Here is a 72,089-nt window from a genome sequence, read left to right on the forward strand (position 1 = left end):
GAAAAGTGTGATTTTCGTTTGATTTTTATTTTTCCAATCCGAAGGAACAATTGCCTGAAAATTCTCGGACATAATACCTATTTCTTTTTCGAATGAAGAATATAGATTAATGGACTTACAAATTGTCTTGTATATGTGGTCTGGGAAGTGCTTCGGGGATACTTCGATTCCCATTTTAAGCAAACTAACATTACCAAGGATATTCCTCTCGTGTCCCTTTGTTAGAAAAAAGTGGCTTTCCCTGTGAGAGCAACCGTTTGAAAATATTGGTGAAATTAGCTTTCCAGTGATGTTAATCGCGTTGTCTCGCAATTTTTATTCGTGTAGGACATCTAGCTTGAGGAAGCTCACAGAAGTAGTTGAATCAACTTGGATTTTGAGAATTACTTGTTTTCTTTTCCTAGTCCGACATTTAGAATTTTTAAAGTCCTTTTCCTTGGTTATTGTAGATAGTTGTCATATTTAATACAGAGTAGTCATCATTATTGCTCTGTCCGAATTCTGACCATGCATTGATCACTCCACAACTTTCTCTATTTACACGGTCGTTTTTTACATCCGGTTGTTCCGAGGGATAATTACAATCTGTATTATGTACAATTTGGCTATCTGCTAAATTTACTTTTTTTATACGACGGGTTTTAAATAGTCTGCTGAAGTGTCCACATTATTCACTAGATGTACCGGTTATGTCCTATGCTGGGCACACTGCCATGTGTCCTTTTGAAAATGTGCCGCCACATTTCAAACAAGGGCTGCTCCGTTCACCGTATTATGGTGGTTCCCTTTTTACTTTAAACTGATAAAAAGGTTTGATTGACAAAGATCCGTTTGATATAAAAACAATTTTCAATTCCATGTGATTTGTTATCCCTTTTCCGTCAATGAAAGCCATGTTTAGTGCTTCTAGAGGTGGTAGAGAGTTTCTGCAAGGAGTTTGCATTTTTTTGATGAAAATATCTCGTATTCATTCATCTTCTCCCGCGGATATTTTGCAATTCTTTGCCATTTCAGCGAGGGCTCCCCGAAACTGTTCTTGCGGTTCTCTGTCTCTCTGGTTCTTTTTCATGAGTTTACGTCTTTCAAACGTAACGTTTGCTTTCCTCAAAAAAGCTACTGAGAGATTTTTCAGAACTCTTTGAAGGAAGTTTGGAGGATTTCCACTCGCGTAAATATTTGGCCAAAGATTTTCTTTCCTTCGTTTCCAGGGGCTTAATAAAGTATGGATTGAAGTTTTTTGTCAGCTTCTTCAAGTCTCATGCCTTTGAATCGTTTTGTTTACGTCTTTCTTGAAGCTGCTTCTTCGTTATCGAATCCTTGTTGTTCGCGGATTTTCTTGTCAAGACGAGGCACTTTTTGAGATTTCGTTTCGCCCTACGATGTATTTTCCAAAAGTGGTGGTTTTGGTTGATAGCTTTCTATCGGTTTTAGCAGGTAATCGACTTCGATTTTCTCCTTTGCTATTACAGCCAGTTGAAACAGGTCGCTCCACTCCTACCAGGGAATTGGTGGGTAAACCGTATCGTTTTGCCAAAGTGCAAATTTACCTCTCACGTTTGATTCGTTACTCTTTGACTGCGCCATTATGAAAAGTTCCTTTGTTACAGCTAATTCTACTTACGTACAGATACAAATGTCGTTTAAAATTAATTGATCTCAATTTTAAAACCTTAAAAAGTGAAAGAGCTTTCTTTCCGTCGGAGAGAATGAACGTAATAAGGTCATAATTAAGAACCAGTTATGATGATTAACTAATTAATTATAAATTTATGAACAAAATAATGCAATTCACCACAGTGAGTCCATTAACTGAAGCCACGGGGCTGAGCGGGTGCCCATAAAAAAGCTCATAAAAAAGCCAAATTTAGAATGAAAGCCCGAAACGCGAATGCCTTCCGGGATCATGAATTAAATTTCATAATCTAGTTAACAACAAAAACTAGGCTAGCGTGAAAGGTTGAGGTATTTTTGGGAATCAAAACGGATTTCAGTACAGAACAACCATCCAAAGAAAAGGATTGCTGGAGGTAGAAGTACACTGGAGTCCAGTTTACACTGAAGGGGACCAGGAGGAGACGGCTGGATAGTGAATCTACCGTGGAACAAGGAGATGACTGGGTCACTTCGACTGGAGCTCTAGATTTCGAGGAGATTTTTTTGACATTTCGGTTGAGAAACCAACAGAAAACTCACCCATCGCCTTCAAGATGAATCAAGGTGAGCCGGAGAAGGCTGTTACTTCTCATTTTTTCCGAACAGGTTGTAGAACACTCTGGGTAATCTCTTTCCATACGATGGGAGAAGGAGCTGGACACGAGAACGATATTCAAGAAGCAGCCGATAAAAACAATAAAGGGGATGCTTATAGATCAATGCTTAGCTCTAACTTTCCACTCATGGAGAGCAGTCCATAATTCTGACTGAGAAACCAATGGAAGCTTCGCATAGCGACTTCATGATTATGCAGGGGTAGCAGGAAAAACGGTCACTACTCTCTTTTTCTCCGAGAGATTGAAGATTACTACGGAAATCTCTTCCTATTTACGATGGTAGTGGGAGCTGGTGATGAGATCGCTCAAGAGGATGCCGCTTTGGCGAAGACGATTAGGATGAGATGAGATTCCCGTGACCACAGAGAATGGCTCCTCAGATCAGTTTGTGCGGGTAAGAACAATTAAAACGACTAAAAACGCAATGCAGGATTCAAGTGATCTCTTGGCAACAACAGGTTCCGGTAATCGAGCTGGCGTCACTAAGAGTTCAGCCAACAGAGCAGCACGGGTGACACTGAGTGAGTTGCAAGGGGACTCCGAGGCACTTTCCCGACAGATAGATGGGTCAACATCTTCGACCGGAACCAAATTGCCTCTTAATATTAAATTAATCTCAATCAAATTGCAAAATAATTTAAAATACTGACTAGTAAAACAGGAAGCGTGTTCATGGCGGATAGAAAAATGGAATGACATGCAGGTAGAAATAATCTTGTGGGTACTTCTGTAGATTACTGTGTTTGAACTTAATGAGGATGTTATCTTAGCCTCTGGAAACTTCGAGAATATGTCGATAACTAGTAAAACCTATTTATTGTTTCCCCATTTGGAATCCAGTGGACCGGAAAAATCGAGATTTAGTTCCTCATTAGTTTCAGATTATGGTGGTATTTCGCTGATTTGAAAATTAATTATAATACTTTTTATATTCTTACCGGTTTGTGTACATTGGGAACAATTTATCTCGTGGAAGTAAATCTGGCAATTTATATGAGACCACTAAATATGCTGTGCGAGATACTTCTTGCCTTTTTTTCCAGGGGGATTACGAGTTTGATTGAACGTAGTCTGTCGCATTCGTGTAGATCTTTGGTAAAATAGTTTAAGTAATGGAAGTTGGAATTAAGCTTATCTACCACTTTCTGAAGAATTTGAACAATCGGACTCAACATTGGGTCTTCCATTGTTAAAAAGGCAACCAATTTTGCATTGAATAACGAATTTAAGTCCAAAGGTTTTTCCGGCAGCTTCAAATTTTCGTGGTTTTTTGGCACTAAATTTTCGTGTTCGGATGAGATTGGAAATCCAACTGTAACCTAAATATCGGAAGTAGAAGGTTTTGATTTTTATACATCTTTACAGTATTTACAGTTTTCAGATCCTTCGGAATAAAAATTAAGCTACAAATAAGAAGACAAAGTATAAAAAAGCAAAATTTGATAGAGACATTTTGGTGGAATTAATGTTCGAGAAATCCGAATGAATACAATTAAAATTACAAAAGTCAGTTCTCTGAAGATTTAGATTGCAAAAAGGAAAAGTTGAATAGATGAATTTGAGAACTGAAGTGATAGCAAAATTATGTAATCTTGCACAATTGGAATTTTCCAAAATTGAACCAATGACATTACACATCAGTTTTCCGTTATGCGTAGGATTTAAAGCTTTAATAATTTTCTTGGTTCTAGCAACAACGATTTTTTCGTCGTATTGGGATGGTGAAATTGCTTTTTCTGAGGATTTTCTTTAAAATAAATCTGTGAAACCCATGTCTTTCCCTGCTGAATATATTTTTGTAAAATTAAACGTCTTGTTAAACGACTAAGATTAATTTTATTTCAATGGTTGGGTAAAAGTGCCGAAAGGAAAGCTGTATGATCGTTAAAAATTTTAAAATCTGATCTGAGCCGTAAAGGTAATTTTTATTTTGTTCTACCGCCCAAACAACTCCCAGAGGTTCCAATTCAGTTGTGGAAAATTTAGATTCTTGAGGCGAATGAGACTGTTTTCCAGTCATTCCCATGGAGTTGCTCGAGTGAAACACCTAGTCCGTCATGTGAAGCGTCTGTTTTTATTCTCGTGTTTCGTTTGAAGTCAAAATACGTGTTTTCGTAAAGTTGGTTTTTTTTAATTTCATCTTCTCGAATGCCTTTGTGTGATCTTCTTTCTATGAAAAGATTGATTTCTTGTTTAGTGAAAGTCTTATGGGACATCCGAGGGATGCTGAGTTTGTATCGGTAAAAATAGCTTTCAAGAGATGGTAATCGCCTGATCTGTGAATCCACTATATAGTTCTTTCGTTGATTGATCCAGTGGAAAAGTTTTCATTATGGGTCTCGCAACTTTAAGTCTCGTAGGGCATTTTGCTTGAGGAAGCTCACGGGACTACCTGAATGAAATTGGTTATTGAGAATTACTTGTTTTTTTTCTAGTCAGGTATTTACTAATTTCTTAAATTATTTTCCTTGGTTATCGAAGGTAGTTGCCTTAGTTAAAATACGCCACCAGGCAAGTTTTTTTTAAATGGGAACGACATTTTTAATACCTCCAGCAAACCCTCAGTGTTATGATCGGGGGAAGCTGAGCAGATCAATTGATGGAGTGAAAAACATATCAAAAGAAAACACACTGGATCAATGCACCTTTTTAAATGTAACCCTTGTGACAAAACCTATAAACTACAAAAACCACATAAAATTTAAAAAAAAAACAATGAATTAGCTAAACTAGCAATTGAGATCTGTACCAAATGCACTAAGGAGTATTTAGCAACCAATATGGCTCAAGACCCGAGTAGATGCAGAAGGAGTTGGAATTCTACCGAGGAGCAGAAATTCTGAAAAAGAAGAAAAATTAGAACGAAGAATACGGAAGGTTTTCTAATTTTTCGGTGCCCGGAATGATCTGAACTAGTTTTGACAACTTCAAGTTTCATTTTTAGATTATGAGACGCTAGGAAATGAGGGAATTTCTCTACTCTATAAAAACAATAGTAATGTTGTAACCGAATCGTAGTAGCATATCAGCCTTAGTTTCAGGAGTGACCTCGTGATCAGGCGACATCGAGACATAGCCAAGAGCTCAATATTTTTTTAATGAAATTGGTCTCAAATTGCTCGGCTCGGCTGATAGCTTTTGGGCAGTAAAGATTTTGTCGACTCAATCCTATGAGAACCATAATAAATTGGCAATGGCAGAGTAGAGGCAGTCAAAAACACGTAAAAGCTCGACATAGACGCTAGCCATTTGTTTTAAGATCTTGTTTTACTTTCCGCCGTTTCTTTATTTTTGGCGAATGACACATTTGTGTTTTAAGATCTTGTTTTACTTTCCGCCGTTTCTTTATTTTTGGCGAATGACACATTTGTGTTTTATGGATGTGTTTAGTAGCACCATGATTGGCGAGTCCATTAACTGAAGCCTTCCAGCCGAGCGAATTCTCATAAAAGGACACTGAAGCAAAATCTGCGAGGGTAGTCCGAAACGCGAAAGCCTTTCGGGTTAACGAACTCACTTTTTCAAAAACTCAGGCACCCTTATCAGCAACTAAACTTTGATGTTAAACGGACTCGGAGGATTTTTTATCGTTACTACTTTAAGTACCCAGATTTATATTTTGATACAGGTTTTCAACCAAACAGACCAATTACTGACCAAACTATAGATCAAAAACTTGATAGGTCGACCCCCCAGAAAAGGCCAGTTTTTGGATTTTTTTCGTATGGGTAAAAAAGCTCTCATTTAGTGTAAAAATTTTTGTTATAACTGTAGAAACCGACTAAAAAGAATTCTGACGTCGGTAGGAGAAAAAACGTATCACGATCCCTTTTTTCATGCTCTTTGACAACCGAAAGAACGCTCAAACATAATACTTTAGAAGATTTTTGTGTTATTGAGATAAAATTTGTTGTTCGGGAACTTTACAGTTGTGAATAAATAGGGCTTAGATTATTTTAGAAAACAAATTTGACCTAACAAGAACGATTTAGTGGCTTCTTACTTCATATAAAAAAAAATTTGGTAGTTTGATTATTATCTCTTAAAACTTAAATGACCTCATCATACTGTGCTAATAAATTTTTTATTAATCCCTTTTTAACTGCTGTGCATAAATTGAAAACAGGCTGTGCTGTTATAACTTAATCAGATTCGTGGTCATTCGGTAATTAAAACCTAGTACCTTATTTTGCTGTAATGATGTTACCTATTATGAAGTACAGGACAGTCATTATGCTTGTTCATTTTACTTGTTTAGAGGTACACCGGAGACCTGTTCACAAAAAAAATCCTGAAGAACTTGAAAACTGGGAATCAGGACGAGAGGGCTGGATAGTGAATCTAATGCTGCGGAACAAGGCATGACTTGGTTGTTCGAGTAGAACTCTAGTTTTCGAGGAGAATTAACGACATTTCGATTGAGAACCCAACAGAAGCTTCGCCCACCGCCTTCACGATGATTCAAGGGTAACCTGGATAGACTACTCTGGGAGTAGGAGCAGGAGATGAGATCCATACCCAAAAAGCAGAGGATAAAAACGAAAAAAGGGATGAGTATAGATCAAAGCTGAGCTTCAACTGTTCCACTCATGGAGAGGAGTCCGACATTTTGACTGAGAAACCAATGGAAGCTTCAAGTACCGACTTTTTGATGATATATGACATAGAGGGAGCAGGGAAAGACATTCACTACTATCTCTTTCTCGGAGAGATTGAAGTGTACTCCTGAAACCTCTTTCCATTTACGATGGTAGTGGGAGCTGGTGATGAGATCGCTCAAAATGAAGCCGCTATGGCAAAAACGATTATAATTACAGATCACTGCTGAAGCTGAGCCTCAACAGTTCAACTCATGGAGAGGAGATTCCCGTGACCACAGAGAATGGCTCCTCAGATCAGTTTGTGACGGTAAGAACAATTAAAACGACTAAAAACGCAATGCAGGATTCAAGATCCGTTGCTGGCGGACTAAGAACTTACCAACTAGAGCACGGATGACACTGAGTGAGTTAAAAGCAGACTCCGAGGCACTTTCGCGACAGAGGGATGCGGCGAATTCTTGGAACGGAACTAAATTACCTCCTACGACCCAATCTTACGAGAACCATAATAATTTGGCAAGGGCAGAGTAGAGGCAGTCAAAAACACGTAAAAGCTCAATATAGACGCTAGAAATTTGTTTAAGATCTTGTTTTACTTTCCGTCGATATGTTTTTTTGGCTAATGATACATTTGTGTTTTATAGCGCTCCTGGATGTTTTAAGTAGCATCATGATTGGTGAGTCCATTAATTGAAGCCTCCGCGCCGACCGGAAGCTCAAAAAATGACACTGAAGCGAAATCTGGAAGAGTAGACCGAAACGCGAAAGCCTTTCGGGTTAACGAATTCACTTTTTTCAAAGATTCGGGTACCGTAAAAGCAACTCAACTCGGACATTAAATGGACTCGGATGGTTTTTTAAACTTTACTACTACTACTAGCCGTATTTATGTTTTAATACAGCTTTTCAACCAAACAGACCATTAACTGACCAAAATATAGATCAAAAATTTGATACGTTAACCCACCAGAAAAAGTAGTTTTTGAGATTGTTTTTGACATTGGTAAGGTAAAAAGCTCTTAATTATTAGGTTTTTTTTGTAAATCATTTGTTATAGCTGTAGAAACCGACTAAAACGAATTCTGATATCGGTAGGAGAAAACTAGTATCACGATCCCTTTTTTCACGCTCCTCGACAACCGAAAGAACGCTCAAACAAATTACTTCACAAATTTTTGAGTAATTGATATAAAAATTGGTGTTCGGAAACTTTACAGCAGTGAATAGACAGGGTTTAGATTAATTGTACTGATAACCTTCCTGGTCCAAAACAAACTCGATCTAACAAGAATGATTTATTGGATTCGTTTTTGATATAAGTTTTCAAAATAAACGAATCTACATTTTGTTATCAATTTTAAAAAAAGTTTTAATAAAAATAAAATTGGATAGTTCGTTTATTATCTCCTAAAACTTAAATGGCATCATCATACTGTGCTAACAATTTGTTTGTTAATCCATTTTTAACTGCTGTGCATAAATCGAAATCAGGCTGTGCCGTAATAACTTAATCAGATTCGTGGTCTTTTGGTAACTAAAACCTTGAACCTTATTTTGCTGTATTAATGTTACCTATTATAAAGCATAGGACATTCATTTTGCTTGTTCATTTTGCTTGTGTAGAGGTACACCGGAGCCCTGTTCACAAAAAAGTCCTGAAGAACTTAGAGCCGGGGGACCAGGACGAACGGCTGGATAGTGAATCTCCTGCTGCGTAACAAGGCATGACTTGGCTACTTCGAGTAAAAATCTATATTTCGAGGAGAATTTTCCAACATTTCTATTGAGAAACCAACAAAAACTTCACCCACTGCCTTCACGATGATTCAAAGTGAGCCGGAAAGGCGTGCACACCTCCCTCTTTCTTGGATAGATTGAAGAATACTCTGGGAGCAGGAGCAGGAGATGAGATCCATACCCAAAAGCAGCCGATAAAAACAAAAAAAGTGATGCTTACAGATCAAAGCTGAGATTCAACTATCGACTCATACAGGGGAGTCAGGAATTTTGATTGAGAAACCAGAAACCAACAGAATCATGATGATTGAAGAATTCTTCGGAAATATCTTCCCATTTACGATGGTAATGGGAGCTGGTAATGAGATCGCTACTCAAAAGGAAGCTGCTATGGCGAAGACGACAATGGTTACAGATAACAGTGAAGCTGAGGTTCAAAAGTTCAATCTTTCAAGATTCAATGGAGAGACGATGCGCGTTAGCACAGTGAATAGCTCCTCAGATCAATTTTTGACGGTAAGAACAATTAAAACGACTAGAAACGCAAGGCAGGATTAAGGTGATCTTTTGACAACAACAAGTTCCGGTAACCGTGCTGGCGTGACTTTGACTGGGAAACCAATGGAAGCTTCAAGTACCAACTTCGTGATGATACAGGGGGAGCAGGGAAAGACAGTCACTACTATCTCTTTCTCGGAGAGATTGAAGAATACTCCGGACATCTCTTCCCAATTACGGTAGTTGGAGTTTTTGATGAGATCGCTCATGAAGAAGCCGCTATGGCGAAGACGATTATGATTACAGATCACAGCTGAAGCTGAGCTTCAACAGTTCAACTCATGGAGACGAGATTCTCGTGACCACATAAAATGGCTCCTAGATCAGTTTGTGACGGTAAGAACAATTAAAACGACTGAAAACTCAATGCACGATTCAAGTGATTTCTTGGCAACAACAAGTTGCCTTAAGTGGGCTGGCGTGACTCAGAGTTCAGGCACCAGAGCAGTGATGACACTGATTGAGTTGCAAGCGGACTCCGAGGCACTTTCGCGACAGAGGGATGCGGCGAAATCTTCGACCGGAACCAAATTGCCCCCAGCGAATAGGGTGATGTCACTGTACATGACACCTTTGGTGAACAATGGGATATCAGTGGGTGAGAGCATGACGACCATGGAAAGGATGGGTCAACAGGAGCAATTGTTTTTGACCAGAATTTGCGAACTAGAAAAGGCTGTTCACTTCGAACAGGAGAATTTGTGGAAAGAGTTAGTTCGGAACCAGCAGGAAACTAGTGCAAGCCAAAAAATCATAACGAAGACAACAGACGACTATCTCATATTGGGGCCACAGAATAGGCCACATGCTGAGGATGAAAAACTAACGGAGAGTAAATAAGACCTATAGGGATGGCCAAGCAACCTGGAAGATATCAAAAACATCCAGTTTGCACGAGCAAAACAGTTTTCTATCAGAGGAAGCTAATGAAAGATGCGGGGACAAACGAGAGTGAAGCAACCAAGATAGCAATGGACAGGAAAGAGTGGAGACTAAGAATAACCCAGGAAATGGAACATCTTGAAAATTGGGAACGCCACCAGGCAAGTTTCTTAAAGGGACCAAAAATTTTGTTACCTCCAGCAAATCCTCAGTGTTATCAAAGGGGAAAGCTGTGCAAATCAGTTGATGGACTGAAAAATCATATCAAAAGAAAACACAGGGGAGCAACGCACCTTTTCAAATGTAACCCTTGTGACAAAACCTAAAAAACTACAAAAACAACATAAACTAAAAAAAAAACAAATCAGCTAAGCTAGCAACCAAGATCTGTACCAAATGAACTAAAGAGTATTCAGCAACCAATGTGGCTCAGGACACGAATAGATGCAGAATGAGTTGACATTATATCGAGGAGCAGAAACTCTGAAGAAGAAGAAAAATAAGAACCAAGAATACGGAAGCGTTTCTAATTTTTAGCCGCCCGGAATGATCTGAACTTTTTTTGACGACTCCAGCTTTCATTTCAGGTTATGAGACGCTAGGAAGCAAGGGAACGGTTCGATCCAACAGCGATGGATAAGGTGATTTTCTTTTTTCTATAAAAACAATAGTAATGTAGTAACCGAATCGTAAAAGCATATCAGCCTTAGTTTCAGGAGTGACCTCGTGATCAGGCGACATCGAGACATAGCCAAGATCTCACTATTTTTAATGAAAATGAATTCAAATTGCTCGGGTTGTAGCCTTTAGGCAGTAAAACTTTTGTCGACCCAACCTTACGACAATCATAATACTTTGGCAAGGGCAGAGTAGAGGCAGTCAAAAACACGAAAAAGCTCGATATAGACGCTAGGCATTTGTTTTAAGATCTTGTTTTAGTTTCCGTTGGTATGTATTTTTGGGCGAATGATTCATTTGTGTTTTTATTTCTGTTTTTAGTAGCATCATGATTGGTGAGTCCATTAACTGTAGCCTTCCAGCCGAGCGGATACTCATAAAAGGACACTGAAGCAAAATTTGGGAGGGTAATCCGAAGCGCGAAAGCCTTTCGGGTTAACGAACTCACTTTTTTCAAAGATTCAGGCACCGTAAAAGCAACTGAATTTGGACATTAAAAGGAATTTTTATCGTTACTACTACTACTGCCCAGATTTATATTTTGATACAAGTTTTCAACCAAACAGACCAATAACTGACCAAACTATAGATCAAAAACTTGATAAGTCGACCCCCCAGAAAAAGCAGTTTTTGGATTTTTTTACATGGATAAAAAAGCTCTTAATTAATGTAAATTTTGATATAAGTGTAGAAACCGACTAAAAAGTATTCTGACATCGGTAGGATAAAATACATATCACGATCTCTTTTTTCATGCTCTTTGACAACCGAAAGAACGCTCAAACATATTACTTTACAAGAATTGAGAGTTATTGAGACTGTTGTTCGGTAAACTTAAAGTTGTGAATAGATAGGATTTAGATTTCTTTATAAAACAAATTCGACCTAACAAGAACAATTTAGTGGCTTCTTACTTCATATTAGTTTAAAAATTTTCATAGTTCGTTTATTATCTCTTAAAACTTAAATGATATCATCATACTGTGCTAACAAATTGTTTTTTAATCCAGTTTTAACTGCTGTGCATAAATTGAAAACAGGCTGTGCTGTTATAAATTAATCAGGCTCGTGGTCATTCGGTAATTAAAACCTAGTACCTTATTTTGCTGTAATGATTTTACCTATTATGAAGTACAGGACAGTCATTATGCTTGTCCATTTTGCTTGTTTACAGGTACACCGGAGTCATTTTCACAAAAAAAGTCCTGAAGAACGTGAAGCCTGGGGACCAGGACGAGAGGGCTGGATAGTGAATCTACTGCTGCTCAACGAGGCATGACTTGGCTTGTTCGAATAAAACTCTAGATTTTGAGGAGATATTTCCGACATTTCGATTGAGAACCCAACAGAAACTTCACCCACCGCCTTCACGATGATTCAAGGGGAACCCGGAAAGAATACTCTGGGAATAGGAGCAGGAGATGAGATCCATACCCAAAAAGCAGAGTACAAAAACGAAAAAAGGATGCTTATAGATCAAAGCTGAGCTTCAACCATGGAGAGGAGTCCGATATTTTGACTGAGAAACCAAGGGAAGCTTCACGTACCGACTTCTTGATGATATATGATATAGAGGGAGCAGGGAAAGACAGTCACTACTATCTCTTTCTCGGAGAGATTGAAGAATACTCCTGAAACATCTTTCCATTTACGATGGCGGTGGGAGCTGGTGATGAGATCGCTCAAGATGAAGCCGCTATGGCAAAGACGATTATGATTAGAGATCACTGCTGAAGCTCAGCTTCGATAGTTCAACTCATGGAGAGGAGATTCCCGTGACCACTTAGAATGGCTCCTCAGATCAGTTTGTGACGGTAAGAACAATTAAAACGACTAAAAACGCAAAGCAGGATTCAAGTGATTTCTTGGCAACAACAAGTTTTGTTATGTGTGCTGGCGGACTAAGAATTTTCCCACCAGAGCACGGATGAGACTGAGTGAGTTGCATGCGGACTCCGAGGCACTTTCGCGACAGAGGGTTGCGGCGAATTCGTCAAACGGAATCAAATTGCCTCCTACGAATATCGAATAGGATGATGCCTTTGTACATGACACCTTTGGTCAACAATGGGATATCAGTGGATGAGATCATGACGAGGAACTTCCGCAGAGGGTTTTGGAACAGAATTTGCGAACTAGAAAAGGCTGTTCACTTCGAACAGGGGATCTTGTGAGAAGAGTTACTTCGTAACAAGCAAAAAACTAGCCCATGCCAAAAAATCATAAAGAAGAGAATAGATGAATACCTCATATTGGGGCCACAGAATAGGCCACGAACTGAGGATGAAAAACGGACGAAGAGTAAATGTGACCTTTAGGGATGGCTTAGCAGTCTCGAAGATATCAAAAACATTCGGTTTGCACGAGCAAAACAGTTTTCTATTGGAGGACGCTACTGAAAATGCGGGGACAAACTAGAGTGATGCAACCAAGAAAGCAATGAACAAGAAAGAGTGGAGACGAAAAATAACCAAGGGAATGGAATATCTTGAAAATTGGGAACGCCAACAGGGAAGTTTTTTTAATGGGAACGAAAGAGTGAAAACAGGAAAGTTTTATTACCTCCACCAAACCCTCAGTTTTACGAATGGGGAAAGATGTGCAAATCAGTCGATGGACTGAAAAATCATATCAAAAGAAAACACACTGAAGTAACGCACTTTAACCCTTGTGACAAAACCTATAAAACTCCCAAAATACCACATAAAATGAACAAACCAGAAATCAGCTAAGCTAACAATCAAGATCTGTACCAAATGCACTTGAGAGTATTCAACAACCGATGTGGCTCGAGACACAAGTAGATGTAGGGGGAGTTGGCATTCTACCGAGGAGACAAAATCCGAAAAAGTAGAAAAATAGGAACCAAGAATACGGATGGGTTTTTAAGTTTTAGCTGCCCAGTATAATCTGAACTTATTTTGACATCTTCAGTTTTCATTTTCAGGATTTGAGAAGCTAGGAAGCGACGGAACGGTTCGAACCAACTCCGATGGATGAGTTGAATTTCTCTACTCTATAAAAACAATCGTGATGTAGTAACCGAATCGTATTAGCATATCAGCATTAGTTTCAGGAGTGACCTCGTGATCTGGGGACCTTGAGATATAGCCAAGAGCTCATTATTTTTTGAATGAATTTGAGCTCGATTTGCTCAGCTTGGCTGATAGCCTTTAGGCAGTAAAGATTTTGTCGACCAAATCTTACGATAACCAGACTAAATTGGCAAGGGCAGAGTAGAGGCAGTCAAAATCACGTAACAGCTCAAATTAGACGCTAGCCATTTGTTTTAAGCTCTTGTTTGACTTTCCGTCGGTATGTATTTTTGGGCAAATGATACATTAGTGCTTTTATTGCGCTCTTGGATGTTTTTAGTAGCATCAAAATTGGTGAGTTCATTAACTGAAGCCTCCGAACCGAGCGGATGATCATTAAAGGACACTGAAGCAAAACCTGGAAGGGTAGTCCGAAACGCGAAAGCCTTCCGGGTTAACAAACTTACGTTTCAGGTACCGCAAAAGCAACTCAACTCGGACCTTAAACGGAATCGGATGGTTTTTTATCTTTACTACTACTACTAGCCGTATTTATGTTTTGATACATCTTTTCAACCAAACGGACCATTAATTGACCAAATTATAGATAAAAAAATTGATCAGTTGACCCTCCAGAAAAAAAAACAGTTTTTGAGGTTGTTTTCACATGGGTAAAAAGCTCTCAATTATTAGGTTATTTGTAATTCATTTGGTATAACTGTAGAAACCGACTTTCTGACATCGGTACGAGAAAACTAGTATCACAATCCCCTTTTCACGCTCCTTGACAACCGAAAGAACGCTCAAACGTACTACCTACGAAGTTTTGAGTTATTGATATAAAAATTGGTGTTCGGAAACTTTACAGCAGTAAATAGGTAAGGTTTAGATTATTTTTGCTTTTAACCTTCCTGGTCCAAATTAAATTCGATATAACAAGAATGATTTAGTGGATTCATACTTTATATTAGTTTTCAAGTTAAACGCATCTACATTTTGTTTTCAATTTAAATAAAATTTAATAAAAAAATAAAATTGGATAGTTCGTTTATTATCTCATAAAACTTAAATGACATCATCATACTGTGCTAACAATTTGTTTCTTAATTCATTTTTGACTGCTGTGCATAAAATGAAAATAGGCTGTGCCGTAATAACTTAATCAGATTCGTGGTCTTTTGGTAACTAAAACCTTGAACCTTATTTTGCTGTATTAATGTTACCTATTATAAAGCATAGGGCATTCAATTTGCTTGTTCATTTCGCTTGTGTAGAGGTACACCGGAGTCCTGTTCACAAAAAAAAGTCCTGAAGAACTTGAAAACTGGGGATCAGGACGAGAGGGCTGGATAGTGAATCTACTGCTGCGGAACAAGGCAAGACTTGGCTTTTTCGAGTATAACTCTATATTTCGAGGAGAATTTTCCAACATTTCGATTGAGAACCTTTGAGTCTGTTGCAAGCGCACTCCGAGGCACTGTCGCGACAGAGGGATGCGGCGATATCTTCGACCGGAACCAAATTGCCTCCTATGAATAGGCTGATGCCACTGTACATGACACCTTTGGTCAAAGACGGGATATCAGTGGATGAGATCATGACTTGGATCTTCCACAGGAGCAATGGTTTTCGAACAGAATTTGTGAACAAGAAAAGGCTGTTCACCTGAACAGGAGAACTTGTGAGAAGCGTTACTTCGGAACAAGCAAGAAACTAGCCCAAGCCAAAAAATCATAAAGTAGAGAACAGATGACTACCTCATATTGGGGCCACAGAATAGGCCACAAACTGAGGTTGAAAAACGAACAAAGAATAAATGTGGCCTTTAGGGATGGCTGAGCAGTCTCGAAGATTTCAAAAACATTCCGTTAGCACGAGCAAAACAGTTTTCTATTGGAGGAAGTTACTGAAAGATGCGACAAACTAGAGTGATGCAACCAAGAAAGCAATGAACAAGAAAGAGTGGAGACGAAAAATAACCAAGGGAATGGAATATCTTGAAAATTGGGAACGCCAACAGGGAAGTTTTTTTAATGGGAACGAAAGAGTGAAAACAGGAAAGTTTTATTACCTCCACCAAACCCTCAGTTTTACGAATGGGGAAAGATGTGCAAATCAGTCGATGGACTGAAAAATCATATCAAAAGAAGACACACTGAAGTAACGCACTTTAACCCTTGTGACAAAACCTATAAAACTCCCAAAAAACCACATAAAATGAACAAACCAGAAATCAGCTAAGCTAACAATCAAGATCTGTACCAAATGCACTTGAGAGTATTTAACAACCGATGTGGCTCGAGACACAAGTAGATGCAGGGGGAGTTAGCATTCTACCGAGGAGACAAAAATCTGAAAAAGTAGAAAAACAGGAACCAAGAATACGGATGGGTTTTTAAGTTTTAGCTGCCCAGAATAATCTGAACTTATTTTGACATCTTCAGTTTTCATTTTCAGGATTTGAGAAGCTAGGAAGCGACGGAACGGCTCGAACCAACTCCGATGGATGAGTTGAATTTCTCTACTCTATAAAAACAATCGTGATGTAGTAACCGAATCGTATTAGCATATCAGCATTAGTTTCAGGAGTGACCTCGTGATCTGGGGACCTTGAGATATAGCCAAGAGCTCATTATTTTTTGAATGAATTTGAGCTCGATTTACTCAGCTTGGCTGATAGCCTTTAGGCAGTAAAGATTTTGTCGACCAAATCTTACGATAACCAGACTAAATTGGCAAGGGCAGAGTAGAGGCAGTCAAAATCACGTAAAAGCTCAAATTAGACGCTAGCCATTTGTTTTAAGCTCTTGTTTTACTTTCCGTCGGTATGTATTTTTGGGCAAATGATACATTAGTGCTTTTATTGCGCTCTTGGATGTTTTTAGTAGCATCAAAATTGGTGAGTTCATTAACTGAAGCCTCCGAACCGAGCGGATGATCATTAAAGGACACTGAAGCAAAACCTGGAAGGGTAGTCCGAAACGGGAAAGCCTTCCGGGTTAACAAACTTACGTTTCAGGTACCGCAAAAGCAACTCAACTCGGACAATAAACGGAATCGGATGGTTTTTTATCTTTACTACTACTACTAGCCGTATTTATTATTGGACAGGAAAGAGTGGAGACTAAGAATAACCCAGGAAATGGAACATCTTGAAAATTGGGAACGCCACCAGGCAAGTTTCTTAAAGGGACCAAAAATTTTGTTACCTCCAGCAAATCCTCAGTGTTATCAAAGGGGAAAGCTGTGCAAATCAGTTGATGGACTGAAAAATCATATCAAAAGAAAACACAGGGGAGCAACGCACCTTTTCAAATGTAACCCTTGTGACAAAACCTAAAAAACTACAAAAACAACATAAACTAAAAAAAAACAAATCAGCTAAGCTAGCAACCAAGATCTGTACCAAATGAACTAAAGAGTATTCAGCAACCAATGTGGCTCAAGACACGACTAGATGCAGAATGAGTTGACATTATATCGAGGAGCAGAAACTCTGAAGAAGAAGAAAAATAAGAACCAAGAATACGGAAGCGTTTCTAATTTTTAGCCGCCCGGAATGATCTGAACTTTTTTTGACAACTCCAGCTTTCATTTCAGGTTATGAGACGCTAGGAAGCAAGGGAACGGTTCGATCCAACAGCGATGGATAAGGTGATTTTCTTTTTTCTATAAAAACAATAGTAATGTAGTAACCGAATCGTAAAAGCATATCAGCCTTAGTTTCAGGAGTGACCTCGTGATCAGGCGACATCGAGACATAGCCAAGATCTCACTATTTTTAATGAAAATGAATTCAAATTGCTCGGGTTGTAGCCTTTAGGCAGTAAAACTTTTGTCGACCCAACCTTACGACAATCATAATACTTTGGCAAGGGCAGAGTAGAGGCAGTCAAAAACACGAAAAAGCTCGATATAGACGCTAGGCATTTGTTTTAAGATCTTGTTTTAGTTTCCGTTGGTATGTATTTTTGGGCGAATGATTCATTTGTGTTTTTATTTCTGTTTTTAGTAGCATCATGATTGGTGAGTCCATTAACTGTAGCCTTCCAGCCGAGCGGATACTCATAAAAGGACACTGAAGCAAAATTTGGGAGGGTAATCCGAAGCGCGAAAGCCTTTCGGGTTAACGAACTCACTTTTTTCAAAGATTCAGGCACCGTAAAAGCAACTGAACTTGGACATTAAAAGGAATTTTTATCGTTACTACTACTACTGCCCAGATTTTTATTTTGATACATCTTTTCAACCAAACGGACCATTAATTGACCAAATTATAGATAAAAAAATTGATCAGTTGACCCTCCAGAAAAAAAAACAGTTTTTGAGTTTGTTTTCACATGGGTAAAAAGCTCTCAATTATTAGGTTATTTGTAATTCATTTGGTATAACTGTAGAAACCGACTTTCTGACATCGGTACGAGAAAACTAGTATCACAATCCCCTTTTCACGCTCCTTGACAACCGAAAGAACGCTCAAACGTACTACCTACGAAGTTTTGAGTTATTGATATAAAAATTGGTGTTCGGAAACTTTACAGCAGTAAATAGGTAAGGTTTAGATTATTTTTGCTTTTAACCTTCCTGGTCCAAATTAAATTCGATATAACAAGAATGATTTAGTGGATTCATACTTTATATTAGTTTTCAAGTTAAACGCATCTACATTTTGTTTTCAATTTAAATAAAATTTAATAAAAAAAAAAATTGGATAGTTCGTTTATTATCTCATAAAACTTAAATGACATCATCATACTGTGCTAACAATTTGTTTCTTAATTCATTTTTGACTGCTGTGCATAAAATGAAAATAGGCTGTGCCGTAATAACTTAATCAGCTTCGTGGTCTTTTGGTAACTAAAACCTTGAACCTTATTTTGCTGTATTAATGTTACCTATTATAAAGCATAGGACATTCAATTTGCTTGTTCATTTCGCTTGTGTAGAGGTACATCGGAGTCCTGTTCACAAAAAAAGTCCTGAAGAACTTGAAAACTGGGGATCAGGACGAGAGGGCTGGATAGTGAATCTACTGCTGCGGAACAAGGCAAGACTTGGCTTTTTCGAGTATAACTCTATATTTCGAGGAGAATTTTCCAACATTTCGATTGAGAACCCTTGAGTCTGTTGCAAGCGCACTCCGAGGCACTGTCGCGACAGAGGGATGCGGCGATATCTTCGACCGGAACCAAATTGCCTCCTATGAATAGGCTGATGCCACTGTACATGACACCTTTGGTCAAAGACGGGATATCAGTGGATGAGATCATGACTTGGATCTTCCACAGGAGCAATGGTTTTCGAACAGAATTTGTGAACAAGAAAAGGCTGTTCACCTGAACAGGAGAACTTGTGAGAAGCGTTACTTCGGAACAAGCAAGAAACTAGCCCAAGCCAAAAAATCATAAAGTAGAGAACAGATGACTACCTCATATTGGGGCCACAGAATAGGCCACAAACTGAGGTTGAAAAACGAACAAAGAATAAATGTGGCCTTTAGGGATGGCTAAGCAGTCTCGAAGATATCAAAAACATTCGGTTTGCACGAGCAAAACAGTTTTCTATTGGAGGACGCTACTGAAAATGCGGGGACAAACTAGAGTGAAGCAACCAAGATAGCAATGGACAGGAAAGAGTGGAGACGAAAAATAACCAAGGGTATGGAACATCTTGAAAATTGGGAACGCCAATAGGCAAGTTTTTTTAAATGGGAACGAAAGAGTGACAACAGGAAATTTTTGTTACCTCTAGTAAACCCTCAGTTTTATGAATGGGGAAAGCTGTGCAAATCAGTCGATGGACTGAAAAATCAAATCAAAAGAAAACACACTGAAGCAACGCAGATTTTGAAACGTAACTCATGTGACAAAACCTATGAAACTACAAAAGCCACTCAAATTAAGTAAGCCAGAAATCAGCTAAACTAGCAACCAAGATATGTACCAAAATCAATAAAGAGTATTCAGCAACCGATGTGGCTCGAGACACGAGTAGATGCAGGGGAGTTGGCATTTTACCGAGGAGCCAAAAATCTGAAAAAAAAGAAAAAGAAGACCAAGAAAACGGAAGGTTTTCTAATTTTTAGCTGCCTCGAATGATCTGAACTTATTTTGACAAATTCAAGTTTAATTTTCAGGTTATGACAAGCTAGGAAACGAGGGAAAGATTCGAACCAACTCAGATGTATAAGATGACTTTCTCTACTCTATAAAAACAATCGTAATGTAGTAACTGAATCGTAATAGCTTATCAACCTTAGTTTCATGAGTGACCTCGGTATCTGGAGACATTGAGACATAGCCAAGAGCTCACTATTTTTTTTAAAAAACGAAACTGAACTCAATTGGCTCTGCTTGGCTGAAAGCTTTTAGGCAGTAAATATTTTGTCGAGCCGATCTAACGAGAACCATAAGAATTAGGCAATGGTAGAGTAGAGGCAGAGTAGATGCAGAAAACGCGTAAAACTCGTTATAGACGCTAGCTATTTGTTTCAAGATCTTGTTTTACTTTCCGCCAACTTGATAAGTTGACCCCCTGAACCCCCAGAAAAAGCAGTTTTTGAGATTGTTTTACACATGGTTAAAAAGCTCTTGATTAGAGAGTTACCCTATAAATCCTTTGTTATAACTGTAGAAACCGACTAAAAAGAATCGTGACATCAGTAGGAGAAAATAATTAACTTGATCCTTTTTTCACGCTCTTTGACAACCGAAAGACCGCTCAATACTTTACAAATTTTTTGAGTTATTGAGATAATAATTGTTGTTTGGAAACTTTACAGTAGTTAATAGACAGGGTTTATATTATTTTTTACTGGCAACCTTCGTGGTCCAAAATAAATTCGACCTAACAAGATTGATTTAGTGTATTCAAACTTCATTCAAGTTTTCAATTTAAAAAAAATTAATAAAAATAAAAATGGTTAATTCGTTTACTATCTCTTAAAACTTAATTGACCTCATCATACTTCTTGCATGCGTTTTTGAAGAATTTCGAAAAATTAGTCACCAAATTCTTGGCCTGGACTCCGCGCACCATTTTATTACTTCCAACTTAGCTGGAGACATCTTCAAACGTCTCTGCAAAGACTAGTTTGGTCAGCTCATAACAGACCGCAGGCACCTTGAAATGGTCAAAAATAAGATGCCAGGTGGCACTGCAACTGTGTTCTATAGTCTCTTTTTCAAAGCAAACATCATAGAAAGCCCCGACTTGAACCCAGATTCATCTAGCACCTATGGGTTTATGATCGACGCGAATGACCTCTATGGCGGCGTTATGCAAAAATTTACCGGTGCGTAACCTTGAGTAAAGAGAGCATATAGAAGACGAAGTAAAATTGAAACAATTTCTTAAAATTTCTGAAGACTCTCTAATTGGATTTATATTAGAAGTTGATCTCGAAATCCATAAGAACTACATGTCAGTCATCAGGATAACCCTTTAGCTCCTATCAAAGAAACAGAACCCCAAGATTGGTTGAAACCATAACAAACAAATTTGCTGGGGCAGATGAGAAATCAAGAAACTGCAAGACGTTCAATAAGCAAGACCAAGAATTTACTGCAGAAGTTGTGTGACAAGTCAAACTAAATAATTCATCGCAAACTTTTGCATTTGTAGGTTAAACTGGGATTAAAAATCAAAAAAGAGCACCGTGTGCTGAAGTGTGAACAAGGACAATGGATGGAACCATGTATTACTTTAAATAAGACTAAACGCCAAGAGGCTAGAAACAAATTTGAGGAGGATTTTTACAAATTTTTAAACAACTGTGCTTATAGGAAAACATCCGAATCAAAGCGCAAACGGATGCTCGTTCGCATAAACTGAGATTATCAAGACACCATTCGAAAAAAATGTGCATTCGAGTTCAAATCCTACAAACTTTTTGGGGAAAACTGGGCAGCGTTCACTTCGAATCCAACAAAATTTTACTGGGATGAGCCGACAATTGTGAGAGCTAGTGTTCTCGAATTAGCAATGTTTGGCATGTATAAATTTCATCAAGTTAGAGTGAAAAAAAAATTTGATTCATCTTCTCAATTCTGATACGGAATTACGAAATAAAAGTGAAGATTTATACCGCAGAACCACCCTCTCTACAATCCAAAAAACAAAATGGTTGTTTTAAAATTCAGGGCGGAATTTCCATGGGACATAATAACCGAGTTTAGATCCCTCAAACCCATTTTTTTCACAGGTAATTATGTTTATCTGCCTTAATTTATTTTTTAATTTACTTTTTGGCGAAATTTGTTAGTTTTTGAATTTTTTTTGGCGGAATTTTTTTTGGTCAGCGAAAATTTCTCATTCTGATTTGAACAAAATTCTGGGCGGGAAATTTTTCTTTCCCTTTTTTTGTTGACGAGAGTTTTTTTGATGACCAATTTTGATTTTTTGGACATTTTTGATGATCACTGAATTTTAAGGTCATATTTTACCTTCAGGCCACCTCTTGGTGCACCTGGACTTCAAGTTGATATAGCAGCCACTAAAAAAATATTCATTTACTTTTACCACTCATTAGTGATCATCGTTAAATGGGTTAGTAATCATTTTTTTTTAATTTTTAGACCGCAGAAAACTATCAGCTAGTGTGTATCAAAAGCTGCTCAGAAGATGTTGACTCATCGGCAATATTGAAACACCTTGAACTCTGGCTCTTTATTCAAAACTAAAAGCTGTCGAATCACATCCGGGCCACACAACCGGTAAACTGTGGCATCGACGAAAACATCGTTCTCAGCTTTTGATGGCAAACGTTACATCATCGATGAGGGTCAAGAGACTCTTCCCTTGGTAATAACCACATCGTGGGTCAAACCGCGATTGGCATTGATGATAGCGATGATAACAACGCTGCCGCAGAATCGGATCTAACTGATGATGACGATTTGAAAAAATGGAATTCTTTTTCTGAAGATGGTCAACACACAGTGTCCTGCGATTGTGAGGATTTCTCAGAAGGGGTGTCTGAAGAATTTGCTAAAAATCAAAACGTTGATTGGTACCATTCGGATATGATGATGACTACTCTGAGGATATCTTTGCTGTTGAAAATACAAAACCACATCGTTCGCTTCGACAACCCATGGACCAGGTGAATAGCAGTTAACAAACTCCATACCCTGGTATGATTTGGGCAGCAGAAATCAATTCTTCCGACAAGTACGAGTCGTCATTCTTCAACGGTTCGTTTATCGATTATGAAACAGTTGAAGAAGAAGAACCACGATCAAAAAATCAACGAAAAAATTAAAAGACAAACAAGAACATTTTAAGTTTTGTAAATTAAATAAAAATCTGTAAATTAAAAAAGAGCAATGTGTGTACCTAAGACTTGACCTACCGCTATTCCGTGTTTAGTGCGTATTTAAGGGCGAGATTTTTTCCAGTTTTGGAACCCAGTTAAAGGGGGATAAAATTATTTCAATTAAACGCTTGCGTTTCTGGCATACTTTTGAATCTATTTGTACGTCAATTGAAATTGAATCAAACTTTTAAGAAAATTTTACAGTAACGGAAATAGCGCAGTGAAACATATCAGTTGTTAATGGAACGAAGATTGAGCAAATCCATTCCAACACCAAACATATAAACACAACGTTTGATGGGAAACTCAATAATAAATCGAAAATTTACTTGAGGACGAATAATTACAAAATGTTGACAATTAGGGTTTTTACATGGTTGTCAGATATTGCATGGTAATCATTAGGATCTATACCGAATGGTCATCCATGTAAGACAACCCACCCCGATCATAGATAGTGTTCTATATGCATACTACTTAAGGCAATAAACTAAGGAAATAACCAAACCATCTGAATCAGTTTGACGGAATACTTACTCCTGTCCAGCGATAGAGTTGTCAAACATTTGAGCTATATCGTGTTGTTATCCAATTAGAGTTTTGAATCTTGAAGCTCCACTCTTTACAAAGTCCTTTGGAATTCTTTAGGAAACGCGTCACAACTATGATGGCAGAGCTTCCAGTAGAGTGGTTTGGTTATCGCCAGCCATCCTTCACAAATCGTAGCGTTGGTTTCATCTGACCCTTTTACGTCTCCATCAGGAATATTTCTGAGAAGCGACGATATTTCTTTTTTACATGTATGACGACAAGGTCTAGATATAATGTGATGTTCTCATCCATGGACACGAACTCATGTGCAATGAGAATCAAAAATTTCGTTACCCGAGGCGGTATTCCCTCAGTCATTTGGTCAGACAAGGGCACACTCTACGAGGGAGCAGAGAAAGAACTCTTGATTTGTTTTTAGTCGTGAATAGCACAAGCATCCTCAGAACTGTCAAAGGAAGGTTTTAAAAAACGCTCAATCCTCGCGGTGGTTCTTGAGAAGGAATTTTTGGGTAATGCAATAGAGTGTTCCATGCAACAATAGAAGACGGAAATTTAATCCTGAACTTTTTGAAATTTTTTTTGTCGCGTAGACTAATCACTGCAAGCTCGCACTATTTTATCGTTAGGTGCAAATCTGAATGGTTTTGAGGTGTTGACTTTTTTTAACTTTTTGGTACTAGCTTCCCTTCTTTCTCTTTTCAGGAGCACTTTGACTAACGATTGCAATGAAGGTGAGCACAAAATGCGCCTACGCAATTTGGAGTTGTTGGCTCCGAATTTTGTACCCGCTCTGAAAAATGCAGTAATTGACCTTTCGCTTGTGACGCTCTTGCAAATACAGAGGATTTAGTGTAATTTGGTGAGGAATGCAGCCCAAAGGGACACTAAGCTTTGGCTCTTATTAAAATCCCAAATTAAAGAAAACATAAAACAGCCCGCTCCGGGGAACGCGACAAGCCGTACAACTCTCGTCCGTTTTTGCTCCATTGGGGATGTATGCGCTTAAAATAAAAATGTCATATAGTGCAGAAGTTAGCTATAATTGGATTCTCCATCATCTGGATCCATTTTCTGTCCAATTAATGTCTGGTTGAATCAAAAATTTTACAGATATTTGCAATTGAGGAAAGTTTTCCAGTTTTTTCTTAAACCGGAAAATGGTTATTTCATTTATTTAAGTTAAACTGCCAAAAACTTACATATATTGAACCAGGTTTATCAGCTTGAGTCTTTCATGTGAAGGTAACCTTATTATCTCACGTATTCTTGTTTGGCATCTCGCAAAAACTGAACTAGCGCGCGGGCCGTTTTGGGCCTGCAACTTCTTTTTCTGTACTTCCTGCACTTCAAAATAATAAAGAACAACAAGTTAAAATATTTACAGTTACTAACGTTCGCTGGTTAATGAATCAAAATTAAAATAATAATTTTATACTCCTAGTTTGATGGAACTTTTTTTCTATCACACCTGTTTAGTGCTGAAATGAAAAAAAAAAAATACTGTTGAAAAATGTAAGATGCAATGGAGAGTCTGAAATAATTCACTGCATTGTTTTAAATTGAGGAATTTATGGCAATGTGAATCTTGGTTCGAACTCAAGTTTCAAAATACTTGGGTTACCCTTATAGGGATAAGTAGTTTCAGAGAGCGCAAACACAGATGAGTTGTCTATTCTGGAATAAACAATTGTATTTTTCAGAGGTGGAATTTCCTCCATTTTCTTCAATTCAGTCTCTCCTTCATTTTCCAGCTGGTCCAACTCTTTTTCAAAGTCAATTCTGAAGAAAGTAGCATTCATAGAATAATCCGTCACAAATAGATACCCGTTTAGACCATTTGAGAAACCAAACACTGATGAGGGTATCCAAACCAAGGAGTAAATGTCACTCAAACCAGAGAGCCTCACATATTTAATAGAACGAGGTTGTATTTCTCGTGTTGTTGTATTTGACGATGTGTTTCTTTTCATATCTTCCTTGTGATGTGATGGTAGAGATATCACTGCTAGTTTGTTTGAATCCGCGCCACAGTTGAGTATCAACGTGGTATCATTCACAAAAAGATTACTACACCTCCAAACCCTGCTTCCGACTGTCTTTATATCAAGTGGTACCGTGTACTGTCTGATTTGATCGAAGTAGACTGTAATACTGCACCATTTCTCCTGCTTCTTATTTCTCCTATCGAACACTGCCACTATTAAGATCTTTTCATATGTACACAAAGACCAATCCACTGAAGAATATCCATTGAGAAGTTGGGCTGTGTCTAGTTCTTTTATCATCTTTAGATTATTCTGATTCACAATCTCAACACTCCATTTCCGATCGCTTGTTCTATATAATGACACATAAAGATTATTGTCGATGTCTGTGGCAATATCAATCACAGAAATTGTATCATCTCGCATTTGCTTCCACTCCATCTCTCTTTTCAGTTCTATCTGATTACTGTTTTCGTTATGTTGAAACACACGGAATGATTCTGCATAATCTGTTATTATCTCCTCCGTATCTGAGTTATAAACTACCCTAAGAGCGTCAATAACTGTTCCGCTTGCATCTGCAATTTTCTCTACTCCGATCAACTCTCTCATCCTTGCCTCCTCTCCAGGTTTTTTCTCTTTCTGATTTATCCTCTCTGCTTCACCCTGTGAATCATCAAAACTAGTAGAAACTTCCTGATTTGAAGTTCCTGCACTCAGAACAAGTCTGTCAACCCCACTCGCAAAATTTTCTGCATCAAGTGATGAGTAACCGCCTTCTGCAAACGCAGTTTGCGATCTGGAGCAGGAAACCGTGTTATCTCTAGTCAGAATGAATTCTCCAAAAATTATGGCATATTTTTGTTCTAATTCGCGGAACTGATCCGTTATTTTTGCTTTGAAAGCTTGCAGGGATTGCTTGTGATCCAAAAGCTGTTTTCTTACGGCTGCAGACTTGTCTTCAAGCTGCTTAGCGGAATTTGACTTTAAAACGCTCTTTTGTTCGTTTTCAGCTGTTGTTATCTGTTTCACTATTGTTTTCCAGTCGTTGGAAGCCAGAACTTGAGATGTTTTTTCAATTTCGTCTTTATATTCTGTCAGTCGCTGCATGGTTAACTTCTGGGGCTCCAAATTCACAGTGAGAAAACTTACGTTATGCTTCTTCCAATCCATATGATTCTGCTTCCAACATAGCTCGCATATCGCTATTTTGCAGATATTGCAAAAATAGCGAACGGTTTCTTCGGGATGTTTCTCGCAGAAAACGACAGACTGGAGTTCTATGTAAGGAACAGTGGATGATGCAATTGAAGCTGCAGTCGATGGTCGTTCTAAAATACAGAAAGAAAACATTAAAGGCAGAACTTTTGTGGTGTTTGGGTTCTCGGAAATCACTAACCAGGACATCAAATTTAACGTCTTTCTCTTGTTTCACTCAATTCAGCGTTTTAAGACATTTTCACGTTACGAGGCAAAACTGTGCACTCGATGGGCTTTTAATATATTGTATGAAGATCATTGGAATCCTAAGTGGAATTTGCAAAATTGTAAGCGAATGTTTTTAAATGTATTAAGATTCGGCAGGGTTTTTTTTTGCAGTTCGCGGGTTTTTTTTACAGTTCGCGGATTCCGCGTACAGCTGCGGACTTCACGTTAGTTTAATTTTACGATATTCATGTTATAATTTGTTTGTGGTTTCTAGGATTCCTAAATTCCGCAACTTTTTTTTGATTCCGCAATCTTTTTGCGGATTTGAAAAGTTTGACTCCTGATGAAACTTTTTTTTCTTTGACAATTTTTTCAGAAAAAAAATTACATAACACAACTCTGTATTACCCGCACCGAACGCCCATGGATCATAATCGATTATATTGTCAAAATATGGTCAGCATCTATAAAAATACAAAATAATCGATTATAATCTATTAAAAATGGATTATAATCCTAATTTTTTTTATCCCAAAAAACGAGGGGTTATTCATTAAATTTTCAAATTTAAGTTACATTTAAGAAAAAAATTATCTATTTTTGTCTCTACTTTTTCTAATTCATCGCAGTTTAACACCACTTCATTTTACCCCCCCCCCCCCCAGCCAGTTAAGCCCCCAGTACCCAGTATACTACCACCGACCAGTTTACTATCCCCCCCCCCCCCCCCCCCCCCCCCCAGTTTACCCCCCTCCCATCATTTACCCCACCCCCTCCAGTTTACCTTGCCCCTTTAGTTGGGGAGAGGGGGGGGTGGCGGTGTTTAAGAAGCTTGAGGGGGCGAGGGGACGAAGTTGAGACATGGCATTTAGTAAAAAAAACAGGGCATAAATTCTGCAAACTTCTCGCAAAATTTGCAAAATTTTTTTAAAAAACAATCGAATTTAGTTCTAAAAATGAAATGGATTATAATCAATTATAATGGATTATAATGGATTTTCATTTCAAAATAATCTATTATAATGGATTATCTTGGCAAAAAGAATCGATTTCAGGGACAAAAATAATGGATTACAATCGATTTGAGTGGGTTATAATGGATTATATTCGTTCAAAAATAATCGATTATAATGGCTATATAATCGATTTCGTTGTCTAAATTTTACATCCGTAATGGATTATAATCGATTTTTTTTGTCTCGGGAATCCATTTTAATCAATTAAAATCCATGGGCGCTCGATGCGGGTACATAGAAGCCTTTTCTGGTTTGTATAGGTCAGTGGAATCCAGGGATTAGACTTGAAGTAAATTGATATCGCCAAAATTTTGTCGGCCAGACGAAAGGAAACAGGATAAAAGAATTATCGAAGAGGGCGGTCTTATAACGGTATTCTGTTACAATTCGCAAAACAAAAAAAATGGCTAGTTAAGTGGTTTCCTAGATGAAAATTCTTTTTTTTCAGACATTGTAACCAATATGTTGTTTCTTGTTTATGTTTTGATACTTGAAAGCATCTTACGTTTATGTTTTAATTTTTTTCTTTCCAAATCACATTTCCAACTCTACATCAAAACCATTTACCAAAATTTTTTAATGGTCTTAGACAATTATTTTATCTTGTATCAAGTTTTTTATTAAACTTAATACTTTTTTAGATTTGCAAAATCACATTTATTTGAAATAGTTGAGAAAACGACACAAACGAGAATTTTTTTTGTTCATTTGCTTGTTGAAATCTAAAAGAATGCTAATGATTTGTTCTGTTCGTGAGATATAAAAAGGACGTAACACTATATGTGATTATCAAATAAACATAAAAGAGTATCACGCTTATCATCGAAATAAACTCAATTAAGAAGTTTTGTCTTCTTGAAGTTTTTGAAAAAAAATTGGATATGACCATTTCCTGCTTGTCTTTTTTGCATTGAAACAAAACGTGCGGGCCATATGTTCTGGTTTTGTTTCTGTTTAATGGCCGTGCTTAAAGTTTTTTTATAAAAGCCCTCTGATATTAGTCAAGCCGACTCTCTCAGATTTTATTTTGATTCCATGGTTCTCCCCTACTCTCTGATTTAAAATGCCAGGTCCTACCTTGTAGTCTTTTCCACGCAATTTTATGCTGACATAAGAAGAGTTTACCTATCTCCAAATAATCTAGATATATCATGATCGTCTGAGCAGCAACAGGCCTATCTTCATCTGTGTCTAGTCAGTGATTTGATGATGTTATTCGAGAAACGGATCCCTTGTCCAATGTTTAAATCAACTTAAAGTCATCGTATTGATTTAGAAGCTAGCCCATACTCTCTTCTCTTGATTGTTATTGGATCTCCTTTTTTTCTTGATTCTTGCAAATTTATGTTTGATCTTCGCTTGCTGGTTTGTTTCTCGTAACCTATTAAGCGCCTTTTTTCTCTGATGATTGCGTATCAGACCTTTTTTTATTCGTTTTAAATCTTAAATTGTGTGTGCGTGTACTGGCTGGATTGATTGCACTGCGTTTTTTTCAAGCATTTTGTTGAGCACTGTTGTGAATGTTTTTGTTCTGACTTTCGTAACAAAATTAAAGGAAATTTTGTGCTCGGGTTGGGATTTTTCTTCAGACATTTTTCGTTTTTTTTTATCTAGCCGACTTCGACGAATCTTTTTAAACATTATTCAAAGCGTATTGTTGTTCTTAGCTTAAATTTGAAAAAATATATAATTCACCTGCAATCACTTTTTGTAAAGTTATGGGGGTTTAACTATTGCCATTCTGGCTAATTTGAGACAATTAACGCGAGATATATTTCGCGCTATTAACGAGTATACGGAGGTTTAAGCAGTCTTATGAATTGTTCCAAATTGGTTAAGGGAAGCTTATTTGTACAAATAGATTTCCTAATAGCAAAATTTATTACTTTGTACTTTATATGGTGGGTGGCAGGATGGTTTTCACAAAAAAGTTCTCAAGTTTAATTTTTTTTTTCACTTTATTTTGTTACTTTTTTTCAAGTTATTACTGCTCCACAGACCTTAAGAGGCGGACGGGACCTTCGGTCCTTCCCCTGATCGAGCAATCTTGTTTTCTTTTGTTTCAGATTTTTTTTCTGTTGATGACTTTAATTGTTTTAGTTGCCTTGCTGGTTTCGTATTTTTCTTATATCCTGCATTAGTTCACACACACACGCGCGCGCGCGTGCACACATGCGCCCACACAGTATCTCTCTCTTTCTCTCTCTCACACACACACTTACACACACACTCTCTCACACACACACACATACACACACACACACCTTCTCATTTTCAAATGGCATGCATTATCAAAAATCGCTGTGAACGCTCTCTGACTCTAGGCGTTTCATCGCGGTGTTGATCTACGAACTCCGTTTTCCCTACTAGTGTCTGTATAACCGCATGATGTAACTATAAAACTGTATTTTTTGTTTGCTTTTGAACGCATGTTCTTGTCATTCTCGGCTTCATTTATAAATTTTGATGCAAGTGATTCCTACTATTTTTTGCAGATATTCCTCAAGTTTTTTTTATCTTCATAGATATTTATTTGTCACCTTTCCCAATATTATGTCGAAAGAATTATTAACCTTCATGATGAATATGGATTCGCTTTGATTGATTTAAAATTTCAGTTTCTTTTTAGCCGATTCTGATTTGTTTCAAGAAACAGTACCTTTAGTGAATGGTTTTCATGAACAAAAAAACACCTTTAATGGTGCTTAGAAACGTACCATATTTGAAGTCAGTGAGTATTTTCTACAAGTCTTTGATTATATCTTTCTTTTGAACTTGCGGACGCTTTTGACAGTTTACGTTACACAATTGGTACTTTTTTCTGATTCTCCCAGCCATATTTACAAATCTTCTCTACATGGTCAATGCTGATGAAGCGATTACGGATGAGTAGTTTGTTATGAAAGCAGACAATTGTCCTTTGCAGCCAGGTGCTTCCGCGTACACGGGAAGAACACTCAGCTAGTTCATCATTTATCGGCCGATTGGATTATCTGATTTTAATGTCCTCTATTTCCTGCTGTTCGCTGTTTTTGTTTTCTTAAACTTTTTGGCTGTTTGATCCCAAACCCTTGTTCGAGTGAACTGCTTTAATATTTCTCCCCACTTTCCTTTTCTGCAGTTTCATTTTCGCAACGTTCCTTTTTTCATTATGTCTTGTAGCAGCTTTTCTAGTTGAATGCTATATGTTTTCAAAAAAAATGATTTGTCTCGAGGATGTGCTATGTTTACACGAAGACCGTTCTCCTATTCCGCGGGCAACTGATTTTTCAGGCGTTCTCGGAAAAACTTTAATGTCTCAACCAATATTTTGGCAGTGGAAAACATTTCACTTTTCCCATAATTCTTGATTATATCTAAACTGACATCATTCGCGACCTTGCGATTTCTCAAGCAATCTAAACGGGATTTTGAAATCCTGGAAAAGACAATTTAATTTTCTGGTTGGTTTGTACTATTTTTTCTGTGGATTTCCCCTTAAGAGCCAGATATCTGCACTGCATAGGCGCAAAAATTCTCTGTAACTCTGTAACTCTTTAAATATGATCAAAATGTTTCGGTACAATCAAAGAAAACGAAAGAACTTAACAAGATCAAAGAAATCTCCTTGTTGTTGATTCCGCTCAAAATTCACAAAATACATAGTTTTGCCTGTTAAAGATTGTATGTTTTGTACTATTTCTTCTACTTTTCTTAGTTAACGTAGGAACTTGAGAATCCGATTGAACAAACGAGAACAGCATTAATTATAAACGAAATATAGAAAGTAATGAGCCTGCGGCTATCGTGCTACATCACAAAATTAACAAAGCCCTTTGGCGCAATTTTGAAACCACATCAGGCCATTTATTATTGAGCGCTTTTTATGTTAAAATGATATGGCATGGGTGCATCATCCTCCAAAGATACTTTTTGCTCCTTTTTCGGTATAAAATTTGCATAACTTTGAACTATCTCGCCTACTTTATTAAATAGCCGGTAGCGTGAGCTATCCTATGTGGCTTGCAATCAAACACTTCTACGTTATCAGACAACATGAGAGAATATTAGTCCCGATTAGATTGGATGTTATCTCAAGACTTTGAAAGATTTTTTTGATCTGAATATCGTTTACAGTCAGAAATGTTGTTGCCGCGATCAGTTACGAATCAGAAGCCATTTAGGAATTCCAGTCCGCAGTAGTTGACTTTCACAGTTTCGTTTTCCCAAGTCCACACACTTTAGCTCCAACTGCACCGGAAACGCTATCGAACCATAATTAATTCCATAATTGACCAGAAATACTTCAAGGAAACATCACTGCGGTGGCTAACAAGTGTCAAAGAGAAATAAGCAGGCACACTGGGGAGTTAGAAAGATTGGGCGTTAAAAAGTATTAGAAAAAAAGATATTATTGAAACGAAAATTGAAAAATCCGCTGAATCAGTTTTCCTCTGAAAAGTCTGGAATGACGAAACTTCAGGCAGTAATCCTATCGAAGCAGTTTCGACCAATCGAAGCGAAACCTTTGGTCAATCAGACAGAGTGCATGCTACCAAATGAGACCTGAGCGAATGCGCGCGACCGGTTGGATCTGATTAAAGTGTGTGCGAACAGTTGGATCTCAGCAGAGCGTGTGTACAACCAGTTGGGTCTCTGCAGAATGTGGGCGACCAGTTGGTTCTCAATTGAGTCTGTGCGACCAGTTGGTTCTCAGTTGAGTCTGTGCGTACAGTTCGTTCTGAGGCGAGAGTGAGCGTCCAGTTTGTTCTCAAGTGAGTGCGTGTGACCTGGTGGTTACCAGAAGAGTATGTGCGACCAGTTGATTCTAAGGCGAGTATGTGCCACCAGTTGATTCTCAGGAGATTAATTATACGCAAAGAGTTCGTTCTCAAACGAGTGTTTGCGACCAGTTGGTTCTCAGTTGAGTCTGTGCGTACAGTTGGTTCTCAGGTGAGAGTGTGGGACCCGTTGGTTCTCAACTGAGCGTGTGTGACCTGTTGGTTCTCAGTTGAACCTGCACTTCATGTTGATCTTCAGTTGATTCTGCGCGACCAGTTGGTTCTCAGGCGAGTTTGCGCGTCCAGTTGGTTCTCAAGTGAGTGTGTGTGGCTGGAGGGTTACCAGAAGAGTGTGTGCGACCAGTTGATTCTCAGGTGACTATGTGCAAACAGTTTATTCTCAGGCGAGTGTTTGCGATCAGTTCAATCTCAGATGAGTGTTTGCGACCAGTTGGTTCTCAGTTGAGTCTGTGCGATCAGTTGGTTCTCAGTTGAGTCTGTGCTCCAGTTGGTTCTCAGTTGAGTCTGTGCGTCTAGTTGATTCTCAGGTGAGAGTGTGGGACCAGTTGGTTCTCAAGTGAGTGTGTGTGACCAGGTGGTTAACAAAAGAGTGACTGCGAACAGTTGAATCTCAGGAAAATATGTGCCACCCGTTGATTCTCAGGCGACTACGTGCGAACAGTTCGTTCTCAGGCGAGTGTTAGCGACCAGTTGGTTATCAGTTGAGTCTGTGCGTACAGTTGGTTCTCAGGTGAGAGTGTGGGACCCGTTGGTTCTCAACTGAGCGTGTGTGACCTGTTGGTTCTCAGTTGAACATGTGCTTCATGTTGATCTTCAGTTGATTCTGCGCGTCCAGTTGGTTCTCAAGTGAGTGTGTGTTGTGGTACATTACATACTGCATGTGCAGTAACCAAGTGCTCTCTGCTGAACACTAACCTTGGATTGCTATTGGTATCTATAATAATATATTGTTATTATGTAATGAACAGGGTCAGGCAGTGTTGATCACTGCATAGTTGTTTTAACACATTGGCGTGGAACCGACATCGGTAAAGAAGCTGGTTTACAAACCATTAAAGAAAAGAAAAGAAAAACACACGAGTTTCAATATTGAAATAAACATTTTGAAACCGAATTCTTTTCCAGTCTCTACCATAGAATTACATTACTGTACCACATGGCGCAGCCAGCAGGATTCATGGCACAGGACAACCGAACGGACATGGGTTTTCCCGTGTTTTGGACGTCTGCTAGCTCGGATCCACCGTGGAATTTCAAAGTTTGGTTGGACCAATTCATGTTAGCAGTGACAGTCAAAGAAAGTGTGAATCCGAATATTTTACTAGAAGATCCAAAACAAGTAATCGACGAGCCAATGCCACGACCAGCAAGTCCAGGAGAGCACGAAACTGCTCAGGCAATTGCAGACCGGGTGGAGAGAATTAAAGTACGAAGAGACAAAGTTATACTCGAAAACGAAGAAAGAAGAGAACGAGGTCCAAAAGTAGGACATACTGTGTTTTATAACGAAGTACAAAAGCGACTTACCTCTCGTCTATTTTTGGCATTAGGAACAGACGGAAAGAAGGAATTTGTTCAGAAAAATCCACATCTCGAAATTTCAAAGATCGAGTTCAGAGAAATGGTGAGACTAGCGAAAGTATCATTCGAAAAGACGAGAAACATCACGTACGAGAGATATAGATTATTCACAAGAACACAAGAATCCGGTGAGACGCTGGAGTCTTTTCACGCTGCTCTAACTGCACAAGTAGCCAAAGCTGAATTATGCGGTTTAGAGGAAGAACTGGTGAGAGATTTATTCATATCACGAATGAAGAATACTGTGAAGGTTTCACGTTGACATTTGAAACCTTCACACCGGATGAAGTATTGAAACGAGCTATCAAATTCGAACAAAGCAAACAAACGACTCAGGCGTTCCAAAAATCGGCCGCGGGAAGTTCAATGGGTGCAAAACTCTTTGAGCCACAAACAAAAATAAAACAGGAACCAATCATGGCGGTTGGAAACCAAAATCAAAACTACAAACGACCAAATCGAGATCAATTCAGAAAGAAATGGAACGATGACAAAGATAGAGCAGATCGGAAAAAAACCATGCACTAGATGCGGTCGAACATTCGGGGACAGACACTTGTCCAGCGATGGGCAAATCATGTATAAGTTGTAATAAACCAAACCATTTCGCAAAATGTGCAGATCGAACCAGGTAAACAAGATTGCGGGAGAAAAATCCAGCTCGGAAGAAGAATGCAATATAATTCACAGTTTTGATTCATGTGACGAATATGAAATTATGGCAGTGGAAACAAAATTACAGGTCTCGATTGGTAAAGCCGAAAAATTGACAGCAGTTGAAAAAAACGAACTGTTAAGCTCGCCCACAGGGGATGTCCGAAAAATAGATATTAGGAGGAACCCAAAATCACACAAGATAAAATCTCTGAAAGCTTTGGTAAGAATTGATAAACACATTATCAATTTGGCAATAGATACAGGAAGTCCAATATCTTTCCTAAACTGGACAACAGCAAAACAACTATTGGAGGGAACTAAAAACATAAAGTTTATACCACCTGAAAAACTGAACCTGTCAACACAATTTGTTGACTACAACAAACAATCAATTCAAACACTGGGTGCATTATGTGCTAGTATTAGGTCGGCAGGATGGGAAGTGACAGATGCAACATTCTTGGTTACAGAACGTAGAGCAAGATGTATTCTAGGATTAGATCTGCAAGGAAAATTAGGGATTCAGACAACACAGAAGTCTGCCCAATCACGAAAATCCAGGTTCGACGTGTTACTGTGTGAGCAGCCGGAAGATAGAAAAAAGCAATTCTACAAACCATTCCCGTCACTATTCGATAGAAAAGGCGAATCAATAAATCATGTTGTGAACACCAAATTCAAGTATCCACTATGTCCCATTCAGGAAAAAGGTAGGAGGATCCCTATACATATGCAAGACAAAGTGCAAGCTGAGTTATCGAAGTTGTTATCGAAGGGTCATATAACAAAATTGGATAAATGCACAAGTGACTGCTTCATTGCCCCTATAGTTATTACCGTAAAAAAAGATGACTCTATTAAGCTAGCACTAGACGCAAAACCAATAAATAGGCAGTTGTTTAAAAACAAATACCAGATGCCCAACGTAGACGAAATTTTGGATGGGGTTAGTCAGATAGTAACTGTCGGTAGGCTGTATTTTACGGTATTGGACCTGAAATACGCTTACAGCCAGATCAAACTGAATGCAGAAACAGCGAAGCAGTGCAATTTTAACATAGTGGGTGGACAGGCTACAGGAACATACAGATTTCTGACCGGGTTCTATGGACTAGCAGATATGCCTGCAGAATTCCAAAAAGCTATGGATAGAACACTGAATCATGCGAAAAATACCTTCTGTTTCCTGGATGACATTTTAATTGTATCCAAGGGAAATGAACGGGAACACGAACGTTTAGTAACAAATGTTCCAAAAAAATTGGACAATGAGAATTTGGCGTTAAAACTTGAGAAATGTGCTTTTTTTAATCAGAAGTTAACTGGCTAGGTCACAAACTCAAGTCAAACGGCATAACACCAAAAATCACCAAAACAGAGGCAATTCTAAAATTGCAACACCCAAAAACGTTAAAACAACTAAGATCCTTTATGGGTAACATTAATCATCTTTCAAAAATTATCCCGAACGCTGCAAATTTGACACACAAACTTAGACCATTGTTAAGGGAAGAAAATGAAAAAAAAATTGAAAAATGTAAAGTTACCTGTAAAAAATTCGAGTGGGGGGAAGAACACTCGATAATATTTGAGGAGATAAAAGCAGCAGTGCAAACAGTGGCAAGAATAGCACAATTTCATTATTACGATCCAAAAAGGATACTCGGGTAAAATGTGATGCCAGCCATAGCGGGCTAGGAGCAACATTAGAACAAAAAACGGATGATAATGAATGGGTACCAATTGCGTTCGCATCACGTTATTTAAACGTCCAAGAAAAGAAGTACTCTACAAACGAATTAGAACTGCTCGCAGTTGTCTGGGCAGTAGACAGATTCAAACACTACCTTCTGGGAAAAAAGTTCATTTTGGCCACAGATCATAAGGCTCTTACATCAGCCTTAGGTGACTTTTAATCAAACAAGACGTATCAATCCCGACTTACTAGTTGGGTAGACAGATTACTACCTTACCATTTTACGGTTGTGCATATACCAGGTAAGGACATGGGGATTGTGGATTATTTGTCAAGAGAACCAAACGAGGAGCTGTGGCCAGAGTCGTATTTAGATGAAAAACTTGTTGTGTCATCGATTGAATGTTTTCATAAAGCACTCGACTGCTTAAGCAGTCGACTAAATGAAACAGCAAAAAAAATACAGATTGACAATATTCTAGAACATTCTGGATTGAAGAGAACAACGAATGAATTGATAGATAAGTCATCCCATAGTTGCTATAGCAACCATTTTGTCCAAAAACGAACAGGGCTCGACCGGAACGAGAACGGTCCAAATTCACGCCTTTCAAAATTTGAGCAAAACAGTTTACGTGAGTTTTCTTACTGCAAACAGTCGGTCGACAAATCTAGGAAACAAAATTATAGTGAGTTGAAGTGGAAAAGAAGTATGGAGGAAAAAGATTTGAAAGAAAAACCCAAAAAGACAGTCAAAATAGTGGAACGGGACAGGAGTAGAGACCAGCTGTTAGAAAGAGTGACGGAGACAACATACAAGAGGACAAGAATAGTGCATAGAGAACAAGACTCAGACAATTCGGGGGACGAAACTCCTCAGGTTGAATGGCGGAAGAAGGACATAACTAATCGAAGGAAAGAGGAGAGTCAAGCAACATCAACACCTACATCTACGTAGTTCACACAGGAGAAGTCAAAGCGGCTAACCTCGTTTTGGGACTAAATAGGATTAGAGCAGAAAGAGAAAGTTTTTCCAGGAAATCTGTTGGAATTAGAAGCTTCGACTAGCATGCTCAGCCCACAGGAAAATAGTTCAGGAGGGAGCGATCGAAAGATTATTGAGATAGACCTTACAGCGGACAGTTCGACTTCAAGCACGGAAGTCAGTATAGTTGGGGGTCAGAAGAGTGTACGAAGGTCCAGAAAGGACGAATTCAGGTTTGCAGAAGACATTGAAAACAATAACCTGAATAACTTGACGAAGCTGTTCGACCGGAACTTACTGGCCGAGTTAACTACGGAGGACACGTGGATGGATCGGCTTAGAAGAGTAATCGAAAGAAATGATCGCCACTCATTCGAACTAATGGACCCTTATACAAATTCCCTTTGGCACCAGATGGCCGTGGTAGACGACTGCATATTAGTGGATAGGAGACTTGCAGTTCCGGGACAGCTACGTTCGGCAGTCCTTAAACGAATTCACCGAGGCCACCCAGGTCAGGAAGCGATGTTAGACGTATCAAAGTACCTGTGGTGGCCACACATGCATGAGGACATTGTGAATTTGGCCGAAGAATGCCGTATTTGTACGCGATATGGTAAGAATGTAAAATATATGATACCAAAAAATGAGTCAAAACATCTTCCACTGCTCACGCAGCCAGGTCAAGAGCTACAGTTAGACTATGCCGGTCCTTTAGAAGATAAAAAGGGGAGAAAAATCTACTTGCTTACAGCTATAGATAGATATTCAAAATTTCCATCAGTCAAAGTAACAAAATCAACAGGGGGAAAGTCATCAGTAAAGTTTCTGCGAACTTACATTGATACACACGGAATACCAGAATCAATAAGAACCGATCAATTCTCAGGATTTAAAGGGAACACAATGAAAATGTTTTGTGCTGAAAATAACATCGAACAAAAATTCTGTCCGGTAGGGGACCACCGGGGATGCGGACTTGTTGAAAGAACTATTCAAACAAAAAAACTGAGACTAGGAGTAATGTTGCTGGGGGAAAACGCCACATCAATAAAACTCGCTCGTAGTACGATAATTAGGGACCTAGATGGTGTAAACAGAAAACGATTAAATGTTCGCCATTCGAGGCACATTTCGGTCGCCTTCCAAAAACAGAATTCAAAAAATTAAGGGGTAAATTCATTAAAAATTCTGAACATTTAGATAAGGAAGACCTGGAACGATCAGCCCTGGCAGCGTCGCAGCTCAAAAGGATGGTCGACCAGTCGCGAGTGCTTGTGAAAACTGTGAAGAAGGGACAGAATAGCAGAGACGTGAGTCCAAAATTCAGAACTGAGATAGAATCTGCTAAAAACAGAGACCGGGTAAAAGCGTTAAAAACGCTACTAGAGGCGAATGCACGGTGGAATTTGGAAAGACGAGACACGTCGGCGAACGATATCCGCAGGATAGTGGATGAAACAAGCACCATAAACCCGGTGTTAAGAAAAGAGCTACTTTACTCTTGGGAATACAGTTTCATCGAGGAAAAACCGGAAGAGTTAGAAGCAAGTACAAATCTACTAAGAAAGGACAAAAATCGAAAAAGTAGTAAAGCCCTATCCAACCCACTAAAAGGAAAAGTGGTCTCGGAAACCCGTCATACAATTAGAACAGCTGCATGAGCAGTATATAGAAAAAGCGATATTGCTCAGGCCAAAATAGATACAAAAGGCACGAAGTCAAGCCCAAAAAAGGAAAATTCCAAGCGGAGTCCACATATAGACGAACCAAAGTCCAAATCGAAGAAAAAAAAGGGGGTTCAAAGAAAAGAGTTGATACGTCGGATGACAGGCCAGAGCTACAAAATCAAGAAAGTTTAGATGACACAGTGGAGCGGTATCAGGACAGCCAGCAGAACGTAACGTCCAAAGAATTGAAAGTGAATGGGGGACTTAATTTGGCTGTAAGGAGAGCGAAGCCAAACAATGCCGGGCCAGGAATCAGCACGGAAAGTGGGGAAAGCGCTGAAAAGAAAGATAAAAAGATCACTAGTCAAGATAGTGGAAAACAAAAAGCTGCGGCAGCAGCGGAACTGACAAAGGACGTGTCGCAATCCGAAAGTGATCGGGACAACAATACGTCGACACCAAAGAAAAGGTTGAAGGAAAATTCACAAGAGATAACTAGGAAAACCTCAGCAGCTAAAATATTAGAGACATTTCAGAGTCGAGATTTAGCTACAGAAGATTGGAACGAGCTGTCGGAACAGGTGCTAACTCGGGGATTTCAAAAAGAAGCAGAGGCAATTCTGAAAAATGCAGACGGAAGCGAAGACGAGAGAACCAATGCACCTCCAGGTTTCTCCGATGAGTCAGGCGAGCCAGAAACAACAATCAGACGAAGTGGGAGACAAAACAAAAGAAAGGGTCCACTTCGGTTTGGAAATCCTGTGACACATTCCATAAAGTTAATTACGAGCGATCACGATGTATTCGAGCTCAACAAGGCGGCTATAGAAGCGTATAGAGTACGTTTAGCAACGCTAAAGCCAGATGACAATAACCCGGCCGAGACAAAAATGGGACTTTTGGAGTGACACATATTTCGACAAAAAATTCGGAAGCGAAGCACTGGACATTTCTAAAAGGTGGAGAGCAAACTTGAAAGTACCCTTGTATATGGATGAATATGAATCAATTGACCAGGAAGAAGAGGAAAACAAAAACATAAATCATGCCAAACTCATATTGATGCAATCAGTTGGTTCTCAGTTGAGTCTGTGCGTACAGTTGGTTCTCAGGCGAGTGTGTGTGACCAGTTAATTTTCAGACGAGTATATGGGTCCAGTTGGTTTTCAGGCGAGATTGCGCGACCAGTTGGTTCTCAAGTGAGTGTGTGTGACCAGGTGGTTACACTAAGAGTGTGTGCGAATAGTTGATTCTCAAGCGAGTATGTGGAACCAGTTGATTTCCAGGGGAGTGCGACCAGTTGGTTCTCAAGCAAGTGTATGTGTGTGTGTGTGTGTGTGTGTGTGTGTGTGTGTGTGTGTGTGTGTGTGTGTGTGTGTGTGTGTGTGACCAGGTGGATACCCTAAGAGTGTGGGCGACCAGTTGATTCTCAGACAAGAGTGCGCGACCAGTTGGTTCTCAAGTGAGTGTGTGTGACCAGGTGGTTTCAAGGCGAGCGAGTGCGACCAGTTGGCTATCAAGCGAGTGTGTGGGACGAGTTGGTTTCTAGGGGGGTGCGACAAGTTGATTCTCAGGTGAGTGTGTGGGACCAGTTGGTTCTCAGACGAGATTCCGCGACCAGTTGATTCTCGAATGTGTGTGTGTGACCAGGTGGTTACCCTAAGAGTATGCGCGACAAGTTGATTCTCAGGCGAGAGTGCGCGACCAGTTGGTTCTCAAGTGAGTTTGTCTGACCAGGTGGTTACCCTACGAAGGTATGCGACCAGTTGATCCTCAGGCAAATATGTGCCACCATTTGATTCTCAGGCGACAATGTGAGATTAGTTCGTTCTCAGGCAACTATTTGCAACCAGTTGGTTCTCAGATGAGTCTGTGCGTACAGTTGGTTCTCAGTCGAGTGTGCGACCAGTTGGTTTTCATCCAAGTGTTAGCGACCAGTTGGTTCCCAGGCGAGTGTGTGTGTGTGACTAGTTGATTTTCAGACGAGTATATGGGACCAATTGGTTTTCAGGCGATTGTGTGCGACCAGTTGATTCCAGACAAGATTCGCGACCAGTTCATTCTCAGGCAAATATGTGCGACCAATTGATTCTCAGGTGACTTTGTGCCACCAGTTGTTGTCGGGCAGGTTTTTTGCGCCAGTTGGCTCTCAAAAAAGTAGGTGGGTCCAGTTGGGTCTCACTTGAGTCTGTGTGAACATGTTATTTCCAGGCGAGTGTGTGCGACGAGTTGATTCTAGGGTGAGTCTGCGTATTCAGGTGGTTCCAGCAGAGTGTATAGGAGCAGTTGGGTTCCAGGCTAGTGCCACTAGTTTATTCTCAGGAGACCAGATTGGTGACCAGATCATTCTCAGGAGACTATGTGCGACCAATTGGTTCTCAGGCGACTTTGTGCCACCAGTTGATGTCGGGCAATTTTTTTGCGGCCAATTGGTTCTCACAAAAGTAGGTGCATCCAGTCTGGTCTCACATTTGAGTGTGTACAACCAATTAGTTCTCACTTGAGTCTGTGTGACCATGTGTTTCCAGGCGAGTGTGTGCGGCGAGTTGATTCTAGGGTGAGTCTGCGTGACCAGGTGGTTCCCAGCTGAGTGTGTAGGATCAGTTGAATTCCAGGCGAGTGCGACAAGTTGGTTTCGAGGCGAGTTTGTGTTTCAGACTGGCTTTCAATTAGGTTTTTGCAATAATTTTGCGGTCAACACCACTAGAGATGTAAAAAAGTGCCAACTGAGGGCTAATTTACGGATACTTTAGCGATCTAAAACAAAATTGAACAAAATTGAACCATCTGCATATCATGTAGGGAAGGCAAGAAGTTAAGAAAAGATTTAGGATTTTATCGAGAAGAGCGACGAATTTTCAGAAAAATTTGTTGCTCTTTTTTTGTTATCCAAAAAACTTACAGAGCATATTTCCAATTTATGGCATTTATTGGAAAACTTCGACAAATAATGCTTTTTTTTGGCTTTCCTCTCCGGAGTTTTCATGTCCTCTCGACCCAAAATCAGAGCCTCGGGGTCAACGATTGGATATGCGGCTCTATCATTTCTGAAGGATTTTCATTAGGAATTCTACAAAATTGTCTGAAACCTTTTAATGTGAATTCTAGCGCAACTGGGAGCTCACGTCTAGAAAAGCATACGATTTTTTGCAAGGACTCAAAATGATCAAAACCTTTTTTTATTTAAAATCTGTCAAAAGGAACCTTCTTTCTGGGCTGTCTACCATGATAAAAGTGTTTTCCTTATTTTATCAATTTGGATTCCAGCAAAATCCTGGTTACAGATTTTTATGGAGCTGTTTTTCTTGGTTATACACATAATTTTTCTTTTCCCAAGTCAATATATCTCTATGTCAAGCATCAAAACTAATCAGTCGTATTTTTTTTTTTCAAATAAGTAGATAATTTGCAACTCACTTGTTTTTTGTTGGCAACTTCGAGATGTGCAGATGTGAGATAAAATGAAATCAAATGTCAGCTTGATATTAACCCGTGAAACGAAAACTGTTTAGTACGCTTTTTAATATCTCGAATAAAAACAATTTATTCTATGTTTTTTCTTTAAGAAGCTAAAATGACACGTTTACATTTAAAAATTATTACATCGTTGATAGAGAAAAGTAAAGTAAACGCGAGCACTTTTCAATTTTTACTTTATCAAATCAGAGCTAGTTAATTTGCATGATAATACAAATACGCTAACTACTTTTCGTACTTTTAACAGACCTCTATTGAAAAGTTCTTTCAAAACTGGTTAGTTACTTGATTGAAAAAACTGTGTTCTTTAAAACTCAGTCTGGTGATGCTCAACTGTGCCGAGCTGAGATTTTTGTACAATTGTTTTAAATATATGTAAAACATAACAAAATCAGTGATAGAGAAAGCGCACAAGAAGTGTCATAAGTTTGAACGTTTTCTTTCACCAAATCATATGATTTTACCATTCTTTGTACTTTTTTACACTTTTCTTCTATTTATGGTAAATATTTGATCTCATGATTTTAATACGCTGTCCTCTAGCTTCTGAACTCTGCTGCTTTTTAACCGTTCAATCTGATCCAGTTTTTAGACAACTGCTATCTCCTAATTTTAAAAGTTCAATTACATCAGTGGTTGAAAAGAAAAAGAAACTTTTTTTAAAAATGAAAATAGCTAATTGTCTTTGAAGAAAAAACGGCCAAGTTAACCAATATTGGCGGATTCCGCAACAGTCTGTGGAAACCACAGTTAAATAGTAAGACATGGGTTTGCTAAACATGAGCTGTTGCAGAATCCCTACATACTTTGGTCTCGGAACTCTTCAATCCATGTTATCTTGTTTATGACCACTGGTGCTTTCTGATAAAGCTGAGCAGTAAATATAATTTTTGAGGAAGACAGTTTCTGATGTGCGCTAAAGCTTCAAGGTTTTGATAGCTGGTTTCAAACGTAGACAATTAAATATCAATTTTGGAGTTTTCAGCTTAATTTTGGGAAACAAAACTTAATAAATTCAAAAAATTTCTTCAAAGTTTTTGAATTTTTTTTTTCATTTTTTTTTGCTTTTTCAGTTTTTGTTTCTATGAAAAAAAAACTTTGTCCAGCTGGCATCTCTTACTACGACTGTCTAATATGCCTACAATTTTTTTAACGTCAGTACTTTTTTTTCAAAACAAGCAGAAAATTAACACTAAATAAAAAAAAACAGTTTATGGTGAAATTTTTTCTGTTAGTTATGAGTTTACGCGAGGGTCGGTGTTGTATGGTGAATCTTCCATGTATCAATGGACTGATCGCAGTAGGATATGGCGAATTGATTGGACTTGCGTGCAAGGTAGCGGTTGAGTAATTGTGACAAATCAACGTTAATGAAATGAAATCCTTTATTTGAATTGCATAAGTAAACATTTGACTTTCTAAGTAGTATGCTCCGAGAGCGTTTGGGGACTATAGACATTTCATCTACATAAATATCTCGTCGGTTTTGTAGTTTTTTCTTGTCGAAGCAGTTCTGTGGGAAAACTGGGACTGGTTCTAGTACGTTTTCAAGTGTATTTATGTGTCTGTCATGATTACTTCGGTGATTTCGGGACGTGGAAGAGAGGTTGACTGGGTATCTGTGAGGAATAAATGGATATTTTCGTTTCATGACCATACGTTGACCTCGGGTTGGGGCGAATCGAACATGTATCAGAGGGGGAGGCGAATTGGCTCAACTGTTGTATAGTGAGTGGAGTTTTATTATTGTGTTATAGCTGCTAATGTTACTTGAAGTTATTCAAATCGTGTCAAGCTGATTGTCGATTACGGGATTGTCAATATGGCTTAAAACTGGTCAAAGAATGAGAGTAACATTTGCATAGGATGCGTTAGATGAGAGGATGATTACCGGAACTGGAAGAGTAATGAGGGTAAAGGTGGTTGCCAAAAGTTTGTAGTAGAGCATGGCCGGGAATCTGTTTGGAGTGTCGATGGCGTAGTTTTGTTTAAAAAATTCGAGTGTTAAAAGCAGTTTGCGTGGAGTCGCATGTTGCATGTGGGATGATCTTGATGAATAGATGGAAAAAAGGGAATTCAATTTTGGTAGGGGAGACGAGATGAGGTCCTTGATTGATGTGAGTTGGCGTTTGAGGATTGAAAGCTTAAGGTTGATAATTTTCTCCGTTGAGGTAGATGTAGTCCTTAATTTCTTTGAACATCTTCTGTAAATTTATGCGTAAAAATCTGAGAATTCTGAAATTTTGTCATTTTTTCCTTAAGTTTCGATCTATAATTTGTCGTTGAATTGCATCCATTTTGGTGCGAAGTTCTCAAAATTGTTATCTTCTGCTGTGATTTGTATATCTGGTTTCCAGTAAATTTTTATTGATTGTAGGTTAATATTTAGATGTCTGGCTATTGCAAGAAAACATTCTGGTGAAAACTTCTTATGTGGTTGCATTGGTGTACGATAGTGTGTGGTGAGATAATTTTTTATCTTCTTTGTGATTTAGTTGTACTAGGTTGGGGCTATTTTTGATCCCCATTTGACGGCGTTATTCCATAAACAAATTCTTTTTGAAAGTGGGTCTGCAAAAAGAATTTTGTTTTTCAGGGAAAAGGCTCATCTTGAGCAGCGTTTATCTGGAAAACTATATAACGCTTATCCTAGTTTCGTACCAAAGGATGTTTTATAAAATTTGAGCGTTTCCGGAGAGAACACATCCTGCACTAGGGATTTATGATAAGGCCTATGCTAATGGCTGTAGTGTTTTTGATCGTCCGAGCTCACAGAAGTGATGAAGTGTTTTATGTTCTCAAAGTGATTTTTCTTAAAAAGTTCTGCTAATCTTGTACTCAAGCTTTATATATGTGTGTATGTTTTTGTGTATTGATCCAAAATATGCGTGGTTTTTTAGTGATTTTTCTTGCAGGCGTCTGTTATCAAAGATTCCAGAGAAGAGTTTTCCCCTTGTTTGTTGGTTATTCTTGTTCGTTAAAGTAACAGTTATATCACACTTTTCACCTTCGCAGTTTCTATTTGTTGCTGCTTGATGAATAATGAGATTTCCTCTTTTCGTATAAAATCCGTTTTCATACACTGATGAAAAAGTATTGAATCTTGTGTTTTGATTAGTGGTTTTGTATATTTAACTTCGTGTACTGATTTTAGTGCGCTTGAAAACCTTATAATTTGTTTTCATCCTTGGAATATTTCTTTAGGATTTTTTTTCTGATTTTCATATTCTTGGATATACTTGATATTAAGGTATCGTTTCTACATCCTTGATCTTTTCACTTGGTAAGTGAATGCTTTGAAATTTTTTTGCGTAATCTTTTAAATCTAGTGTGAGTTGAACTTGTTTGGGTGTATTTTCCAATCAAGAACCCTTTTTACTTGAAATCCTTTGTTTTAATGCTGCATTTATCCTTCGATGGATTCAATTGTGAGATATCCATTTTTGTCATGAACATCATAGACAAAATGTCCTTGAGCACCATGGCGATGATGACAGTCATCTTGTCTTGTGTGAACCTGATTATGTTTCAGAGACTGTTCACGATTTGAGTCTTGAAAAATGTGAAAACCTAATGAATTTTCATAATATCTTTTTTTTCTAAGGTTTACCAAGTTTTCCAGATTGATAGTGTGAGCAATAAACTCTCCTATAAGAAAAATTTCCGGTAAACTTCCAGCCTGGAAGTATTGTAGCGCGAGCTTTTGAATATAATGTTGCAATTACAGTTGTGATTTCTTTTGCCTATGGTTCTGTTTCACAATGTGTAACCTGATTTATATTTGATTATTTAGTGTTTTTGATGGTTGTCTTCGCAATGATAGTAAAATACTAAATGATCAGGTAGTACTGTATGTGGCAAGGGATTATCACTAGGTAATGTTTTTAATTTTGCTAGTAGATGAAGTTTTTTTGGTACTACAACTATTACAAGACTCATGTATATGATAAATCTGAGATGGATTAAAGAAGGATAGATAGCCACTTGATTTCTGCGTAAAACTGACATATTTAAATAAAACTTTGGTGCAAATAAATGGAGATTTGGAGATTGTACTTTTATGTCAGGATATAGTCGAAAAAGAACATAAGTATAGTTTGTTATTTTGATTGATATCTCAAGTTTTATGAACAAATTTCGTTGAGCCAATAGTTGTAGTTTACGGTTTTGTATATCTTGGAGAAAATCGGGTTTGTCGTGTTAACATTGTATAGCGCAACTCAAGGTGCTACCTGAGTGAAATCAAGTGCTATCTGAGTGTTGTCTGACTAATGGGGGAGGTGCTATAAAAATGACCCATTGTAGTTCTTGATATTTCTTATTCAAAATTTGTGGTGTTATTGGTATTAACGTATTGAACTGTGGTGTGTTTGATGTTGAAGATGTTGAAGATAGAAACTTTCTAATGAGGATGTTTTTTGGTGAAATTTCAGGTGGGTCGTTAACTGGATTTGGCGGAGAACGATAGGGTGCTCAATATGGGACAAACTACGAAGTTTTTGGGAGATAGACTTGATTATCTCTCGGTTGGGCTGATGTCGGGCTAGAAATGGAAACATTCTAGTGTGATTCGGGGTTGAAAGGGTCGGAGTTTTTGATATAGTTCCTGATTACTGTAATGAGGAAGTTGATGGTTCTGTTGGTGACCTCATACTGGGTATGACTCTTGCTGGTATAAAACTTTTTTTTCGTCTTGGACGAACTATTTGTCGATTAGTTGTTTTTTTGTCATCAATTGTCATTAGATTAGATGGTTGTTAAAAATTAGTTTATCCTTCAGTTAATGTATTTCTTGGGTCGTAATTTGGCTTGAGCTGGCGTTGTGGTCACAAGTTTTGACTTTATCATGGTTTTTTTTCTCGCTGGATTTAAGAAACAAAATTTGCTTGATGAAAGTCTTTTAAAAAAAGTACTGTACCTTCTAGTAAAACAGTTAATGCTCGTTTTGGACATTTAAAAAAGTTAAGATTAAGTTTTTTTACTAGATTTAGCAATTCTTCTTTGTTAAAAATGTTTCATAAAGTTCAAGTGAGAGTTAATTAAGGTTAAAATTCATCCTACCTGGTTAGGAAGTGGTAATTGACTTGGGAAAGGGACTATTTCAATTCAAAAAATGTACAAAAACCTGAAAAATGTTTTTGAAAAAATTAAAAGTGGTTTAATAAGAATTCAAATATGTGTGTGAAAATGAAAACGAAAAGTTCTAGAAACGTTTTTAAAAACTTTTTTGAAAAACGAAAGAAATTGATTCAGATTTGTTGCAACTGGTTCAATAGTGGGTATGCGCGAGGTTTTGACATTAAGTAGCTATTTCTTGTTTTTGTTTGATGAATAAACAGGAGTTTTTATGAAATATGCTTTAGCTTAAAAAACGTTGGTATATTCTCTTTTTAGACAAATTGTTTAAATTCTTTTTGGCGAAAACCGTATTCATATATCTCGTTTTGTTCATTTTGTTGAGGAGTAGCGAGAAGGGCTGTAACTATGAGATGATTTTGTTTCAGTTCTCAAAAACTAAAGTGATGTTTGTTTTAGACCTGCAATTTTTTGAAGTAAAGTCATAGGTGTGGTTGGAATTAAAAAACTATCTTTCCTTTGAATGCTGGCGGCAAATGATTTGTCGTGAAAGAAAAAAAACGATGTGATTATTAAAGCTCGCAAACGAAAATTGCGAGATGAAACATTCAAACGAAATATTCAGTTTCTGTTTGTTTGGTGTATCAAGTTTTCAAAGACAGGTTTGTTTTCCTTCAGATGGATCGGGTTATTCTACTAAATCAACTATTTAAATTGTGGAATAAATATTTAATTTTTTTTCTAGGTTGATTCCGGAGTCTAGAAGATTATCAATGTGGTGATTTTTTTTCTAATTCTGGTGGTAGTGTTTCTTGTTGTAGCATAAGACTTTTTTCGGTGGTTATTTTAGGTTGATTTAGGTTGTTTGTATTTTTTGTAGTTTTTTTTCTTTTGTTTGTTCTTTTTTTGTTGAATGTTTTGGAGGCTTTGTGCTAATTGTAAGCGGCAGTGAATCAACAACGCGAAGCCTTGTAATTGAGTATAACTGAGTTAATTATCGGAGAGCATATTCTATAAGGTGATTTGGCAAAAGAGTAGTCCTATGTTATTGCATTGCCTCTTTTTCATCAAAATTTCTATATGACATCAGTTGCTTTTTTCAATAGCCTGGTGCGGTCCTTTTCATAGTGGTTGTTTTTTCTAAGCTCTTTGTCCATGGACAAATCTAGTTTTAGCACAAACGATCCGATTTTTAAATCTGAGGCTGAGGTACAACGCAAATTTATATGTGATAGAATATTTTTTGAAACAATTTCATTGTTATTTTTGGTAAAATCGTTGGGCTTTTCATTTCTATTTTTTAAATTTTTTTATCAGAAGGAATCTCTAAGTTCAGTATTCAGTCAACAATGGTTCAAAATCTGAGATTCTCAAATTAATCATACTAAATTAGTTTTGAACTAATTTTTCAGAAATCTGCTTTTACTGCAAATGTCAGTCACTCCTCTATCTCAGCAAAGTCGTTAGAAGAAATTACATTTTACCAATTTTTTTCGTTCATTTTTTTCTCAAGATGTGTCTGATATCTCCTCTGTTTAACTGATTTTCCAGTTTTTCTATCCAGGATCAGACTCAATTTTTCTCTTACATTCCAAGTGGAAACATTCCTAGCAAGTCTCGTTCTCTCTCTCGGGAATTGAAACAATAATAATAATCGAAATCTTGGGTCAAAGCAATGTTAGTGTCCTATTTATTAGTGTTCCCGCTTTGAAACTTCTTAAGCCAAACCTTTATCAGTGCTCTAGTCATTTTTTCGTGCTGTGACATTACCATATCAATTAAATTGTTTAATTTTGAGCCAATTGTTTAGAGATTTGATGATGTGAATTGCTGTATAGCTAGTATTTAAGTGGAAATAAAATCTAAATATATTTTTTTCTGGTTTGAGTTAATTGGCTCTAACTAAACCTAATTGTTATTTTTTTCCGGCCCACTCGTGTCGTTAACCAGGAGCCCAAATGACTAAATCTATTTAGCTGTAACTAAATCTGGGATTACTGTTTACACCCAAAACGAGGTCATAGGGATCAAAAGGTGGTGGTCTATTCCTTTCCTAAAAATTATAGAAATGTTTCTTCAATTATTATTTTATTAACATAATGTTCAACTACTTTTCCTGTTTATAGTTATGTCAGAGTTTGCCGGTCCAATTTCAGATTTTCCTGAGCTTTCAAATGATCGCTTCAAGGTTCAAAACCTCAAATCTATGATATAATTTCTTTTGGAGTGTCATACATATCACATTGTGGGCTTTAATGAGCCTCAGCACTTCGAAAGTTAAATTACCATAATTTTAATTTTTATTGTCACAAAATTCGTCTCATTTATTCTCTGCCTTGCCGTTTTAATTTCAATTAGTTTTAACTTATATAGAGCCACTGGATTCAGATAAGGAGACAATGTTGAAAATTTCATCGGAAGCGGACAAGACCAGTACCCTAACTGTCAGCCTTTTTCCTACATCATGCAAGACACTGTCCAGGTTCAGTAATGTTTTTAAAAGATTCCATTGAGAAGTCTGTCCTTTATTTGGTGATTTTGGCAAATTGACATTTTACAAGAATCTGCTGTTCACAAGTTTAATAGCTTTTACATCGAAACCAACGTTTTGCAAAAACAGAATCCAATTTTATATTTTGTAAGGAGAGCTTTATTCCAGCCATATTTCAAGCCGTGTCCATTTTGTTTCGTCACATCAAAATTGGCTCACCTAATACTCCAAGTTAGTACGAGTGTACCAAATTAGGTGAGTTACCAAATCTGCGAACTTACAACTACCTTGCAAGCTGGGCATCCTAAATCCAGAATTGCTTACAATCATTCCAACCATGTTCTTTACTGAAAATGAAATAATGCCTGGTAGATTGGTTAAATCAGCGTCTTAGAGAAAAATTTGGTTGTGTTATTCTTCGCACTCTTCAACTGACTAAATATTTGATTCTGCAGTTCGAAAGTACTACACTCTTTGTTTGTCCGTATAAAAACATTTAGCTCGACTATGTCAAAGCTTTTAGTCTAAATACGCCTAAACACCAGAACCCAAAAACGTCACGCGATGTGGATTTAAAAATGTGGAAAAAGAAAATTAATTTCACTAGGAGAGCTAACCACAAACTTTATTTGGAGAATGTTTTCACAAACAAACCAGAATACGAATACCAGCATTATGCACAAATTTAAAGAGAGCAATTGAAAACACATAGGCGCTTTGTCAAAGATGGAGGTTGCGAGGGCAGGGATTCAGTAACTAAAGAAAATGCATCAGCCTAGGACACAGAATAAAAAAGAATAAAAAAAATTGATCAAATTGCCTAATAATTTTCAAAAAAATGATACGTATTTTTCTAACCACAATTTGAGGTTTCCAGTTACATTTTGCGGAATCAACCTGTATTTAGGGATTCCAGAACAACTTGCTATATTTGCTCGTTGTGGAATCCTCAGCAAAACAAATGTGCCGACAAAATTTACGTTACAAGTATTTGTACGCACGCGGAATCCAATCAAATTCAGTTATTGGGATCCAATTATTTTTGGAACAGAATTAAAGACTTGTCTCTGGTATCCAAAAAAACACAGAAACGAAATTGGAGGCCTATACAGTGCACAGTTTGCGCAAGGCCTTTCATCAACAAAAATAATTTTTCAAACTTATTCTACATACAAAACTCGACTACCCCATATAAAAACAACTCAAAATTTTTTTTTTCAAGAAATAATTGTTGGGCTGTGTATTTTTTTATAACTGCTGCACATCCTGCATTTTTAAAATAGATTTGAGGTCTGCTAGGATAGGAATCGTTAACTGGTGATACCCAAGTAAGGAACTGCTGGGGGCAACTCTTACGTGATTACTCACATCGTGTATTCAATTTTTCATGCTCAGTCAAATAAAAAGTTTGAAATAATTGTAGTCGCTTTTTTGTGCAGTTGATCGGTTTTTCATATCAATTAGTATGGACATATAATTTCTCATAACCCAAAATTATTCCCTAAAAAATGTATCATAATGGACTTTTTCCACCATAATCAATTCGTTTGTTATAAAATATTTTACCAAAAATGTTCAGTAATCGACTCTTTACGAGTGAACTTCGGTGCGCGCAGTCCCGTAAAATGCAATCACACGATACATATTCTGCAGAATATGCATTCTATTCATTAGTCAAAAATCATGTAAACACAACCTTTTCGTTTTAATCTGCATTTTCTTTGCTAGAAGAAATGTGTTGTCGGTCATAAACACAATTTAGTGCAAACTTTCGAAAGAGTTTTTTTGCCTTTAAAACAAAGTTATATAGTGGTTGCAGAGTTGATTCCCTTTAGAGTTCTTTTCGGCTAAACAAAGCAGGTTGAAATAGTGTAAAAAAAACAATTGCAAGTTGTTAAAAACACTCGAACCTCCTGATGTGTACATGTTTAAGGATTGCACTTCGGCGATTATGAGAAAACGCAAAACAAGCAGTTTATAGTTCTTTTGAAGCTACTCATATCTTAAGTTTGTTTCAAGTCTTTAAGCCGTTATAGTCTTGCTCATTCTTATTTTGTAACAATGAACTCGCACAAGTGTTTGATCAGGTTTTTCCTGTTACTTACGTTTTTGACACCAATAGAAAAAGCAAAACGTCAAACAGTAAATTATTTACAGTTACTAACGTTTGATGGTTAATGGAGTCGAAAGCAAATACAACTATTGTGCTATAATTTTGATGAGTTAAGTATGATTGAAACTGTTTAGTGATGAGAAAAAAATAAAATTACTTTTATAAAACGCAAGCCGTAAATTGCAATGGAAACTTTGCAATTACTCATGAAATCTTTTTCCTAAACTGAGAAGCTTATGGCATATTGAATCTTGACTATGGATTATAACCAAGTTTTAAGAAACTTGGGGAACCCTCATGGAAATCAGTAGCATCAGAGAGCGCAAACACATACGAGTTATCTATATTGCACAAAACTGATTTTTTTTTCAAAAGTTTCGATTTCCATCATTTTCTTCAATTCTTTTTTCAGGTTGTCCATCTCTATCTCAAATTGAATGTTGAATACGGTAGATGATAAATCATCATCATCAGACGCGAACAGGTACCCGTCTGAAAAATTTGAGCAACTAGACCATGAGCAGCTAGAATTTGAGCAGCTAGACACTGAGCAGCTAGAATTTGAGCAGCTAGACACTGACGAGGGTATCCAAACCAAAAAAAAAATACCTCTCAAACCACAGAACCCCAAATATTTAATAGACTTTGACTGCATTTCTCGTGTTGTTAGTTTTGACGATGCTTTTGTTTTTATAACAGCCTTGAGATATGTGTGATATGATGGAAGAGATATCACTGCCACCTTGTTTGAAGATGCGCCACAGCTAAGTATCAACGTGGTCTCATTCACCAGAAGGTTACAATTTCTCCGGGCAAGTCCGTCAACCTCTACATCAAGTGGTACCGTGTGCTGTCTCACTTGTTCGAAATAGACTGTCACACTACACCATATCTCCTGCTCGTCTATTCTCCTATCTGAAACTGCCACTATTACAGTCTTTTCATCTGCACACAACAACCAATCCACTGAAGAATCTCCATTGAGAAGTTGGGTTGTGTCTAGTTCTTTTATCATATTTAGATTATTCTGATTCACTATCTCAACATTGTTGTTGAATAAATACTGTCTCGAATTTCATTCTACTCCATCTTTCTTGTCATTTCTATCTCATTATTGCTCACGTCTTGATGAAACACTGAGAATGAAGATCCAGTTGCTGTAATTATCTCCTTTGTATCTGTGTTATAAACTGATTTTCTTACGATATACTTTTTTCTGTTTGTCCCTACAAGCTTAGTTACCCTAAATAACAGTTATTCTATTCAGTTGGTTCTCTGAGTTTTGAGACCATCAAAGTATACAAACTTGACAGAATGTGCTCACTCTGCAATCACCTTCATTATGACAATTTTACTGAAATAGGCGACAACACGGTGTAAATTTGAGATGTTTTCTAGAATATTGGCTGGCTTGGCATATCAAAAACGGTTCTATAGTCACCCCCTACATTGTCAAATCTATTAGGTTTGAAAAAACTCGCCCGTTCTACCTGAAATCTAAAATGACCGAGTAAAATTCTTTTTGACAAACTTCGGCAACACAACAGCCGCTAATACGCTTCTCTCACCGAAATAGTTTAAACACTGGAAAATTGAAGCACTATTCATCCACGAAGGCAACACAGCTACACTATCTGAAAAAAAGTTTAGAGAACAAAACCTTGAGCTCGAAGGATACCGCAAAAAATAAAATCTACTAATCTAAACAATTATCCCGCAGCAACCACCCAACTGCGATCACTGTAAAAGCGGCTAAGAAAGTTTTCTGAAACCAGGACTTTTTCGAGCAATTGGTCTACTAAACTGGAAAAAATCTTAGTCAAGTATGTTATTCTTCAATGCCCACACACGCAACTACTTTGGTAACTCTCATTCCACGCGATGACCAATCGAATTAACCTCGGGAATGCAGGCATATTTGAACTTCTACTAACTTTTCATGAAAAACTGTGGCCATCTCAGCCGACTTCAAAGCTATGTTTATGCAAATAGGTTTTTAAGACAGGGAACAAAATGCGGTTTCGCCCACCAAAATGGGCTCAGTTTGCCTGCTAAAATGGTATGAAGCAAAAACATTAAACCCGATTTATCTTTAGTTCCAAATGCCCCCTTTCATTGTCATTTTTGCGTAACGAAGCTCAACATACTCGACTGCTTCATGAAAGCTTCTACATGTATCATTTTGTTCCTTCTTTTGGTCCGACTAACAGGGCTAAAGACCCTACTTTACGTTAGAAATGGTCCCTAAAACAAAAGAAGTACAACCTGGCCAAGTTTTTTTTCTTCAAGCATGATGTCATCTACTCCATAGATGAGGTTGAAAATTCTACATATGCTACAGTGCATTGTTTACTAGGCAGTAAATGGGCACAATTGACGATACAGTGTTCGTGCAACCGATAAGAAAGGCAACTAGCACTACGTCTACCTCAGTTTTGTCATGGATTGCGACTCTCAGTGAAATTTCGTATTTGTGCACGGCTGATCAATATAACAACATCCCTGGGTAACTCAAGCCAGCAGACACTGGTAATCAAACTCAAAGTCGGTATCAAGCTATGGTGTAACGCTGAAACATTTAGTCGCCCTAAATTAGTAGCGCAACACCATTTAGCATCCCTGCTACCAAAATAATCGAATCCGCTCGGTTTTCAGATTGGTCTTTGTTAGTTTGGGTCACCACTCGCATTATAGTTTCTTCGATACGCTGAAAAAAAAACAGAAAACAGTCAGCTAGTATGAAAGCCCGTGAAAAATCTAAGCTTCTCATTTTCATCAATCTCCGCGAGAAGCCTTTTATCCCACCTACAGTTACTACAACTAATTACGAATCTTACTACAGCCTTTTCGTAACGGCAGCCAGAATTTTCATTGGTAGAAAAGGTAAACCACAGCTTTTAATCTCTGAAAACACTTTTTCATTTGTCGGCGGCGGTAAATAACTACACTTGGAACCAATTAACTTCAACAGAAGCACGATAGCTGAAACGCTGCAAATCCATTATGTTGTGTGGCGCCTAAGCTCTCCGTGTACTCACTTTGACAATGTGCGACCCTTTCCAATGAAAAACTACCGCTCTTACTAACTCTTGGTTCTGAGCAATTATCCAGAAATCTAATTGCTACAATTGTAACAGAGACTTAGGCAAACTTTAAATCTCGTCCACTAACACATGTGATACCTCTGCCTTCCACTGCCTTCCACTGACACCCAACAAAATCCTAATGGGTTGTCCATTCATCTACGCTCCACTGACAGCCTTCTACGAAGCATCTGCTAGTAAACTGATCAACTAAAACTGGAAGTGACCAAAAGATAGACTTGCCTGCTCGTGGAGGGTCTACTTAAAGAGTACACCCCCGTTCTCATCAAGAGAACTAAATGGACGAACACGAGGCACCTTTCAAAAAAGATGATCTCTTGTGACTATAATTGAGGACTTTATACCACAGGCAATCTAGGTTGTGATGGCGGTTCGGATGGCATCGTGTGCTCGTTAAAGCTCAAAACAGCACTAACTAACTTAGCAAGAGCAGCGGTGAAACTTGACTTCATACCTCAAAAAACTTTTAGACTACTAACTTAATCGGATTAATACAGAAACCTGGCTCAACCCTTTCAACCTTTGGTCTCAAATTTAGACCCCCTCCCCAAGAGGATATTCATGATGTGAATTGTCTTTCATATGAGGTATCACAAAAGTCATAATGTAACACCCTGATTTGTGTGAAATTATTCAACAATGCTTTTGACTTCCGATTGTAAAACACGATCAAGACTATATCTACACTCCAATCTTTATGTGTCACCATATCTACACGACAGCTGCCCAATGTGTCAATCAAATTGAACGTAGCCTTATCGGTTGAAAGACTTCACTATACTCTCTTGGTTGCAGATAGCTCTCTGTAATCTTTATTTCTCAGTTTCCTCAAAACTGTATGGTTGCGGTTAAAACAAAACTAGCATCACTGTACCGGTTGAAACACTTGGCTATACTATGCTGACTGTAGTTGGATCTCCTAGTCTTTATTTTTTGACTTTCGCAAATTTACGGTTGATTTTCCTATGCTAATTTTCCTCTTGAAACATATCAAGCGCCTTCTTGCTTTTTTTGCTGATTATATATCCACATGCATCGGCTTAAACTATTCATTTTGCTGCTGACACATTACTCGGTTTTGCTATGAACAAATTTTTTGGCATATATTTTGCAGTCGTTTTGTGATGTTATTGTTACTGTCTCTCCTCTTAGATTACTTGCTTTCTTTACATCTTACCAGCTGGATTTACATCTTTTTGTGACTGTTTGATATCTTTTAAATAAATCTATCGAAATCAAAAAGTAATAACTTGCAACAGACCTCTTACAAAAGAATTAGCACATAGACTTCACAAAAATAGAGCAAAAAAATTATCAAAACAAATTGCATTGGAGGTTTTTTGTATACAGCTTGCCTTGAGAGTTCAAACTTTTAAAAGATGACATCAAGATGATGATTGCTTTGATCTTATCAGCTTTCTTTTTGAGGTTCCATTCATGTCCTAGATCCAATCATACCCTAATTAGTAGAGAAGTTATTTGATCTTTCAGACTGAAGTAAACAGCAAAAACAAAACAACTCTTCCAAGATGTCGAAAAAAGCTCCGGAAAATTGTCGTAGATATCATTTCTACCAGCAAATTGTAATTTGAAGCAAACATGAAATAAATGATAATATTAATTCTTTGATTGAGAAAACTTTTTGTGAGATATTTTCAGTTGGTTTCTCAGTCGCATGAAGTACAATGTACATATTTCGACTCGCTTGAGTTTTTTTTTGTTAATGAGCAATTTTTTGAGGAAAAACTAAAAACCTCTCGGTTCAAACTGAAAACTATACATCATGTGATTAAATATAAATCTTAAGCACAGCTATTCAAAAATGTTGATCCACAGTCATGTATACTTGCTTTCTCTCTTTTTGTCATCAAAGATATTAATTTTAACAATGATAATTCAAAACTAGTTTTATTTGTTGATGATTTGCAGCACTAACTACAGCACTAGAGAAAAAAAACAGAAAACCCTTCAAAAGTCTTAACTGGTTATGTCATTTGGCAGATTACATTGATTACAAATACATTGATTACAAATTACGAATAATGCACATCTTACGGTTGATCAACAAAGGAGAAGTTTTGAAGCAAAATAGTTGGTAAAAACCACCAACAACTTGTTTAATCAATTGTACAAAACTCAAAATTTGATGCTGTTATACATAAAAACAAATTTCATTTTTTAAATTATTTCAGTTAACAACCTAACCAATTTAGCCGAAAATGAATCAAGAACCAAATAGGCTGAATTCTAAACTTCGTTTTTTGATCGTTTCTCATTAATGTTTTAGAATGAAAAACTAATAAGCTATGTACTTTAATTTTAGTGGAGAACTTAATCACTTAGAACAACCCAATGGGTTCTAGAAATTGTAAAACATGAATATGGTTTGCGTATATCATAATGAGAGGCCATGGTTGAAAACGAAAAACTTATAAGCAGAAAACTGTTAAGACATTTGAACTTTATTATGCGAAAGTTTAGATTTCTGTTTGTCAGGTTTGTTCATAAACAAACCTATTTTGCTTATAACCAGTTAGTAAATAAATAAACTTCGTTGTCTTTTTTCCTGGCAAACTTGAAAAAAAAACACTATAAAGGGAAAATGAACAGTCTGAGCCTAATCTAATGCACAGGTTATTCAAAAAGCAAAAATCTATTTTCAACGTTTTTCGACCCAAAGAGGTGGTTCCACATTTAATTTCAGGCAATCAAGTACAAGCACCCAATTATGGTATATTCAACTATCAAGATAACTTGCTGATAGCAACAATATCAGGAAAAGTACAAATTAGGTAGAAAATTTCAAAAGTTAATCGAGAAAAGTATCGAAAGAAGCTTTATAATTGCTTGCAAACAATCCGCAGCTGATTGAAAAACTTTGATTGACATCAAATCCTTACCTGATTTTGGGCTGCATGTAGGGGATGAAGTCATAGCAAAGCTGTTCGCAATTTATATGGTTTTTTTGGCAGGATCCTCGAAGCACAGCTCCTTTCGTTCTGTCTTTTGCAATGAATCGTTTGGACAACTCTTGACAGGGCAATTATTGCCTAAAATACTTTTAATGATAGTTCGAAGAATCGAATTTTAAAAATTAAAATTAGAAATCTAAATTTTTACAAAGTTCAGGGCAAAAAAGTTGAAAAACAAAAATTTTTTGTTCTTATTATGATTTTTACAAAAAAAATATGACTTTCGATCAAACATAATCTAGAAACAATTTCAAAAAATTGAGCAGAGTGACTTCGAATAAGTAAACAAATCAAAACTTAATTTTTTTGTCATATACCAGAGATGATTTTGTGGTTACCAAATCTGTTGCTCATCTATACCGTGTGTTTTAATCGAGGCACATAGGAAAGAAATACCTATTTTAGAATCGGTCAGGGATGTACAGTTCTTGCAAAACGCAATGTCAGCATAATATCGAGAAACGAAATTCAACAAACTTGATTCAGCTGCCGATTATGTAGAGAAAAATGAATTCAGGAGCGTCTAGTATTTTCTCGAGAAGATATGACGGATTTGCAAAAAAATTCTTGAATTGTTATGACTTTTTACTAGGTCGTCCAAAACATTTTTTTGGAGCTATTAAAACACGATAGAAAACCTTAATTTAAAAACGTATGATTTTTTTAAATTTGTTTCCAAAAGACAAACCAAAAAAGCCTTGTTTGGAATATTTTTGGATTATTTTGACAAAAGTGCGTTTATTGGCGTTTTTCTCCGGCAAGATATCTGACTTCAGAGATTAATTGAGCTGTTACAATTTCGTTTAAATTATACTTTTTGATTTCCACTAATTAGTCTTCTACTACAGGAATCATTGGAAATATTAAGTCGTAATTCTAATTTTGTTTCAATTGTGCAGACCATTTGAAACTTACTTGTTGTTCCGACTCGATACAAAAGTAACGGAGTATTTGTGCTCGGGGTGGGTTTTTTTTCAGACAAATTTCGACTTTTCAACTAGCCATTTTTGACGGAATTTTTTGTATCATTCGAAAGATACTGTTGTCTTGAGCTTACATTTGAAAAGATTTTTCACCTAAGATCATTTTTCGTAAAGTTATGGGGGTTTAAAGATTGCCATTTCGGCCAACTTGGGACAATTAACGCGCGATATATTTCACGCTATTAACGCGTAAGCGGAGATTTAATCCGTCTTAAAAATCGTTCCAAATTGGTTGCAAGAAGCTTATTTGCCATACTTGATTTGTTAGAAGGAGCGAAATCTATCCTTCTGTACCTTTTATAGCGTGTGGGGGGGGGGGGCAAATTTCATTTAAAAAATTCAAATTAAAAAAAAATATTCTATTTTTATTACATTTAATTTTTTTTTCATGCCATTACTGCTCCATAAAGCTTAAAAAGGAGTCGGAACCTTCAGGGTTTCGCCCTGATACGAGCAGTCTTGTCTCTTTTTGAAATTAATCAGCCGTAATTCTAATTTTGTTTCAATTGTGCAGAACATAGGAAACTTACTTGTCTCTTTTTGAAAACTTGAAGATGGATTTGATTTAAGAATAGAAAATCAAATATCAGCTAATTTTTAATTCGTGTCAAAGAATTTTTAATTCGTGACAAAAGTGCGTTTATTGGCGTTTTTCTCCGGCAAGATATCTGACTTCAGAGATTAATTGAGCTGTTACAATTTCGTTTAAATTATACTTTTTGATTTCCACTAATTAGTCTTCTACTACAGGAATCATTGGAAATATTAAGTCGTAATTCTAATTTTGTTTCAATTGTGCAGACCATTTGAAACTTACTTGTTGTTCCGACTCGATACAAAAGTAACGGAGTATTTGTGCTCGGGGTGGGTTTTTTTTCAGACAAATTTCGACTTTTCAACTAGCCATTTTTGACGGAATTTTTTGTATCATTCGAAAGATACTGTTGTCTTGAGCTTACATTTGAAAAGATTTTTCACCTAAGATCATTTTTCGTAAAGTTATGGGGGTTTAAAGATTGCCATTTCGGCCAACTTGGGACAATTAACGCGCGATATATTTCACGCTATTAACGCGTAAGCGGAGATTTAATCCGTCTTAAAAATCGTTCCAAATTGGTTGCAAGAAGCTTATTTGCCATACTTGATTTGTTAGAAGGAGCGAAATCTATCCTTCTGTACCTTTTATAGCGTGTGGGGGGGGGGGGGGGGGGCAAATTTCATTTAAAAAATTCAAATTAAAAAAAAATATTCTATTTTTATTACATTTAATTTTTTTTTCATGCCATTACTGCTCCATAAAGCTTAAAAAGGAGTCGGAACCTTCAGGGTTTCGCCCTGATACGAGCAGTCTTGTCTCTTTTTGAAATTAATCAGCCGTAATTCTAATTTTGTTTCAATTGTGCAGAACATAGGAAACTTACTTGTCTCTTTTTGAAAACTTGAAGATGGATTTGATTTAAGAATAGAAAATCAAATATCAGCTAATTTTTAATTCGTGTCAAAGAATTTTTAATTCGTGACAAAAGTGCGTTTATTGGCGTTTTTCTCCGGCAAGATATCTGACTTCAGAGATTAATTGAGCTGTTACAATTTCGTTTAAATTATACTTTTTGATTTCCACTAATTAGTCTTCTACTACAGGAATCATTGGAAATATTAAGTCGTAATTCTAATTTTGTTTCAATTGTGCAGACCATTTGAAACTTACTTGTTGTTCCGACTCGATACAAAAGTAACGGAGTATTTGTGCTCGGGGTGGGTTTTTTTTCAGACAAATTTCGACTTTTCAACTAGCCATTTTTGACGGAATTTTTTGTATCATTCGAAAGATACTGTTGTCTTGAGCTTACATTTGAAAAGATTTTTCACCTAAGATCATTTTTCGTAAAGTTATGGGGGTTTAAAGATTGCCATTTCGGCCAACTTGGGACAATTAACGCGCGATATATATTTCACGCTATTAACGCGTAAGCGGAGATTTAATCCGTCTTAAAAATTGTTCCAAATTGGTTGCAAGAAGCTTATTTGCCATACTTGATTTGTTAGAAGGAGCGAAATCTATCCTTCTGTACCTTTTATAGCGTGTGGGGGGGCAAATTTCATTTAAAAAATTCAAATTAAAAAAAAATATTCTATTTTTATTACATTTAATTTTTTTTTCATGCCATTACTGCTCCATAAAGCTTAAAAAGGAGTCGGAACCTTCAGGGTTTCGCCCTGATACGAGCAGTCTTGTCTCTTTTTGAAATTAATCAGCCGTAATTCTAATTTTGTTTCAATTGTGCAGAACATAGGAAACTTACTTGTCTCTTTTTGAAAACTTGAAGATGGATTTGATTTAAGAATAGAAAATCAAATATCAGCTAATTTTTAATTCGTGTCAAAGAACAGATTAGATTGCTCGACTGAAAACCGTTTTCGAAATATATACATTGAAGCTATAAAGGCAGGTTTACATTCAAAGTATGTTTTATTGATGAAGCAAATAAAATATAAACGCAATCACTTTTCGATTTCCCCACACCAAATCGGATTTAAATGGTTTGCATAATCATACAAATATGGTAACCATTGGTCGTATTTAGCTGAAGTTTTGCTCAATTATTATCAAAAAATTGTTTAATAAATAAATAACTCAAGGCTAGAGCAAGCACAGAAGAATCTTCGTAACGTTGATCAGTTGTCATGTCAAATCAAAGCATAAGATCAAGACATGATTTTGCATGCAAACACAAACGAGTTTATTAATTGAATTGTATATTCAAATATACTTGTTTAATTTTAATTATGGCCCACCTTGGATCTCATTATTTTCGATATTTTGTCCTCTTTTCTGATTTTGCTGAATTCAAACGGAGCTTTAAATTAGTCTAATCGTTTGCAGTGTAATTGATTTAATTATTTTATATCAACCTCTGCTCTTAAATCTGCTTTAATTACAGAAAATGCCGATCCTTGTTTTGAACAATCAAAAATCAAATTGTGCGATGATTTGTTATTGATTATTACCCTTGGCCAAAACTTCTAATTCTACAAAATCCACAAATGACGAGCTTCCATATACTCTTTAAAAATAAATATGTACAGAAAAATATAGGCATTTTTACGAAAAAACGTTCTACAAGCAAAAAAAAGTTAGGCTATTTTCCTTCCAAGCTACCCCTCGCGTACCTTGCCTATTCATCATTTTTGGTGTGTACCAAGGGACCATACAAACTCAAGCATTGAAACAAAAAATGGTTGTCATTGCCTAATTATCGTCATGATTTTTGTAACAATTAGACAAAGTGAACAAAAAAATATGCTTAAAAATCACGCGAGCGGAAGAGCCAGAAACTTTACGAGTAGCTTTCATCTAACATCCATGTTTTTTTCGATTTTCGAGTTTGTCTGAATATTGTTTCTTTTTGTCCAAAAATTAGAATAAAAACCTACTGGTTCAGTAGATGCAGTCCCACATATAGTCTGCCGCTTGGAATTGTATGACAAGCAATCTTTGTTTAAAACTGTATGAAACCTTTTTTCGCGTGGCGTGTAGAGGTTAACCCGTGTAGTTTTAAAGGAGGGTTTCATTTTTTGGGTTTCCAAAGGCTCAACTTTACTTAGATTAATGTCTCGAATGAGGGTTTCAAAAAGTCAAAAAAAACTCACGAAGAGTGGATATCATTTCATTGGTTTCCTTTAATCTGGAATTTTCTGACTATTCTTCGAACATGTTTTAAATTTTTTAAAGAAGAGATTTTTAAAGAAGAGATGTACTCAATCGCATTACGGACTTATTTACTATCGCCGTATGCAGACTGGTGTTCCATCTGACCAGCATCTCCCCCAATAACTCCAGCATTCGTTCCCATCACACCAGTTGCATTCACACTCACAATCCGATCGCTAAACTACTATTTCAGCTATTACATTATAATTTTTTAGTATAGCCCATCCTAACCTGCCTGGACTTTCGCACTTTCAAAAATAAATTCAGCAGCTGCTCGAAAAAACCAATTCAAGTAGCAAAAAAGTATCTGCCCAGGTGCAAGCAAGAGCCGTTGGTTGATTGGAATTTGTCGTATTTACTTACGCATATTTTGAGTATTACGTTGAAGTACGAAACCTCAAACAAAGGAACCCGGAGTTCTTTCAGCAACACAATATTTTTTGCATGTTGAATTATCAACTCAATTTGTGTTTCTACAATTTCTTGGCTGTTTTCATCTAATTGTAGAGATTGAACCTATAGTTAAGCTTTAAAATCAAGAGATGTAATCGATGACTTTCAGATACCAACAAAAATTGAAAAAAGAAATCTGTTTGATTGAGATTTTCATTTTTAGAAGAAAATATGGGATTAATCCGTACCACGATGAGCAAATCCTTAACCAAGGCAACAATCAAGGATGTCAGGAGCTATAATTATTTGTTTAAATGTTTAATCGTTTCATTGGCTTGGTAATTGAAATATAATAGTGTTGAAGAAAAGATGAACGAACGATGAAATTTTGAGAGACTAATGAAAAAAACAAATCGTTGGTGATATGGAAAACTCAAAGGAGGCAAGAAGATGGAGGAATGCCGACCAGGTCAAAACATACAAAATTTTCAGTGAGCGGATACGATGAGCAAACACAAGGAGATGCGCGAAAAATGCGGAAAAAATAAAAGAAACGATCACAACAAAATTTTGACGAGTTGGAAGAGAAGGAAAGCATTACAGGAAGACAGTGATATATACGTTTTAGAGAGAGAGAGAGAGAGAGAGAGAGAGAGATAGACAGAGAGAGAGAGAGAAAGAGAGAGAGAGAGAGAGAGAGACAGAGAGAGAGAGATGGAGAGAGAGAGAGATGGAGAGAGAGAGAGAGAGATGGAGAGAGAGAGAGAGAGAGAAAGAACTATTAATGCAGCCCATTTGTAAAGAGGGCTAGAGAGACCTCTTGATGTTCTAGATGAATACATTGAGCCGAATCCCTGCTCATTACAAACGGAAAAAAAACGATGAAAAATATTCTGAAATGAGATGAAACGAGATTTTGAAGAGAATGAAATGGTACAAAAAAGATTGAGAAAACAACTTTAAAAAACGAAAGCGTATTTTTTCTGGCTTTAATGCGAGACAGAAAAGAACTGGGAATCATTTGTATCCATTTTTGTTAGAAAAAAGACCAAGAGTATTTACATTAAACGCTTGTTTACAATCAGAACTAACTGGGGACCATACAAATGCACTGTAGCTTCATTCAATTAGATGGGCGAAAGACATTAGGCGAATAGATCAAAAGGAAAAAGAAGTTATCTCACCATCTCTCAAAAATTTTCATCACACCAGTCTCAACCCCCTCCTTAATCGCAATCGCTAAACGCCTAGTACATCATTTTTTTTTGTACAGCTTATTTCATTACTCTGCAGTTTCGGATTTGATTTTTATTTCCACCAGCTGCTCAAAGTCAGAATAAAAGAACTATCTGCCTCGGAGTCAAACCAGGGTCGCCAATTTTTTGGAAGAGGTCGCATTTTTTTTCCTGTCCTGCATAATTCAACCATTACGTTGTTGAAATGCAAAAAAAAAAATCGAGCAAAGTAGCCCGGAGTTTTTTCGACAACTCAGATTTTGTTTGGCTGAGTTGTTAAATCAATTTGTGTGTTAGAACAATTTTTGACTGTGAATCAACTTTAAATTTTGAGGATAGAGTATTGCAAAGATGTAACGGATACCATTGAGATATAAACAATATCTGAAAAGAAACAAACAGTTTGATTGGGGTTTTCGTTTCTTCAGATAATTTTTTCGAAATTATTTTCCCAGCCAGTATGAGCAATTACTTAAACATGCTGCTATCATGGAAATCAGGAGCTAAGGATCACAATCTGAATAGTTCAATGAAAAATGACTGACAATTCAGCCTATTCGCAAAGAACGCTACACAGATCTCATGATGTTCTTGGTAAAAACATAAGCTGAATCCCTGTTCAACATTACCAGTAACCTAGAAACAAAGATTCCGAAACATTCCTGATTCAGATACCTCGAGAAGCTGAACATCATGAAATTGTACATGAGATAATGAAAAAACCGAATTGAAAGTCAACCACAGCAAATTTTGTCTGATTTTATTGCGAGAAAAAGAAAAACCGGGAATCAATTATATCAATTTTTGTTAGAATAAAGATCGAGTCTATTCAGAATAAATGAGAGTCAAACTTAAATCGTTTTATTTGCCAAACTGATCAAACTGGAAACCAACGTACTGTAGTTTTATTCACATAGAGATATTAAATATTTAAAATATTAGCAAAAAAAATATTAGGAAAAAAAGCCAAGTTAGCAGGAAATGGAAAAACTCGGTGCAAATTTCTTAGGAAAATTATCAAAAGAACTAGCGCTAAACTCATCAAACTGAAGTTAAAGTGGTTGATGATGACTTTCCAATGATGCTAGTGATATAAAAGTTGAAAAAAAAATAAGAATACACATTTTTTGAATAACATAACGGTTACATCTGTAATAAGTTACGACAGAAACTTGAAAAAGAAGCAACGTTTTAACATGTAATAAAGAAACGAAATTAGCTAAGAAACGAATAAATTGACCAAAATGACTAATCAAAATTCAAAGTTCAAAAGATTTCATAAAAAAGGCGACGAATTTTGCAGCTTGTAATGGAACATGTAGAGTGTGTAAACTCAGAAAAAACCTAACGTCTGAAGTGAGTAGTTCAATGAATCAGTCGTCAATGATTTCGTTGATTGGAGTGATTCTAAACCAGATAAAAATGGATCTCAGATCATTTGATTGACAATTGTTCTTAGTTTTTACTAATATCAATTACCGAACCAGAAAATCTTTGATCATCGTAGCGCAAATTATAACAGAAAATTTAAAAAGAGAAAATCAACGTAAGAAAAACATCAAAAAAGGGGGCTGACATTCGAAACAGAAAAAATAGAGAACAACTCTTAAATGGAAACAGTAATAAAATATAACAATTGGCCAGTTATTATACATTTAGGACAAAACATGTGATAGATCCTTGTTTCGAGAGTAGCTACGGATGAAGCGAGATAGGCAAAATTGAGAATTGTTTTTATGGGTCATCAAAAGATCAAAAGTAGCAAAACCCTCTTCACAGTAACTTCATACCTACCGCATCAAGCAGCATGCATTTTGTATTCTTTATACTGTAATCACCAGGATGGGAGCCAAGAACGATAGACTTCCAGAAGGCATTCGTGCAATTGTGAAAATCAAACGAGATAATTTTCAACATCACATTAAAATTTAAGTTCCAATTAAACCTTTTTGGAACTTACGTGTGTCTTTGTGTGGCCTGAGTAGTGCCAGACATGATTGATATAATACGTCAACCAACGGGATGCTCTTAAGAAAGCTGCAAGTGTGTATGACACAGTACTATTACAGTTAAATTACGCAACTCCGTTACAGTTAAATTACGCAATACCATAACAGTTAAATTGCTATGGCATAGTCAACACAAAATGATAAACTCTCAAAAAATTGCGTTAGTTCAAAAAAAATGAACATGCCAATTTGAACTCGCTTTGTTTTCAAATTTTTTTTTTTAATACGTGGCCAAGTAGGAACAATCAAACGAAATGAGAGAACAAAAGAAGATTAAAGGGAGCGTCCTTCTTGAGAAATCCGCTCACATTTCCCAAAAAGCACAGTTTGGCCTCTTTACGCTGAGAACCCATGTTTATTATATGAAGCATACAATCTCACACTTCAGTTTTATTGGCAAAAAAACTATGTTATGCCATGGTATGCTTTTAGATTATTCTATAGCTTTCTTATGATGTACGCTTATGTCTTCAAAAAACAAATTGTTTTACTGAAAATTAAAAAATTTAGCAAACCGTCAGAAAAAAGCGACGAACTGTGTCAAAAACTTGTGAAAATGATTGATTGTGTTTGTGGAAACAATTTTGAGAAGGACATCGAATGTAATCTTTTTTCCATTCATACTGCTAGTAAAAAGTATAACGATGCTTGCTGTACTGCCTCTAGCGCACAAAAAAAATTTGACTAAAAGTGATCTCATAGGAATTAATTTTAAGCGAAACTGTGATTATGAGTGCAAAAACCATTTAAAACAATTTTCACTAGGAGGTCAATTTTTGGACTGAAATTACGCACAATTTGATGTATGTAGGTATCTGGAAACCAGAGAGAAGTCTGAAAACATATTAAATTTTCTTCGGAACAATCAAAGAAAATGAGAGAACAACATAAAAAACAAAGGGAGCGTCCTTGCTGAGTAATCCGCTTACATTTCCCAAAAAGCACAGTTTAGCCCCGCAACGTTGAGAACCCAAGTTTATTATATGAAGCATACAATCTCACATTTCGGTTTTATTGGCGAAAAAGAAACTGTGTTATGCCATGGTATGCTTTTAGATTATTCTATAGCTTTCTCATGATGTTCTTGGTACGCTTATGTCTGAAAAAAAAACTTAATGGTGAAAGAAAAGGTGGTTTTCTAATCCTTATAAAATTTAAATAAATTAAATGATGAAAAGTACTCAAGTTTTTTATTACTGATTGAAACACACATGCGAAAACTTTTCAATCAATTTCATAGCACATTCTTTTGAATGCGAACAAATAAATAACTCCACTATTAGGGCAACAAAAACATTACTAAACACTTTCAAACATGGCAAAAAATTGCAAGGACGAAACTGAATCCAGATTGTCGTAACTTTTCTCCATTGTCATCGACTTCGCGCTCTAATTCTTTTATTTTTTCGTTTGCAGGGTTATGTATTTTTTCTTGCAGCTGAATATCTCCTACATCCAAGTTTCCATTCAGTTGACAGTTTTCTCCACCCGCATTTTTCATCTAAAATCAGAACAACATTTTCTTCTGTTTACAATTCAAAAAAATCTACTTTTTCGGGCAACATGCACTTTCGTCTTTGAACAAATCTGAGTTTTTGTTGTTATTCTAAACAGTGGATGAATTGAGTATGCACTTACAAGCTCTATTTTTGAAGAAATATTCTAGAAAAAAAAATGATCTACACAAACGTCTTCAATCAATAAAATTGTTGAATTAATCTTTTCAAAATGTATATTCTTACTTCTATTATAATATCTTTCTGAATGGTAGTTGAGAAAAAAATACATTTTAAATTTTAGTTAAATTTTAATGATTCATAACGCCATAACAAAGCCAATAAATCAATAACTCAAGTGGAGCTATCTCTCAGATAAACTGCATTAGAAGACTTGCAATCAGAGTTGACTAAAAGAAGAGTAGAAAAAAACTAAAATGACGAAAACTGAACTTGCTAGTACTTTCAATTTCGTGATTGAAAATCGTTGCTTTATGTTTTTCACAGATGTTTTACACTTTCTAGCATTCTAAACATATCTGACCAAATTACAAAAACTCATGGTGAATTACCAGAAAACTAAGGAAAGAATATTTTGTTTTTCAATGTTACAGTTCTCACTTTTTCACATAAAACTTCGGCATGCAAGAATGCTGTTCATACAATTCAATATGTGTTCATACTCCCATTGTGAAATATTGCGACTGGTACAGTTCATATATATATATATTAGACATGCACGAGTAGCATTTTTTCTCAAACATGTTAAAAGAATTCGTTGGTTAGAATTTTTTGGGTATGGAATTTAAACTCAGTAGTTCTCTTTTTTGTTGGGTAAATCTCATGTTTTTTCTGCAATACAAAATCAATCTCATCTTTTGCAGTCTATGTGCTTCAGTTGTGCCCTCTCTGGGTTTGAGATAGACCCACTCGTCCCCATTAGTCTCGAGGTACTAATCTTCTAACAACACATACAGCTCATTGCCCAGAGTCGCGAGACATAAAGACTCCATTTGCACAGTTCACGCACTTTCAATTAATATCTACCAATAGTTTACCAAAAAAAATGGCGAAGAGTTTAAAAGTTTTTTCAATATCCTTTGCGCTTTCAAATCATCTAAGCTCGTTGTTCCTAAAAAAGGAAACGATTCATACTGAAATTTTGACTGATTACTAATTAATATTACCTGACAAAAATTCTTCTCAGAGAAATTTAGATTTCATCATTTATTCAATCAGGAATGGTTTTTCTGTCAGTCTTAGTTTTTATGTTGTCTATAGAGGGCAACCAGACAAAATGTGTGATCAAACAGCCCGCTCTTTTTCCTTGGATAAAAATTTGTTTCCTTTTTGCTCTTTCTCAGGGAAAACAGTAAGATATATGAGTACCTTCTATGTTTTCAATGGCAAACTCCAAAATTTCAATTTAAATAAAATTGAATCTAAAGAAATCAAAGAAAATATAACCATTTTTGGTCGTGCTCGAAAAACCCAAACCAAGCCCGAGAACCAGACCATCCACTGTGATCTCTTGTTCTTTTTCTCCCTACTCCGAAAAAAATAATAAAAGTAGCATCTCTGCAATTTTTCTCATGAAGTTAGGTAAATTTTTTAAATTTCAATCAATGAGACTTAGCTGGTTTTTGAGTAGATAGTCAAGTTCTTTGATTCTGATGTAGAGTTGAAAAGATAGCTCGAAATTTATGAATTTTCAAAGCAATTCTCTGGAAATCTTATTTCAAACTTGATCATGCAGGATTTTGAATTCAAAAATCTTCAAGAAAACGAACAAATAACGAACTTTGCTAGGGAGTTTTTTACAAAAAAATTGGGTATCGAGTATGGAATAAAAAGAGTCTCTGTTTTGGACAACATAAACGTCCAAAAATTGTGAAAAAAGTAGGAATCTACATCTATTACATCAATAAGGAAATCACACGGAACCGTTTTTTTCCTGTAGAGTAACTCGAGTAAAATTCAGTGTTTTTAATAGAAATTTTTCAAATAATGATTTTGTTTAATCCAAAATTATGTCTACAAACTACTTAGTTAAAGAGTTCTGATTGGTTAAAAATTTTTCTGGAAAATTCTAGAATTTTCTCCATACATAGAAAATTGTGTAGGCAATGAGATCAATACCATAAAAATGCGTTGGGGGTGACATCATTTCTATTTAAAGAATGATGTCATTACCATAAAAGGAAAATTGTGTAGGCGATGACGTCATTGCTGGTATAAATCCACACATTTTTTGGATTAAATCGTTAATTTTGTTTGCCAATCACAAACAGTCAATTGAGTTTTACTTCAAAACTTATGATTCGTTACATCACGAAACGAAAAAGTAAGTTCTTTAATCAATTGGTAATTTCGGTTTTTAGTTTTGGAACATTTCATAAGTCACAGTTTTATTTTTTCTGTATTTTTTAGATAATTCCTGCCTTGTACCGAAACGAGAAAGAAGTGTAGAGACTGCGCAAAAACGCAGCTCGACACCGGAAAATTAATCTAAAGGAGTTATTGCTTGTCCTGAGTGCAAGTTTTTCACTCACAATCAGCAAGAGCTGAACTTTTATATGGCTTAGAAGCATGCACTTTCAAATTCGAAGCAGTCAACGGTTTGTTCTTCTTGTGATTAAGTAGGCAATGAGATCAATACCATAAAAATGCGTTGGGGGTGACATCATTTCTATTTAAAGAATGATGTCATTACCATAAAAGGAAAATTGTGTAGGCGATGACGTCATTGCTGGTATAAATCCACACATTTTTTGGATTAAATCGTTAATTTTGTTTGCCAATCACAAACAGTCAATTGAGTTTTACTTCAAAACTTATGATTCGTTACATCACGAAACGAAAAAGTAAGTTCTTTAATCAATTGGTAATTTCGGTTTTTAGTTTTGGAACATTTCATAAGTCACAGTTTTATTTTTTCTGTATTTTTTAGATAATTCCTGCCTTGTACCGAAACGAGAAAGAAGTGTAGAGACTGCGCAAAAACGCAGCTCGACACCGGAAAATTAATCTAAAGGAGTTATTGCTTGTCCTGAGTGCAAGTTTTTCACTCACAATCAGCAAGAGCTGAACTTTTATATGGCTTAGAAGCATGCACTTTCAAATTCGAAGCAGTCAACGGTTTGTTCTTCTTGTGATTAAGAGTTCCGAAGTTACTAGTCTGTCAAACAACATCGGAGAAAGGAACACAGAGCTAAGCAACGGAAACTTAGTGAAACGGTGGCTGAACTGAACGAGATTGTGTAGGAAGAAGGGCAAGATGGTGAAAAACTGAAGCAGGAACTTAGTAATTGACAACTTCTCAAATGTGCAAGTTAGATACTAAAATAATCAACGAGAAACTTGAAGAAGTCTTCAACAAGATCAATTCTGCCGCTAAAATCAACCTTGCTTTGGGGCTTTTTCTTCGGAGTATTGAGACTGGTAAATATCAATATTTCTATGCCCATGAAAACAATACTTCATTTGAAAAATCCATTTGCTCTGTACTAAAGCATTCTTGATAACAAACCAAAGAAAAATGGAAAAATTCGACATGTGGAGCAATGTACCCAAGAACACCAAAATTTACAGTGGCGACTC

The 72,089-nt window shown here is 36.9% G+C and overlaps 1 protein-coding gene across 1 annotated transcript; it reads right to left on the bottom strand.

Annotated features, from left to right (window-relative positions):
* Window positions 1-24,994: 24,994 nt before the first annotated feature.
* LOC134852929 (uncharacterized) lies at window positions 24,995-43,235 on the bottom strand. Its single transcript, XM_063868804.1, has 2 exons — window positions 42,846-43,235; window positions 24,995-26,945 (listed from the first exon to the last, which is right to left on the bottom strand). The coding sequence occupies exon 2, from the start codon at window positions 26,785-26,787 to the stop codon at window positions 25,198-25,200; it is 1,590 nt and encodes a 529-aa protein (XP_063724874.1). The 5' UTR covers window positions 26,788-26,945; window positions 42,846-43,235; the 3' UTR covers window positions 24,995-25,197.
* Between the last annotated feature and the right edge of the window lie 28,854 nt (window positions 43,236-72,089).

This window comes from Symsagittifera roscoffensis, chromosome 8 (genome assembly GCF_963678635.1).
Source record: "Symsagittifera roscoffensis chromosome 8, txSymRosc1.1, whole genome shotgun sequence".
Classification (NCBI taxonomy): Eukaryota; Metazoa; Xenacoelomorpha; order Acoela; family Convolutidae; genus Symsagittifera; species Symsagittifera roscoffensis.

Excerpts from the sequence above, each read along its gene's own strand:
- LOC134852929 (XM_063868804.1), bottom strand. The coding sequence starts at position 26,787 with ATGGATTGGAAGAAGCATAACGTAAGTTTTCTCACTGTGAATTTGGAG.